A 72,089-nucleotide genomic window follows, 5' to 3' on the forward strand; every position below is an offset into this window, starting at 1 on the left:
CTAATTTACGGATGCCGAGCTCTAATTAGTATTGATTTCAGCTTTAGGTTTGAATTTTAATGGTTGTCAAACAAACAGTTTCGCGGTCTAGTGTGTTAATGCGCTTTAATGTTTGGTTGGGATGGGTTTTTTGAACTCCTATAAATTACCTTCCACCTTATCCAAAATATCCTCCTATTAATTAGCTGCCACCTTTTCCAAAATATTCTGATATTCATTAGCTGCCACCTTTTCCAAAATATTCTGATATTCTTTAGCTGCCACCTTTTCCAAAATATTCTCCTATTAATTAGCTGCCACCTTTTCCAAAATATTCTCCTATGAATTAGCTGCCACCTTTTCCAAAATATTTTCCTATTAATTAGCTGCCTCCTTTTCCAAAATATATTCTTATTAATTTGCTACCACCTTTTCCAAAATATAATCCGCGAACCTGTCCATAACCTGAGGATCACAAACGGTTATGAAACGCTGTAGTGCTAAACCGCTGGTTGGGAAAATAGCGCTATATTGAGAAACGCGGAAACAGCAACCGCTGTTTTGGGCAAAAGCGCTGTATTGAGAAGCGCGGAAACATCAACCGCGGTTTTGCAAACCGCTGTTTTGGGCACCGCCTTATTCCAAAACGCTCTTTTGAAAACCGCTCAACTACCAGTGAACCGAATTAATATACGTATGAAAGTAAAAATACGTGCATAGGGACTTGGCAAAACGGCCTAGCTCCGCTCTCTACCACTATTCTTATTATTCATTTTTTGCAGAGTTGAATCTATTTCACCCCCTCTTTGGACCCCCTTTTTGGTATCTTTTTTAGCTCGAGTGGAAGTTAACGTGAGGTCCCAAGACGTAGTTCTGCCAAATTCCATTTATAGTCTAAAGTTTTGGTGGAATTAATTCGTTCCTATTTAAGAAGCAAAAAAACAAGTATTTTCTTACTGCTTTCGAAATAATATTTAAGACGATGAAGGCTCCGATTGGAGCTGGGTTGAACGTCAGGTATTTCCTCGAAAAAATTCTATAACAGCTGTACGTGAGAGGTACTGTTGTACTACAGTTTTGTCCATTTTCACAATCAGACATCACTATGTTTTCGTAACTATAAGGCATCCCCTGAAAATGCGTATTTGTAGTTAGTTTTTAAATCTAAAAGCAGACGTTAATTGCATATTTCATAAAATAATTTAAATTTTTGATATCATAATTGCAATAAATGAGCACCAAGTTTATTGCTTAAGGCGTTGGCACCTTTATATCAAACCGTTCAACGTGGTTGTCACATTCTCGTGAAGAAATGTAACAAAAGCGTCATCTTTTTCTTGCAAAGACTTCGCCTTACAACTTAAACCTGTATTTTTTATGTATTGTGATTTCATTTTTTCTGAAGTAAGACATGTACGGTTGGTTATAGATCAGGTTAGAGAAAGTACCAATTAACCACGGAAGTTTTTTAGTTCAATTTCATGGACTTCAAAAGAATTTTTACATAGCAAATAATTAAGACTAATCCTGACATTTACAAACAAATATAATAAATTTATAGAATTAAGCAGGGACAAAAGCCGTAAAACGCATTATGAATGGGCAGCGGATGACTTGGGGAGACCCAAACTGCTAAAAAAAGAATATGAAGGTATGAGGAAAATCCTTGAATCCATAGCCGAGTCCCAATCCAAGCTGGCTGAGGCTCTAACGACGATGGCCAATGCTTCAGTTCGGCAGCTGATGTCTTTGAAGTTATTTCTCTGACAGAGTCTGAGCATTGGCGAAGAAAAAACAGTCATTTTAAGGGTTACCTGTCAATAATACACAATCAAAATAAATTGTTTTGTTTTTTTGGAAAAATTGAGTCGTCACGCATGTTGACTTTACCGTCGGTTCCCTTGTGACGAGGACATTGGTAAAAAATTGACTCTACATTTTGGCGTTATATTGTTGGCTAGTGACACTTGAAGTTCCGATTTAATCTCATATACATATATGCTAATGTCGTGAACAAGTGCGGAGTTTATTGCCTTCTCGTGGCAATTGTCGAAAACGTGCTTTGCAAGGCCGAAATATACACGCTTTCATAGAATATAACAGTTATAAATTTCATTAAAATATACAATTATTTATTATAATAAAATCAGTTTTTGACAAATTAACCATCTTATTATTACTTCCATTAAAATAAACTCTTTAAATATGTTATGATTTGCCGTGTTAATGTAAATTTTGCCTTAAACGGAGATCATCAAACTCCCACACTTAGTTTAAATCTCGAAAAACCCTTTGAACTGTTATGCACGACGTGCAATTCGATTACCATGTTCAAATCGCAAGCAATGAAGCTCGAGTTAAAAACAAAGCAGCCATACTAGGCCTAATTAAAAATATGAACCACAGCCAAGATGCCAACAAAGAGGTTTGGGGAAACCAAACTAGAAAACTCTCGCTGAATATCCGTGAATCTAAGATTGATGAAGGGATGAAAGGGGGTAAAAACTCCAATGCTCGATTCGGCCGTCTCTTTCGGCCGCAAAATTATTCATTGTATGATTAGGATATGGGTCTTACAGAATGCGTTTTATTATCATTCGGAGAAATTGACTCCAAAATAAAAGATTCGGTTCGAAATTGCTCCAAAAGGACCTCAGAGAATAGGGTCCCAGTTTTAACCAACCGTGTGGAAATTGAGTTATACGGTACTTTAGATTAACCACCCCCTTCCTTTTTAGAATAGTTGGTCTGTCAAGGCTAGTTAGCGCGTTCGACGACAGGAAATGTCCGCCACTAACTAAACCATGGCAGCGGCCCCTTCTCGTAAATCCCGTAAAAAATTTCGAGTTTAACAGAAACAAAAACTCGAAAGTTTCGAATTGCTTGAGATTAAAATAGATTGACGTCAGCCACAATTAGTTCCTATGTAAGGTGCGGTTCGACACATACAGCATGTATTTCTAAAAATTAATTACACTTACGCTGATAAAATTATTTTCATTTGGCAGACGGCAGTCATCTCGACAATCGATATACCTTTAAATTTAAACTCAATTGGGATATATTTTCTTATAATAACAGAAGCAAGCGTAGTAGGAGTACACCCTAAAAAACTTTTAATATTAGGATAAACTAAAGTGGCCTGGTCAAAATATTACTCCCACTGATTCAAAATAAATTCAAATTGTGATAGTGGGTGTTCTTGAAACAAATTTAATCCAACTGAACTAAATCTATTTCACTTTCCTTCTATTTATAGGGATGCCTAGGGCTTTGGTTCAAGATAATAACTGAGAATTGTACTCCACCTTCATTTGCTTTAGATGAAAGGTAGCATTTTCTACTTTACCTTAGAGGTTTCTTGTTTTCAAAAATGTAATAGAACATGCGCAATACGGCGAACTTAGGCAACTTCGAAAATAGCTGGAGAAAGAAATAAATTCAACAACTTAGTTTCAGAAACATCAGAAGAATCTGAAGGCGTTCACTAGGAAAACCCCAAATTAGTCAATTCGTCTTTGGCTTAAGAATTGATGTCCATTGTATTTTGATTTGCCTGTCAAGTTTATTATATTACTTGGCAGTGCGAGGAGGGTGCATCGAACTAATCCACAAAATATGGGAATAGACCATTTCGATGTAACCCCTGATGTAAATAAGAGGGAAAGACACATGGGTAAAACTTTGCCTTCCATCTCGCTTTTTGGCGCCTACATATCGCAGTGGGCATATCGGATCAAACGTTTTTGCAATATACGGACCGCAATATTGGCTTAACTCCATTATCACCGTTAAGGTTAAGATGTACGCGGCGATCGGCTAGGGTTACGAAAACGCCTTGCCTCCCAATTGTCGAATTCATAAATTCCATACAAAAAGCCAACCACCAGTGGCGTTAGCCATTCGCGTTCAGTTTATTACCGTGAAGATTCTCCTACAGATGGCGCCAGCATTTTTTACGTTTTCTGTCGTCTGCTACACAGGTTTTAAATTTAGGGTTAGCCGTTAGAAATGGCTTGGCTAGTATTTTGCCGAATCCAGAAGAATTTGTGTGGGTTAAAACCAGAATCGGAGAAGCTCCTGAAGGTTCGCCTCTTGCTTTACAGCTTTCAATAAATGAAGATAGGTTTGAAGTTATTCACAACCTTGACATCTACGAGAGCCACATCCTATTTGCCTATGCTAATGAACCTCAAGATAGGTTTAAAATCCCGATCCATTCTAATCCACGTACTCCGTGGAGCTCCAAGAATTTGCCAGGATACTTCGGTCCTTTGGAGTCTGTATTATTTGAGGTATGCATTTCATTTGTATAGAAGTTGGTCATTTTGGAGTTTAATTTTTCAAATGTTTATTTTAGAAAAATCAACTTTCAGTTCTAGAAGCTATTGAGCTTGAAGTTAATACTAAAGATCAATCTGAGTCACAAGAGTGGAAGGAGGCGCGAACAACAAGATTGAACTCTTCAATTTTTGGGCTAGTTTGTAAAAGAAGAAATTAAAATTGGAGTGAATCTGGTATCAAAAATATCGAAAAACCCAAAGATATTGGACATTTGAATGCCATAAAGTACGGAAAAAGGTGGGAAATTGTTGCAAGAAATAAGTATAGAGAAAAAATGCTCAGCTTGGGTCATGACGTTACGGTCCATCCTTCAGGATATATTGTTGATCCTAGTAAACCATGGTTGGGAACGTCTCCAGATGGTCTAGTTCAAGACCCAAGGGAAGCGGAACCTCATGGACTTTTGAATATAAAATGCCCCTGGTCCACAAGAAATATAAGTCCGACGGAAGTTTGAATGGAGATTTTAGAGTAAAAGTGATTAACGGAAAACCATTTTTAAATGAAAACGATTACCACTTTTATCAGGTTACTGGGCAGATGGCACTATCAGGTGTAACATGGTGTGATTATGTAACTTATTTTCCATCCGGCTTGATAATAGTGAGAGTGAGATTCAATAAGAAGAAGTGGGAAAAGATGGAATCGCTTTTGAAATCTTTTTTCTTTACTCATATGCTACCAAACTTAGCTAAGGATACATTGCCTCAAAGTTCCTAATAACTCTTAAAGGGAGAGTACTTTTTAGTAGTGTGTTAAATTTCTTCTTTACCATATTTAATATCCCTTTAAATTTGATCTCATTTCCTCAATGGACCAAGATGTTTTTGACTTTTAAAAAATTAAAAAATACTTGTTAAAATGAGTTATTATTTAATAATTACGATTTGTTACATTTATTATTTATGAATCGCTGAGGGAAGAATCCAAATTAATTATAGACATCTCTTGATCATCGCTGTCGTAGGAATTAAAATCACTTTGTTGGCATAGTTCATCTTCATCAGACATATTTTCATCAGGCGGTAGTATTTCTTCTTAATAATCATCTTTAAAATCAGCTGCATTAGCTGGTTCTAAGATTTCATCATAAAATTCATCCGTGTCCATGGTACTATTGTTTAAATTTTCTTTATTCCTAACGAGAGGGCTTTGAAAGTTCGATAAAAGTGCAACAACTGTCCATAGTTGATTAATTACGGGTGCAAGAGTCAAGGGAACTGGACGGTCAAGAACATGGAATCCTCTTATTCTTGCAATTCGTCGCTCCACGTGTATGCGCAGAGCCGCAATCTTTTGGGATTTATCCAACTCTTCATTATTAAATTGGCCCTTTCCACTCAGAAACGGAGGAATATTTAGTTTAACACCTTTTTTCTCTAACAAATCTTCAATCAAGAATCCTTTATCAGCCATAACGCTATCATTGGGGGAGAATTTCAAATTACAAAAACCACTTCGCAGAGTTAATTCCCCGTGAATAGATGAGAAACAAATGTGACGTAGCCGTTTGAACTTATTCCAATAAGTCCTTTAAAAGTGTTTGTGGATTTATAGTTTGAATATGAGGCAGATTGCAATACTAAAGACTTGGAAGTCTCACATTTAAGTTCTGTAGCATCAAGTATAACACGAGTACTGGGATAACTAATTTTAAAATCATCCGGCATAGCTGCGTCAACTTGTTCTCGCGTTGGTCAGATGTTAAATTGTCCTAAACGAAAATACATAAATTTATCCATAACAGTAAAATCAAAATGTGTCTGTTATCCAGTATAATGTTAAAGAAAATAAATGCTATTAATAATAAAATTGTGTGTGATTTTCAGTTTTAGATTATAAGTCATTGATATTTAAACAAACACCAAAAACTTCAAAGACAAATATACATAAGCCTATTTTCCTATCCATGAATAACTTAATTTCAACCTCCCCCAGAACGAATGACCGCGCTCATTTAATCCAATATAGCGCAGTGCACCACTTTTCACGAAGGGGTTTTTAACTTTCTAAAATGGAAAAACATTGACCAAAGAACCTTTATACCAGTAATGGAAAGTTTAGCTTCCTCTATTGCAAATTATTTGTCACTAGTCTTTAAAGCCAGGCAAGTTGACCCAAGTATTCCCGGCTGGCTATTTGCACTTGGGTCACACTACCAGCGTGCGAGAAAAAAACCCCTCCACTTACCATTCCTGGTATGTTCTTTGATTTGGCTGGCATCATTCGAATTTGATACAAGAAGAGAGGAATGTGGAGGACGAAGGGGGTAAAAACGAAAGGCTCTTGTTGTCAGCGCTCCTTTTTTTGTTTGCCCTTGGCAACGTCACGGGTGACTTTTTCAAAAGCATGTACATGTACATGTATGGGTATACGATGGGAAAATCGTTGGCACCTCCTGAGACGAAAGTGGCGATGTAATTTAAATTTAAGGCAGGGAGAAGAAAAAGCTTGTAACAATGTCCATGGATATTTCTCCGCGTGCTGGCGTGCCTGCTTTCACTCCATTGGTTTTAATTGAGTAAACGTGAAGATTTGAAGGTAGGAAACAACGGAGCACCAGAGAGGAGAGAAAGAGGGAGTTGGAAACGCGCTTTATAAAATCCACCGAAAAACGGGATAATAGGGGGGTAGTAAAAACAATTTTCGGTACGTTTCGTCGTTTAGTTTTAGTCCTTTGCGCAGTGGAAGTTATACCTGGTGTAGTGGCAAATAAAAATTTTAAATCGGATACTAGGCTTCTCAAGTGCTCGCACTCTATATCTGTGACAGGGCAGAAGTTAGCGCTTCTTCTAACTTATTTTCATCAATTTCAATTGGGGCGCTAAGCGAAACTGGATTGGGCTGATCTATTTGGAAATCTCGCAAGAATGGATATATTTCCCCTGGGGAACTACGCCAACTAAAGTTCACATCACCACAGTCAATTATAATACCGTTGTTATTCAAAACATCCATACCCAGGATGCACAGAAATATTAAATTTTTCACAAAATACACAGTATTAGACGTAGTTTTTCCAGGGAAAATAAACGTATTTACCGCTACCAGTCGTTGATACTCTAGTTTTGTTAGCTAGCTTGATACCCAATTTTATCCTATTACTTTTGTTAATTACATTGGCCAACACGAAATTTTTCGTCTACGAGGGTATAGCTGGATCCACGAGGGCTATACATTCCTATTCATTAATCTTAATTTTAATTTTGGCTAAACAGGAAGCTTTTAGAGATACTTGATTTTCAATAAAATTTAAGAAAATATTGGAGTTTAAATTTCGAATTTGTTTATTTAAAATTATGGATCCAGCGTTACAGGTCAAGGGGTTTATCGGCGTGCTGGGGAAGGTTTGCATGTTTGTTCTCCCCCGCCTGACCGTTTTCCGAGTGGGGCTGACGTTGTATTGAGCTATTATAGTGCCTCTCGTGGCCGAAATTGGTGTTTCGACAATTAGTACCAGAAGTCCATTAAATTAGCCTAGGCTAATTTAATGGACTTCTGTTAGTACTGATATGACCGGCAACACCGCAACGGTGGCAGGGTAACTCCGGCGCCGCTGTTATATCGACGCGAATCGGGCTCCCGATAGTGAGAGAAATTTTGTTGGGAATAATTAGGCCTAAAATATTTGATCTAGAATTGTGGAAGGTTTGCGGGGCCTATTATAACGAGAGCTTTAATCTTGGTAGTGGGGACCACCACACTTAAAACAAACTACGCCACTTGCTCGCTGACCATTGTAAGCAGTGCTAGTGGGAGTAGATTTTTCGACCGCAGGTTTGTCCTTGAGGGCTGCTTTGGCTTGTTCAATGAAGACGGCATCGGCTAATAAGGCTCTAATTGACGTAAATTTTGCCGTGGCTAACGCGACTCTAAGTTCATCGCATAGATTTTTACGAATTATTCTAATTAGTGCCTGTACTGGGAGAGGTTCTGTTAATTTTCTAATAATAGTTTGCATGGCCTCAACATAATTAGTAGCGGATTCACCGAGCTTTTGAAAACGGTAATCTAAGCGTTCTAATAGAACATCATCATTCGCGTAAGCATTAAATTCATTCATGAGTGCGTCGGAAAATTCCTGAAAATCCTCGAAACGGCCTTGGTCCTCGAACCATTCTAATGCTGCACCTCTGCACATTGTTGGTATCCAATGCTTGATAAACAAGTCTTCGGGGCATCCCCGGGAGATGAAAATTTGGCGCGCTTTTACAAGGAACTCTTTCGTGTTTTCGCTAAAACTACCCGAAAACGTGGGGGGTGAAATAGGGGGAGTCCACGAGCTAGGGAGAGGCTGAGGTTGGTCCTCGTGGCGCCCATTGTTAGCTATATTTTCAGGGTTTTGGCGCCCTTCTAACCCTCGGTTTTGAGCGACTACTTGCGCGGACAGCTGCCTTATTTGTTCTTGTAATGCTGCAATAGCCGCTACGTTAGGATCGGGGGCGTTTTCGTTAGGCATGTTGGCTGGTGGGGGATTACATTTTTGCTTTCTAATTTCTCGGGCGTGATTTTGTTCAATTTTAAGAATTTAGTAGCACTCTTCGCAAGAGTAAAATTTTCCCTAAGTTAGGCTGGCAAAGCTCATGACCGTCCTGAGACGATGACATAACCCATGTTATAAGCTTAATTTAAAGCATGCACTTAATTGAACCGAACGTGTACGGGGGAATTTACTAGGTAATAATAATAGGGACCAGTGACACACCATAAAAATACACTCCTAACGTTTTTAACAAAAAATTCTAACCAAAACTTTTAATAAAGCTATCCTACTTAAATCTACAACAAAATAAACTGAACTAAAGCTACACTAATTTCACTAAAAATAACCTACACAATTACGCTACCCACGTAAACTAAACAACACTACGCAAACCACGCAGACTTAAACAAAAATTACGTTAACCACGTAAACATTAAAATATTAGTGCTAGTCTTTAAAATTCAATTTCTTTGTTCCTAATTCATTAAATAACTTAATGGTTACCATCCGTTAATTAATTGGGGAATTTTAGTAGTTCTGATCCCGGACGGACCCCCAAAATGCGACATTTTAGTTACAAGATATGAGAGATAAAAGAAAATGTTGATTTAATTAGTATCTAAATTGGGGTGGTCATTTGTCTAGGGGTATTATTTACTAATTAGTTTAAAATATCGCATTGGTGATAAATAAATAGTTCAAAATAGTTCAAATATGTTGTAGCATAATAATGGGGCTGGTTTCTGGTCCGCGTGAGCTCATAAGTAATAATTGTTTACGATACTGATTTTCTTTGTTCTCCGCACATTCGTTCGCGAACTCTTTAGATCGTTGGGCCACGAGCCGAGAGGTTGATTCCGTTGGACGGGAAAAGGGTTAATAGTCCGGCATCGTGGAAACGGGCTCATCGGGCGGCATTCCTTTGGTTCAATTCAGGTACGGAACATCGTCGAGAGTCCAAGAGCATCCCAGCATAAGAGCGTAAAGGCGAGATAGACCAAGAGCCAGTGGCCTGGACCTTACCTCATAAAGTACAAAAGGTCTGACCATTGGAATGAGTTCAGTTTTGAAGCTCATTAATAGATTTGGCCGTCTTACGCGTCACAGCTGGGGCATTTGAGGGGGGCGGGATCATGTTTGACCCTAATGAGGTATGATTTCATGAATAAAGAAGGTGGCAAATGATAGAACTGGAAATGGCGATTCCAAATATATGAAATCTGACGTCATCAAAAGGGGCCATCAATAAATCAGACGGGGGTTAAAATGGTCGAATGAGGTATGAATTTTTACCTCATGAGGTACATGTATGAATCCGGTGTTGTTTGATAGATCTGGTCGTGCTAAATAACAGAATATAAAATCTGACTGGAAAATACGCGGCTTAGGTTTAATCTGACGGGCTGATTCTTGCGTCAGACTATGACAACTTCGTGCCTCATAAAGCTAGATTCCCACTCGACCGAAAAAATCGGCGCAAATCACGCAGCCTACGTTAGAAATTTTACCTTACGTCGTCGTCCGGCTGTAGACTGTTCACACTACGACTGAATTTTGAGTTTGGCGGTAGATATTTTTGGGTCACGTGACAGATTGGAGTGGTTTCCATAACATTTATTTCGCATTATGAATTGGTATCTCTGTCGCTTAGATCGTACAAGAAAGTATATTTTCTAACCTCCTCCATAAAGACTTCCTTATTAACATCTTACATCAATATACTTCCATAAGATACATTTTTCTTTCTTCGTGGCATTTATGACGTAGTCAGTGGGATAATTTCATTGGCTGAGACACCGGCGTAACGCCGAACACGACCGAAAAATATAACGCAAATTGCGCCCGGCCGAGCGGAAATTCCGTCGGGCTCGGCGTAAAGATTTTTCGGTCGGACCCCTTTCTGCCGGGTCTCCGTCGTGATTTCCGTCGAGTGCGAGTCTAGCTTAAATGTAGCAGGTGATATATTTTAAAACCAGCCCCACTGATGTCAAGTACATTAAACTTAACTTGTTTGAGCGAGTTGCCTCTGTTTCTATCGAGGTAATGTGGTGAAATAATTTTGACCGTGATAAATGAGATGAACTTAAATTGGCATCATTTATAATAGAGCTATTTCAATTCGGGGGTAAGGAGAGTTTTTGAGGCAGGGTTTCGTCAGTCCCCGCCTAGGTGCCTTATTGTGCGCGAAATTTAGCTAAGAGTTCTACAGTGGCCCGCACGAAGGGAGGGTGAAAACCGGCTCCGTTTATTGGCAGGCCCAACTGTGACGTTTCCCCCTTCAACTGATATAGCTGTATGCAGGCACATTTTATTTCAAACTCATTCAATGAAACCTTCTAACGTTAAATTATTATTCAATGCAAATAAAGGTAAAAAATGTTACATTTTAAAGGTCATCTGGTTCATCATCCGAGTCAGTCTGATAATCAATATATACGGTTTCATCGTCATAGTCACCCTCCCTCCGTGTGGGCCACTGTAAAACTCTATGCTAAATTTCGCGCACAATAAGGCACCTGGGCGGGGACTGCCGAAACCCCGCCTCAAAAACTCTCCTTACCCCCGAATTGAAATAGCTCTATTATAAATGATGCCAATTTAAGTTCATCTCATTTATCACGGTCAAAATTATTTCACCACATTACCTCGATAGAAACAGAGGCAACTCGCTCAAACAAGTTAAGTTTAACGTACTTGACATCAGTGGGGCCGGTTTTAAAATATATCACCTGCTACATTTAAGCTAGACTCGCACTCGACGGAAATTACGACGGAGACCCAGCAGAAAGGGGTTCGACCGAAACATCTTTACGCCGAGCCCGACGGAATTTCCGCTCGGCCGGGCGCAAGTTGTGTTCTATTTTTCGGTCGTGTTCGGCGTTACGTCGGTGTCTCAGACAATGGAATTATCCCACTGACTACGTCATAAATTTCAAGAGTGCACGCAAACGCTAGATAGATTGATAGCCGCCATGTATTTTTCTTTTGGTCGGAAACATCCCACGAAGAAAGAAAAATGTATCTAATGGAAGTATATAGAGGTAAGATGTTAATAAGGAAGTCTTTATTGAGGAGGTTAGAAAATATACTTTCTTGTACGATCTAAGCGACAATGGGACAGAGATACCAATTCAGAGTGCGAAATAAATAAACCACTCTAATCTGTCACGTGACCCAAAAATATGTACCGCCAAACTCAAAATTCAGTCGTAGTGTGAACAGCCTGCAGCCGGACGACGGCGTAAGGTAAAATTTCTACCGTACGCTGCGTGATTTGCGCCGGTTTTTTTCGGTCGAGTTGGAATCTAGCTTTATGAGGCACGAAGTTGTCATAGTCTGACGCAAGAATCAGCCCGTCAGATTAAACCTAAGCCGCGTATTTTCCAGTCAGATTTTATATTCTGTTATTTAGCACGACCAGATCTATCAAACAACACCGGATTCATACATGTACCTCATGAGGTAAGAATTCATACCTCATTCGATCATTTTAACCCCGTCTGATTTATTGATGGCCCCCTTTGATGACGTCAGATTTCATATATTTGGAATCGCCATTTCCAGTTCTATCATTTGCCACCTTCTTTATTCATGTACCTCATGAGGTAAGAAATCATACCTCTTTAGGGTCAAACATGACCCCGCCCCCCTCAAATGCCCCAGCTGTGACGCGTAAGACGGCCGAATCTATTAATGAGCATCAAAACGGAACTTATTCCAATGATCAGACCTTTTGTACTTTATGAGGTAAGATCCAGGCCACTGGCTCTTGGTCTAAGAGAGAGAGCAAGAGAGCGAGCCTCTTGGCCGGGTCTCCTTTTATACCTTTTAGGTCAGATCTACGGGGTTCCATATGTCCAACCAGGACACGGCCTGGTTTTTGCGCGGGGTCCCAAAAGTTCGGGCACGATCCCATCCCGTTCGCGAGAGGCGAGTTTGCCTCGTGCGCGATGGTAAAAACCCGATGACGTAAATATTGGAGGGCTATGCCCTTTCGACCAGAATCAGTAGTCCCATCCAAAAACCAGTATTGGGGGAGTTAAAGCGATAGTGCTACAATGGCTATTTTTAAAGTGCTAGTATTTTAAATTAAAGGGGCAGTAAAATAAAAACTGTTACAATGTCTGTATTTTTAGAGCGCGAAGATTTAACGGATCATGCATAAAAATGTTTGGACTAAGTTTTTTTAAGTACTGGAAACGCATATATTTCTTAATCTTTATTATAATAATTATCAAAAAGGGAACATTTAAAATAATTATTAAAAAAGAATATGTATAATAGAAAGTTAAAGTCATATTAATACTTCTAGAAAGTCAAAAATCATATTATTATTATTATTTGAAAGTCTCTATTTTGCGAAACTATATTTGACAACTAAAATAGTTGGTGAATGCAATCGTTAAGTTGTCAATGGTTCTTTTAATCGTTATTGAACTAATTACTAAGTTCTACACCCTGGCAAGTTGCAAATATTGCTCAACAGATGGCACCATCAGATGGTCAATTAAAAATATTTTCAATCAATACTCGCGTAGCCAGTCCCAGATTTATGGCGAAGACTTTCAGTAAAATAGTCGCTCTAGGTATCATGTGTATTTAAACTTTCGCCCAAGCAAAGAAAATTATTAAACTCATTTAATTAAAAAATCATGATCATAAAAGCCCCACTGAGCTTTTTATTAAATTATTAAACCCTATATTTCTTAAAAGCGGATTCTCCTAATACCAATCGCTATCCAATTTCTTATTTAAAGACTTTCAACATACATATCCGTACAGGGGTGGAAGCGGTCGCTTTTCTCATAACACGCTGTGTGACCATGAAAGCAGTTTTAAAATTCTCTTTAATTTCCAAAAAATAAAATGTTTCGCTTTAAAGTAATACCACGGTGTTTTAACATTCTAATGGCAATTGTAACACCTTGGTTTTGAAAGAAATTTTGCGGTTTCTAAAAAAAGCCACAATGCAAAAGAAAAGTAAATAAATTTGCCTTTTTGGAGTTTACAGTATAATTGTAATAATAGTGCTCAAACACAGGATTTCTCAAATGCATCCAAAAAAAACAGAGTTGCTGTGAAAGAATGGGTCAAAACTGCCCAACAGCGGGTGAGCCGTGCGAATGAGATTGGGTGATATGGGGGGACACCTACCCGGCTTTCCAATTTGTATTCGTTTTCATTTTAATTTTTAATTTTAAGAATTTAAACTTTTTTTCCTCTCCATGTGACGCTTGCATTGGACGTTTCTGTGTGTCTGTAAACTCAGTTTCACATTCGCAGCAAATGTGGTCGCAATTTCCGCACCGCGTTATCAATTAACCCAAATTCGGAAAGTTTCGATTTCATTATGTTATATATCACACATTAGCATTATGATTTCTTCGGCTCGTAACACGCCAAATTTTGTTATCGTCTATCCCACGTACACATTGACTTCTAGAAACGCCACCTCGTACAATGTTCATCCTTATATTCCATAAGAAACAAATTATGACGAAAATTATACTTATAACTTTCAATTAAATACTTCTGTTCACACTAACCTCTTGCTACCCACATTCTTACCAATTTATTTCAATTCAAAAAAAAAACTTATTGTCCCTTGGCTGGTTATTTCCCTCTGGTGAACCCCACAGTTCACGAGCCCCCGTGGCTTTCTCGCTATTTCGCGTACGTAAAACTCACGCCTGCATGGTCATTGTTCGCGTACGAAAATAAACTTGCACATGCATGAAAGGTAGTTCACGGTCACGAGCCTCTCTACGTTACGAAGATACGAACCCTTTGAGAGAACCAATTATCAGTGAGCTTTTTCGCTAAGCCAATTATCAACGAGCTTTTTGTAATAAGCCAATGAGAAAGCTTTATGTGGTACAAGACCGAATTTCAAGTCGGTCTGAATCTATAAAAGGCCAGGACGAACAATAGACTTGAGTCTTCAGTATTCTATATTTCTGACCTAGTGGCTAGCCCAGTCCGATCGCAGCCCGCTAAAAAGGAAGCCCCAGAGAAGTTAACTCCTGGATGAACGACTAAGTTGCTAACTTATGCCCGGTTAAATTACCCGCGAAAAGTGAAAGTCTTAATTCGTGCCAAGTATCCTGCTGCCATGATATGGCGTAGAAGTCCTGGACCTTGATATCTATCCTGCCGCCAAACTATGCCGTAGAAGTTCATCAGTTCTCCCGCCAAAAGCGTGTACCGCCCGATGTCTATCGGAACCTACCACGTTACCATGAAACGTGTTGCCGGACCATCACCGATTTATAGTGCCATCGTAAAACAATAGAAGTTCATCAGTCCACGTAATTAACGGAACTCAAAATGAGCTAAACGCGAACTTCAATATAAACCGTGAGCCACGAAACTTTGCAAGTATCAATAAGGGTTAACCAGCCTTAAGTTAAGTTTAGAATTAAGTAAACCAATTCTTGCCATTAATATTTGAAGTGTTAAACCTCTTATGAGGTCATGATTAATTTAGCATTGATTAATAAATATATTTCCAAGGTTTAATCATGTTCCCGTTTATTTCATTTACCAATGCTGACATACTTATTCAAAATACAATTCCCTAGACAACCGTACCAAATTTAATATGTTATATCATATAGCCCCTGATTATTAATTATCATCATATAAAAAGAAGTTAAAAGTTGTCGCAAAATCTGTTACATTATCTTCTACTCCATTACCATCGTTAAAAAATTTTACTCTGTGAATATCTAGGATTTCGATAAACGTCCTGGCTTTCAATGGCTGCTGGCCCATTGGGCCGAGTCCCATTAGACCAAATACTGCCAAAATGAGACTATCCCGTTTATTTCAACATCGACCAGAAGTGGTAATTATTAAATTAAAAATACGGTAAAACAGTCTGTAATAACCAGACTAGCTTAGGGTCTTGGTAGTCTGTCGTCTTTCCCCTGTGGATGGTACAAGAGAAACAAGTGTTGATCGAAATGCATTAAGGCATTAGCTCTGTGATTGAAAATACACAGGCGAAGTCATGGGTTTGTAGTAGCTTTCGTGGCTTTGAATAGGCGAAAAACCACTAAGAAAAGATTCTCTTCCAGACCTTGATGGTACTGGGAAAGAAATAATATTTTCATCTTCAAAGAGTTCACACACCCTCAATTTGTGTTTAAATTTGATGGACAGCTGTATCGAAGCAAGATTATTGGAACGTCTATCTATAGTTGAAAAATTTTCGTTAAAGTATTGTGTTTCTTGGGTTTTGCGTGGTGGGATTGGTATTACGAAAAGCGGATAAGGCTTTATTTCAACCTTTATTATATATTTTAGAAAACGTGATACTTGTTGATGAGAAGGAATAGAGGCAATTTAAAATCTAGTTTGGAAATATAATAGGTTTTTGAAACGGTCGTTAGCTAGAATAATTAAACTCAGAAATGAGTTCGGATACGAGTTGCTAGTTTAGTCATGAATAAAATAATTTTTCCCGTGAATAGTGATTTTAGAAGCTGGCTTCTGCGCAGACTTATAGAGAAATAAGAAAACTAGACTTAATAGCACGAAACTAGAAAATAGTCGTGAGAGAAGAGCTCTCTCAAAATTTCATAATTTAAATAGCGTGATGTACGACATCATATATTCTGATTGCTGTTTCTTCCCCTCTTTACGTGTAATTTAACCTCAACAATTCGAGTTCCAGTTTGGTATTGGGATTTTAGACAGTTGATTATAACAGTATCTAGCACCGTGATTGCCAAAACTAGAAAATGATGACTCCATGTAGAACTGTTCTATAAAATCCTTTGTTCGATTTGTGTTTAGAGATGAATTACGCGTAAATAGGTCGAAGTTTGCACTTTATATTTAAAGATATTCTCACGCAGGCGTGGCTCGAGAGTGTAATGTTAACTAGCTCTCCGTGTTTTTCACGCGACCTCGTTTTTGATGTGGAAAAAAATCCAAAGTGATTAATCCAGCACTAATTAGCACATTTCACTTGGTGAAACATGAATGAAACAGTGTATAATATTACTGTACAATGGCCGGAAGAAAAGGTAAGTTAAGCGTATCCGAAACTGAAAGTTTTAAACAGCCCAAAATGTTTGGTTTAATCGGGTGTTTCGTTTCTAGCTTCTAAATTACATAATAAAAACTTTTAAAAGAGCAGAAATGACGATTTTATTGTTTTCGGTTCAGTTAAAACCGCCTCTAAGTCTGACAATAATAGTTAATAAAGAATAATAGCTACGCATTTATGCATATATTTATTGTAAGATTCCCAGTAAGTGTTAGAAACAGGAAACAGGTATTAAAGTCAGTGTCAAGTCCATAAGGTAGATAAGCCAATTACCTCATTCGAGGTAGGTTTCAAGTGCTTCGGCTGATGTAATTTTGTTGTTTTTCAACTTGTTTATAAACTAACCTACCGGAAATTTTATCCACATATTAAGAATCCTGATTTAATTCTGTTTATCAAAACAGTTAACGAACAACACAGAAAGATATATCTAATCAAAAAAGCACCCAATAAATACTCCTAATGAAAGTCCAATAATCAAGCCGAAACTAGTCGAGCTATTTTAATAAAAATATTAAAAACCTTGCGCACTTGAGAAAACCGTTTCTATTTTAAATTATTTAAACCATTTTGAAATTTACCTGCAAAAAATGAACCAGAACTCTATGGCTTTATTTGGATATTCGCTGCAGTTTTTTTTTTCAATAAAATTGCCGACATCAAAATTAAGTATTTTGTTTTAATGGAGCCTGGTTTCAGTTGTAGAGTTAATGCACTTCAGTAAAAGCTGTATTTTAAGATTAAAAACTTTTTCTAGAAACCCTGGGATTATCCTTACGATTCCGCACTTCGAGTTTGGTATTTCATTTTTGAACACACGAAACGTCTCAGGTAAAGTAGGCCCGCAGAGCGAATGAAGGAGGAATACATGTCTTAGCTATGGACCCAAAGGAAGGCGTAATCTTAACAGTTTTTCTTGAGCACCAGAGGAAACCGATTACTTTTTAATCATATTTTGATTTCATTGTTATTTTCCAAATGTCAGTTAAATATTATTGCTTCAGCCTATTTTCACTGTAGTGGGGAAGGTTTTAAGAGTTAACCCATGGAACCTTCCACTCAAAAGACCTTGAATAGTTCTTGTTGGTGGCTTTGTGGTGACACGAACCCTCAGGGTCTTTTACTAACCCCCTTTTGGCCAAATGAACCTGTCTTTCTTTACCTGGCAAAAACTTGTATTCTGAAAATACCGCTCTTACAAATGGTCTAGTATTATGTTAAGAACCTTCATATTTAAGAATTGTGTAAATAATTGCACTGTGCGTATTAGAGCCGCCACATAGTCGCCAGATTTTTGCATTGGTTTAAGTGTTTGCAACCCCATCTCAATGCGGTCAAAAGTACTTTTCCCTCGTTCGCGAGCATATGGCTCGGGGCCACTCCTTCATACGCTCAGGGTATCTCTAGGAAAGCGCATTCCTAATTGTGTTCAATATTAAAGGTTCACCCCTACTATGGACTCGGATGAATGGCTTCGAAATGTAAGTAAGATATTCAAAATGAGCGCAAAAATATAGAAAAATGTTTGTAATAAAAATATCTCCGTTTCGATGAGTTTGACCACTTTTTGTACGAATTCTACAGTTTCACTCCCTAGAAGAGAGATTTCACAAGAAATCGTTTACTTTATTTTGTCCGCGTGCTTATGAATATCTGGACTATTGACGACCTTGTTACGCTTGAACAGATGTCTTTTTTGAAAATGTGTTATTGAGTAGAAAAAGAAGTAGGCTTCAAGTTATGGTGTAACAACAAGAAGCCGTTTGGCTAGACTAATACCCTATGGTATGAATCAAAACCTCTTTGTAAAAGATTCTTAAACGAGGTACAGAATTGCTAGAGCATTAATAGATTAGCTATAGTCTACTTTTGCTGTATATACTTATTTTTCCGTTTTCTCTGACTGGAGAAGTATGCTTTTGAGAAATGTTTTTGGCCCAAACTTGAAACCAAGCATTTTTTTCTGTACCATGACAACTCCTAAACGTCTCGTTTCTGTACCCAGAGATCCGTCTTTTTTGGCGCCTTGGTTATCAATTGTTACATGGTTACGTGAAAACTTCAAAAAAGGATAAGCCTTTAATAGAATATTTAAGGTTATAGATATCTCGAACGACGACTACTTTTCACCATCCGCCGAGGCTGGGGGGGGATTTGAGTTGAGGCAAGGAACTTCTGGGAGAGTTTTACCGGGTATAACTAGCGTGAGATTTTCCAGAAAAGCAGAACCCGAAATGTCGAGCGCGGTTCTAAAAAATAGCGGCATGGTTTAAAACGTGCCATTTTAGAAAAAGTTGATGTAGTTTTGGGAAATAGCTCTGTTAAATTACAGGTTTGAACAAATCTTAGCCCTGTAGTAGGCTTACCTAATAAGTACTGCAAATAGATCATCATGCCCTTATCTCACCTAATTTTTTCCATTTTAAACCTACTGAACTTAGAATATCCATATCTATCCTAAGGCTTACCTGACCTACATTATCGAAGCTAAAATAACGTAGCCTAACCTTACCTTATAACCGAACCAAACTGTTCGATACCGATCTCTCGCAAAAGTGAAAATTCTTAACCCTCTACGACCAAGCCCTAAAACCTGTAACAATGACAGGCAGAGAACGGGTTTTCGCGGGAACTCTTGTACCCGTACCTGTCCCTTTTGTTAATTTTTTCTATCACATATTTTCGTCAGTCGCGAATTCCACTCCCTTAATAGAAGTTCGCTCGGCTCATACAAGCAAATTAGTTTTTGATTTTACAATACTTGTTTTCAAATTCTTACATTGATTAAAAGTTCGTTTTGTTTACTTCAACTGCGTATTAATTTCTCACGACACCGAACATATTTTGGTCCGTCGAGCCGGATCTGTTCGCAATTAACAGAATTATCCAAAAATCAATCAACATATTCGAGGTGAACCGGCAAATTTTCGGAAAATCGTGAAAACTGTGCGTGTTAAATGAACAATCAACGTCAACTTTAACTCTAGAATTATGGATGCATTGCGGCACAAAAGAAGGGCAATCAAAGGCCAAATTACGCGATTGGAAACAATTGTTAGTGGACATGCTTCTCAACCATGGGGTGAAGCAGGACTAAAATTATACGTGAACAAAAGTGAACAGTTAATATTGGATTTGCGTCATTTACAACAAAATATAATCACTACGTGCCTTCCAGCTGATTTTCAACCTAAAGAAGCAGAATATAACGCTTTAATCCAACGACTCGAAACGGTAAACATATTTTTTGCTTCTGAGTTAAGTCAAACGCAAACAGCCTCAGCAGCGGCCTCCAGTACTACCGCTCAAACAAGCGCGCCAAGTGCCGATATTAGACTGCAAAAACTAGATTTACCGACATTTGGAGGTAACTATGTAGACTGGTTATCATTCCGCACTAACAGACGAAGCCGCTCTGTTAATAAAATCCATCCCCACTACGGATGCAAATTACCCAGAAGCGTGGGATATTCTTTTGAATCGATACAATAATACGCGTGAATTAATCGATGCTCAACTAAAGCGCTTATTTACACAGCTTCGAGTCAATCAAGAATCATCTTCGGAACTCCGAAAGCTACTCGATACAACTTCAGAATGTATCCGCTCTCTAAAGGTGCTGAACGAACCAGTTCAACATTGGGACTCAATTCTCGTCTTTATTGTAAAGGAAAGACTAGATCCAGAATCAAGACGTCAGTCTGAGCTTTCACTAAGCCGTACAACCGCACCAACCTTTGACGACCTCCGAACCTTCCTCGAACAACGTTCTCGAGCGATGGCGGCGGCTCAAGAAAGCAGTGTCAAAGCAAAACCACAGTCTCACGCTAAAAGATCAGCACTAACCCATGTAGGGACCACTAGAGCAAACTGTCCCATATGTAAAGCAGAGCATAGCATTTACAAATGCTCAACTTTTGCCAAAGTGTCAGTCAACGAACGTTGGGACCTAGTAAAAAAGAAATCCTTGTGTTTCAATTGCTTGCGGCGTGACCACTCAAGTCCAGATTGCAAATCAGGTCACTGCAATTTATGTACCAGCAGACATAATACGTTGCTTCACGCAGAAACAAAAACGGAAGCGAAAACTGATGCACACATCGAACCCGAAGTTATTTCCCATATCTCAAGGGGAGAAAAGAGTAACTCTCAAGTTCTTCTGTCAACCGCAATGGTTCTGGTCAAGGACTTCAAAGAAGTATTTCATCCAGCTAGAGCTTTGCTGGATTCAGCCTCAGAGGCAAGCTTCATCACTGAAAAATGAGCCAAACGATTGCAAATAACGATAACAAACATTGACGTTTCAATTGGGGGCATTGGAGCTTCAGTCCGAGGGTCATCTCGCGGAATAGTTGAATTAGAACTTTCTTCTACTCGGGAAAAAAAGGCTTTACTAAAAGTAGAGGCGTTAGTACTAAAGAAGCTAACGAAGAACATTCCAAGCATGGAAGTGGATCCTAGCTCCTTTATTCATTTCAAGGGACTTCAGTTAGCCGATCCCCAATTCTACACTCCCCAGGAGGTGGATATCTTACTGGGTGCAGACGTGTACTTAGACATAATTATCGATGGACAGTGCAAGGGTCCAAGCAACATGCCAAGCGCTGTCAATAGTATATTCGGATGGACTATTTCTGGCCCATTCAAAACTGACAATCCTAGACCAGAAATACAAATTCATCACTGCACAATTGACGAACAAGTCAGAACATTCTGGGAATTAGAAGAGCTGCCCACACGAAAGGTACTGCTCCCCGAAGAAAAACAATGCGAGATACATTTCTCTGAAACTCATTATCGGGATGAAACTGGAAGATACATGGTTCGACTTCCTTTCAAGGCCGAACCCAACACCCTAGGGGAGTCTTGGAAGATAGCCATGCGTCGCTTTCATCACGTAGAACGTCGATTACAAAGCAATCCAAGGGCTTACGAAGCCTACAAGAACTTTATGAATGAATACGTCCAGCTGGGTCACATGCAACTCATGGATGTCGAATCAGCAGCACACAACTACTATTCACCTCATTTCGCAGTTCAAAATGAGAAAAGTAGCTCAACTAAAACACGGGTCGTATTCGATGCGTCAGCCAAATCATCAAATGGCATATCTCTCAATGATATTTTATTAGTCGGTCCCAAACTACAAGACGACCTAGTAAACATCCTTATTCGCTTCCGCGTTCACGCTATTGCAATGAAAGCTGATATTGCTAAAATGTACCGCCAAATATGGGTCCATCCCGAAGAACACAAACTTCCAAAGAATAGTCTGGCGGCCAAGTCCAACTGAACCTTTGCAAGACTATAAACTCTTAACGGTTACTTACGGTACAGGATCAGCTTCGTATCTTGCCACTAATGTTCTTCAACAGCTAGCTCTTCTGGTCAAAGAAAGCTTTCCTAGAGCGTCAGAAAAACTAGCAAAAGACTTTTCGAAGGATGATTTGCTCTCGGGCGCCAACAACATCGAAGAAGCGTTGCAAATACAAAAGGAATTGTTGAACGCTGCAGCCAGCGCGGGATTTGATATTCGAAAATGGGTATCAAATGAACCAGCTCTACTCGAATCCATTTCTCCTGACAAACAAGAAATTCCAATACCAATATTGTTTGACAACAAGGCTTCAGTTACCACACTAGGTTTGCCTTGGACACCGGGGACAGATGACTTCTCATATGTAGTCACGTCACCATCATATCGCAGTACCATCACCAAAAGAACGGTCCTATCCGATACTGCAAAAATCTTTGATCCTTTGGGATTACTTTCTCCAGTCATCTAACGAGCAAAGATATTTATCCAAGATCTTTGGAAACAGCAACAAGACTGAGATGACCCGTTACCAGAGTCGTTCGTCTATCGTTGGCAAACTTTCCGCAACGATTTGCCATCTATTGAAACGATACGGATACCTCGCTATGTATCTCAAAGAGAGCTGAAGAGCCGCAGTCTACAGGGATTTTGTGATGCTTCGGAGAAAGGATTCGCCGCAGCTGTATACATGCAAACTCTGAGTTCGTCTGGCGAGATAAGAGTGGAACTTATCGCATCAAAAACCAAAGTCGCTCCGACAAAAACTGTAAACGTACAGAGGCTCGAACTCTGCGCCGCCCTTTTACTCGCGAGATTGGTAAAATTGATCCAAGAGGCACTTCCAAGTACAACAGACATTGTTACAATTGTTTGCTGGTCAGATTCAAACAACGTTCTCTCATGGCTAAGAGCACCTCCACACAGATGGAAAACTTTTGTCGCCAATCGTGTCGCCGAAGTTCAAGAAACCCTTCCAAACGCACAATGGTGACACGTGGCTGGCAACGCAAATCCAGCTGATTGCGCATCGAGGGGAATGTCAGCCCGAGGGCAATTTTTCTCTATGGTGGCATGGGCCAGAATGGCTTTCGCATGATACTTCAAGGGAACCTGAACAGCAGATGGAAGAATCCGAATACTGTCTCGTTGAGGAAAGAATTGTCAAGGTCTACATGGCTAGATACCAATCCGAAGGCACATTACTCTTTCCCTATTCTTCTCTAAGAACACTAATCCGAGTCACAGCCATAATCTTCAGGATGATATACAATTTCAAACAACCAAGAAAAGATGCTTGGACAAAGGGGCCATTGTCAGCCAAAGAATTGGATGATGCACTTTATCACTGGGTCAAGGTAGTACAGTCCGAACACTACCCCAAGGAGATTAATCAGCTGAAAGGGAATTCCCATTTCACCAAAAAGCAAACTGTTGCCACTCCAACCGTTCGTGGGTCGACATGGCGTCCTAAGAGTTGGTGGTCGTTTGCGAAACGCGAATTTACCCTTGAGCCAGACATATCCAGCAATTATTCCGCGAAAAAGTCGTTTAATGGATCTCCTAATAAACTATGAGCACACGAAAAGCTTCCATGGTGGATCACAACTTATCGTAGCAAACCTTCAACAGAGGTTTTGGATCATTGGCATCAGGGATGCAGTAAGATATCAAATGAAGAAATGCATTCGCTACACTCGTCAAAAAGCTATGACTGTCCAACAAATGATGGGCGATTTACCCTCAGCGAAAGTAAATAAAGCCAGATCATTCCTGCAATGTGAGGTGGACTACGCTGGACCATTTCTTCTTCGCGTCATAAAGGGCCGCATACACAAGATGTACAAGGCTTATCTAGCTGTGTTCGTTTGTTTCACGACTCGAGCCATGCACTTAGAACTTGTAAGTGATATGACCACAGCAGCATTCTTGGCCGCACTCAAACGCTTTGTCGCTCGAAGAGGAAAATGCCAGAGCATGTACAGCGACTGTGGAACAAATTTCATAGGAGCTGATCGAGAAATGCGTGAGTTTTTGAAAGTCATCGCAAAAACGCCACACCAGAAACCAAGTCTTAGGGTGGCTAGCCGACGAAGGAATATCATGGCATTTTAACCCGCCAGCAGCACCACATATGGGAGGCTTATGGGAAGCTCGCGTAAAATCCGTGAAATAATATCTGAAGAGAGTAGTTGGCAACGCAAATTTAACTTACGAAGAAATGCAAACTCTCCTTTGTCAAATCGAAGCTTGCTTAAACTCCCGTCCTTTAACAGCCATAAGCACCGATCCCAACGACCTCACTGCTTTAACACCTGGACATTTTTTAATTGGAGGACCCATAACTGCTATTCCTGAACCTGATCTAACCGGGGAAAAGATCAATCGCCTCTCCAGGTGGCAACTAAGCCAACAATTGCTCCAGCACTTCTGGTGAAGGTGGCGCAATGAATATCTATCTCGTCTTCAGCAAAGACCAAAATGGGCAGCAGCCAAAGCTAACTTAGCAGTTGGGGATCTAGTATTACTCAAAGATGAGGATCAACCTCCCACCAAATGGAGAATGGCACGACTCTTCAACTGCATCCAGGAGCAGATGGTTTGGTGAGAGTGGTCACAGTAAAGACGGCAACAGAAAAAGAATTAACAAGTCCCGTCGTCAAGGTTTGCAAACTACCGTTGGACTAATTACACTTTCTATTGAAATGAATATTTCAAGGTAGGCGGAATGTTCGATACCGATCTCTCGCAAAAGTAAAAATTCTTAACCCTACGACCAAGCCCTAAAACCTGTAAAAATGACAGGCAGAGAACGGGTTTTCGCGGGGACTCTTGTACCCGTACCTGTCCCTTTTGTTAATTTTTTCTATCACATATTTTCGTCAGTCGCGAATTCCACTCCCTTAAAAGAAATTCGCTCGGCTCATACAAGCAAAATAGTTTTTGATTTTACAATACTTGTTTTCAAATTCTTACATTGATTAAAAGTTCTTTTTGTTTACTTCAACTGCGCATTAATTTCTCACGACACCGAACACAAACATTATCATAAAAGACATCCTGGTTGTACAGCTCTTTAGGGAACTTCTGTAAAAGTACACCGCGTTTACGAGAATCTCTGTAAAGGGAACTACTGTTACGGGTAAACTGCATGCGTTAATTCTTTTGTTCAATTCTTCAATTTCAGAATGATTCCATTAATATGGAGCCTTAACCTTGCATGAGGGAAACCGATTTTGGATATGCTCAGATGGTTGAGATGGGATTTACTCCAATCTGCACAGTTCCATTCATGTACACATATCGAATAATGCTATCTGCAAAAAATCTGACCTTCATCGCTGCTCCAATGGGAGCCTTCGACGATCTAAAATCCATTTCGAATGGAGTAAGGAAAAGTTCTTTCATTACTCTTAGTATAATTAAGGCAAATTAATTGGATTTGCTTTATTCAAGCATAAGTCACAGCATGTTCGATGCTCTAAACAAATTAAAATTCGTAAAATTGGAAAAAAAAATAAATAACACTAATGGTATTTGCCTCACCTGAGTCCCAGCGTTGAGCCCCGTGAAATCAGACTAGCTTACCAAAGATATATTTTTATAAATAGAATAGCTCAAACCTAATAATGAATACTCTCAAGGTTTTGAATTTTAAAACCAAATGATAATGCAAGTTTTATTCTGGGAAAATACCGACTACATAGCAGCAGCCTCTATATTCTCTTTTAACTCTTCCCTAACCGTTTACGCCTTGACATAGACAGGGGCTCGCTGCGGCGCTGCCTTTCTTAAATTTTACCCCAAAAAATTTGTGCAAAAATTTAGGCGGTAGCGTTAGCAAAGCTAGACTTGCACTGGAAACGACCAAATATATTTGCATATTACCGTTATATTCTTATGTTTTTACTCGTGTATTTTTACTCCATACCTTTTTCAGATATGGTTCGGGTTAGTTTGCGTCATTGGCGTACTGGTGGTGATTGACATACTGCACATGATGGTGATGGGAACTCGAAAATCAGTCATAGCACTTGCCTCACAAAAATGCATACAATACTTTGGAGCCATTTTGGGAAAAGGTAATGGAAGACTCGTATTTGTTTATCACTTCATCTTTCGAAAGCTCTTAAAAAATCAGGATCGAGGTTTTCAACTCATCACAGTCAAACGGCTTACGTAATTTTAGCTACCCAATAATTTCAAATAGAAAAGTTTTAATTTATCAAATTAAATTTTTCAGAGATAAGGTTATACTTAAAGCAAACATTATTCAAAATTAGACACTTGTATCAAGCAAGCATCAATTAAAATTTTTATAAAGATACCATTCTTTTTTTTGAACCACAAATACAGTTTTTATTTAAGGGAATGAGAAGCTTAGTTTGGAAAACCTCTGATTTATATAGCAAAAGATATAATTAATTTCTGTGAATTCAAAAATATCAAGCTTTTAATTCTCCGATTTCTGGTTATTTGGCCGCAATATGCATTTGAAAATGCTTAATTTGAAATCCTCTTTTCAACCCTTACAAAAATCTTCTTTAGAACTCTTTAGAAAATTCCTTGGGAAATTTCTTTAGAAATCCTTTAGGGTTTTTTTTTGGGAAATTGGGGAATATTGGCATCTTTTTCTTTGTAAAATGCTTTGGAAATATCTTTGGAATTTTCATGGGAGATATCTTTGGAATTTTCATGGGAGATATCTTTGGAATTTTCTTCGGAAATATCTTTGGAATGTTTTAGGGAAATATCTTTAGAATTTTTTCGGAAATATGTTATTAATTTTCTTGGGAAATATCTTTGGAATGTTTTAGGGAAATATCTTTTGAATTTTTTCGGAAATATGTTATTAATTTTCTTGGGACATATCTTTGGAATATTCTTGTGAAATATAGGGAAGATTATGAGGCAAATTAATTTAGCCTTCTAGAAACGAGGATAGTTCTCACATGCAGAACCATATCCCAATGCAGGGAGTGCAGTTCTTATATGCTGAATAACACCACTTTTATCGCGGGAAGTTCTCGCATGTAGTGCGATACTGCTTATAAAGTCTGACATTTAATCGTCTTAAATACGGCAGAAAGTTTTAACCTTGTGCAACTGTATGCGGTACTAAGTGGGTTTTGGAGGCTTCAATGGCCAAGCAGTAGATACAGATGTTGTTGTTAAGTTTTATAATGTATTTTCACTGAGAGTTTTTTGAGTACCAGAAACGCGTTTAACCTAGTTTTATCTACAATATTTATCTGGGACTCTAATTACGCTCGAAATAAAGATAAAACATGTTACAAAAGAATTAATTTTAGGTCAGTTTTACTTTTCAAAAGCGAAAGTTTCAACTGCCAGTTTATACTCCCAGTAAATCTAAACATCACGATTTTAATTACGCGTATTTTACTTTTAATTTAATTTATCCTTTGCATAAACACCTCACGGATTATTAAAGGCAAAAAACCAAACTGGGTAAATACGATAGATCATTACGCTCAGTGTATTCGGTGTGCCCGGCTGAACTTTAGACACTGAATATGCGTAATCTTTAAAGCCCTGCCCTTGACAGTGCTAAAATGATCAAACTTAGTTTTTTCTTAGCGTTTTCCGGGAGTAAAGGTAATGCGTTCAGGGTTGGCGGTGGTTTAGGCGCTAAAATGATGATATATTTATATTAAAATATATGCTCAAAAACTACGTGGTTTAAAATTATTAGGTGGTATCATTTAAATTACTACTAAAGCAATTGTCATTTTTCTCGGTTTATATAATAAGGAAAACATACTGAGAGTGAGCTTAATTTTTGCTCTTGTAGGGTTCGATATTTCTTCGTCACAAGCCATTCGCTTCAGCGTTGGACCTTTCATCTTGATAATTGTCATTATCGTCAATTTGTTCAACGGAGTCTTGAAAGCCAACTACTCATCTCAGAAAAGAGAAAATATCAACAGTGTAACCGATGCCTTGAGATTATCTGAGGACATCCCGATTTATTTAAATCTTGGACCTATAATTGATAATAAAGTTTGTCGACGGGTAAGGATTTTATACTTTTTTCAAAGAAGATTTTTAGAATCAGTCAAAGTAATATTCGAATCATTTCAGACTGAAACTGCAATGAAAATGCTCTGTGGCAAACTGTGGCGGCAAGGAAACACATCTCCTAATTTCGAAAAACTATCTAGAGGAAAGGAAATTTGGTTTGCGGATATATCTCTGTTTCAGATGTCGTCCGTTTTCTCAGAAATTGATAACAAACCCACTCTTCTGGATCTTTACCTTGGTTCTAAGAAGTACTTCGATAAACCGATGGTTTTTCACGCAAAATGGCCAATGAATCCTGAAGCTCTGAAGTATATAAACCGAAGGTTGGTTTCCTTACTATCATAGTTCAGTAATACTCTGCGTGCTAATGTTTTTCATTCAGAACATTTAAAAATCGCACAAACTGTTATCCCGTCTAATAACGGTTTCAATTAGTAGAACTTTATTAAAGACTAGCAACAAAGGTGTTGCCAGTTGGGACGTTTTTATTTCTTTTCTGATCGCCATTTTAAACGATGACGACAAATCGAACTTAGGCCCGTTGATAGGAAGGGTGTAACACGTAAAATCATTACCCGAAATAGGAACCGCTGTTCTGAAAAACAGCGGTGTAGTTCAAAAGTTCTCTTTTTGAAAGAGCGGTTGCGATTTTAGCCAATAGCGGTTTTTACCTACAATTTTGAACCATTCTTAATACTACGGTTTTTTTAAGTAAAAAATCATAGCCTATCAAGTGCACCGAAACCTAAAATTGCTTATAAAGTAGAAAGAAACCTAAAATTACCTATAAAAAACCTCTCCTCACCTATCAAGTAACCTAACCTTACAAATCAAGATAAACCTGGTTCAACGTAACTTAATACTATTGGGGTTTAAAATAACCAAACTTAACCTAACCTAATACTATTAGGGTTTCAATTAACAAAATTTAACCTGATTTAATTATTCTTACTGACCTGGTACTATTTAATTTCAAATAACGCAACATAAACCATCCTAAATGACAATTGTTTTTCAAACCCTGGTTGTAGTGCTCTCAAGGGAGTTGCTGCAACCTTCAGGTTTACGAGAAGCGCTGTACAGGGACCTATCGTTATGGGTAAACGGAATTTTGAGGAAAGAGGTTTTTAGGGAAGCGCGGTTATGAGAACCTCTATCATAGGATCCGCTCATACGAGAACCGCTCATATGAGAGTTTCTTCACAGAATAAAGGGATCATGTGTACTAATTACTAGAGAAATCGGTTGAAATGAGCTTACGTTATTCAAAACCGAAAGGTTTTTCCATCTGTGACCACCAAGATGGCGAAGGATTGGAATAATCATTGTTTATAAGAGTAACTTCCTTGCCTATTTCTGTCTCCTAAAGCGATTTTGGGCTCAGCGTTGATTATCAAGAAGTCAGTTTAAATCTATATAGGGTTAGTCCCCCTATTATCGGACACATTTTAAAAAATTAAGGTTAAATGTAAGGAAATCACAGAAAACCTTTGAAAAGTTTATGAAATAAATATTTTGAACGTTTCTGCACCTAATGGTATAGAAATAATTCCAAAAGAACGATGTAATGTTGTCCCAATCATGGATTTTATTCGGCAAGTATCGTACCCTATTATCGGCTATTTGGATGTTGATTCGGACACCCATGTTCCATTTATCGGACGCCTATACATCCAACTCGGACACTGGGATCTCAGAATCGGACAGTGGGTCTTTGTAGCCCGGACACTGGGATCTCAGTATCGGACAGTGGGTCTTTGTAGCCCGGACACTGGGATCTCAGAATCGGACAGTGGGTCTTCGCTATCGGACACTGGGATCTCAGAATCGGACAGTGGGTCTTCGCTATCGGACACTGGGATCTCAGAATCGGACAGTGGGTCTTCGTTATCGGACATTTGGATCTCTGTATCGGACAATGGTTCCTCAATTGGAATACCAATTTTTTTTTAAATATAAAAGACAAGTGCAAATTGCTACTTCTCTGACACTTCTGGATCCATTCTGAACATCACTAACCGCTTTAAGCATTAAATATTTACAATCCCTCTCTTATTTGTCTTTAAAACGTGTTTGAAAGCTGTCCGATAATAGGTTTTCTACATTAGCTACGATTCGCGTTTTATTTTCATGTAAAGAAACCTAGAACTAACTGTTAAAGTAGCAATTTATAGAAAAAGATTCGGGCTTTACAGCCATACACATAACTTATAGTTGGCTTCTATTTATATACCTCAAAACACGATTTAAAAATGGGGGAAGAATTTTTCCGGCCCCTCAATTAGTTTTAATTAATCAAAAAAATTGGATATCTGGTTCGTTCGCGCTTTCCTCCTCTGACATCGCGCCACTTCTCTGTTTTTACATGCAACATACAGATTTCGACACCCTCTTTAAAACTAGGTAACTTACAGTGTTCCTTTTTTCCCCGGCAGTTTTATAAACAACTTTTTAAAAATGTGTCCGATAATAGGAGCGTCTGATAATAGGGGGACTAACCATAAACAGAACTAAATAATTGGGAGAGGCTACGCAAGACGACTTATTTAATACGCCTACTAGCTGTTACCCTCGACTTTGTTCGCGTAAATTTAATAGAGTTTCAAACAACGAAACTTGAATCGTAAACGCAATGCAAAAGAAATTGAACGGCGCTCAAAGATCAGATATTACGCTCACTCGGATTCCACGCTTCTGATTAGAAAACTTTAATTATGACCTATTCGTGATTACAGAATGCGGGCTTTCTTCGAAACTGGCCAATTGACAACGTGGCTACGCTCCCTCAAGAGAGACTACCACATCGTATTGGACCATTCAGAGGCTGAGAATGAAGTACATGTACTCAGGTTCAAGGACATTGCAGCCAAGTTGGCAATGTGGGCGGCAATGCTTGGAGTCGCTTCTTTCGTCTTCACCATGGAGATGCTGACAATTTTCATGTTTCGTTAAACACTGATGATGATGGGAACATTATAAGAATGTAACCAGGTAGTAAAGGGTTTTTAAGACAGCTGATCAAATCCAAAAAGATTTCTAAAACAGTTAGGTATTCGAAGTTTAGTCGCAAATATTTAGCTATAGCTAGCTATTGACGATTAAATCTAACACAGAGTTAATCTGCCTACGAGCGCCACTGCCATAGAAAGTGGAGTTGATTTAGGATAAATGGCAAATGAAGTTTGTAGTGTGACTCACATAGGGTAGACTAGGATGTTTTCATAATATAGGAAATCAACAACCGAAGCTGCAGTGCGATACACTTAAAATTTATATAACAAACTGTTGAGGTGCAAAACATAAGCGATAATATTTTATATTTTGTAGTAAGGGTAAAGCTTCCATAACTCAGTTCATACTCCTTTATTATTTAACTTATGCTTGTATTTGAAGTGTTGTCTATTTATAAACAAATTACGACTAACTTAAATCGTTCCCTTCACATAAAAAGCAATTTTCTACTCTGTATATATCCTTAAACTTCGTAAGAAAATTGTAGTTTTTTATCTTTCCCAGTGACGATGGCGTGTCTATGTCTGGGTGGCCGTGACCGTGTTAGCAGTTTAAAAATCGAAACAAAAGTCTTTTCAATTTCTGGACTGAATTGACTGTTCACAGAAATTTGGAACATATCTAGCGCACGACAAACGCTATCCACACTTTTACTGACCACTATTGCACAGCCGTTCATTCCACATAGACACCAATCTTCAGTCAGAGAGGTAAACATATTTTGCAAAAAAAGGGGATTTGAAAACAATATAGGTTTAACTATATCTGACAATGTTGTTTTTTAACATTTAATGTAAATTTTGGTCAGATAGGACATTAACTCTGTTCGGTAAATTTTAATTTTTAATTTTGCAGAATGTTTGTTAACCGCAATTGCCAACACCTTGAAGTCATACATAAACCTTTCTATATCTTCATTTCGTATCAACCTTATGACGCTTATTAGCAGAGATCTTTGATCATTAAGAGTACTTCGATGGTGAAGGCAAAAGAAGCGATTCCCAGCATTACAACCCACAATACAAACTTCGCTCCAAGGTTCTTCAAAGTGATAGCATGTAACTCATTTTCGGTCTTCACTGAATGCGCACGCCAATTTCTTTCTATGTTTCGTAGATATGGTATATCTTGTCCAGTTTCCATGAAAGTTCTCAATCTAGATCGAGAATGGGTCATAACTTGATTTTACTAATCAATAGAATAAGGCACTTTGAAACTATATTCCACGTAAAGAATAGGCTTAGAAAATTTCACCGTAACTAATGAAACTAACCAACTAAATTATTTTTCAGTCTATACACCTTTAGACTCATTTAAATGAGTCAACTTGAGTTAACTGGTTGGGAAGTGAGAACAGAAGTTGACAAGTTGAATCACAAAATTAAAAATTGATCCCTGACCAGCTTTTCCAGACTCAACTTTTTGACTCATTTAGTTAAGTCCAAAAGTTGTTTCGTCTGAAAAAGCCCAATGAAAAGCTACAGTAAAAGGATTGTGCCAAAGAGAATTCTACGTGGGTAAAATATCCATGGACAAATGCACATTTGCCATTTTCATCTTTGATTCAAATGCTCAGCGAGAGAGAGAAAGATAGTTTGATTTTCACTTTCGAAGAAATATAACACAAATAAAGATGCAATTAGAGGTCATTTCTAATCATATATTCATTTAATCTTTAAATTCGTTTAATTATAATTATTAAAAATAGGTTTGTTCAAAACCACGCAAAATCAAGTTTACCATCATTATTTGGATTTGGCAATTTCTACGTATAGATGTGAGACAAAGCATCAAAGTGCTAATGGGGAACATGATTACAAGGATTATGGTTGAACTAGGATATTCAACGAACCTTCGGTTGACGAGTTTAACAGCTTCCGGATTCATTTCTTTTCTTCTCAAGAGCATTTTCGGTTTGCACGAATAACTCGACGAACTAACGTGATAATCAGATCGATTAAATGGCGTTCTTTCTACTTCAGCTTCAGATACCATTAAATCGTTAACCATAACATAATGTTTTCTATAATTATTTTTATCCATTTTTAAACCGCAGAGAATTCTCAGTTCCTCGTCCGTCTGTAATCAATGGAGTCAGAACAGAGTGGGTAGACACAAAATGGAGGTTTAAAAATCTTTTACCGATTGGCAAAGCTCTTCTATTACTATTGAGTAAACGTCGACGTCAGGTACATTCAATAAATCCCTTGCACTGTTAATGTTTTCTTTCTTCTGAGATGAGTAACTGGCTCTCAAGACTCCGATGAACAATGTGAAGAAAACCACATTTATCAAAAGAAACGGTGCAACGCCGAAGCGAATCGCTGGTGCCGAAGAAATATCGAAACCTACAAGAACAGTTATTAAGATACATCTGTTTGTGCACATTTTTAGGACATCTGTTTAGATAAAGACGACACTAGACACATGGTGGAAGTTTCTTCTCAAGTTTGAACAAGAGAGTAAGGGTCAATAGTGACTGCCGGCGGTTACGAGTCAATTCTTTCGACGACCGTTAATTGTGGGATAAGTAAAACACTTGTTTAAATTGCTTTTAACAAATTGTTATACGTTATCGCGACCTCTGACATCGCAGAAATAGGTTTTTAAATCAAATTAGGAGGTTTCCAGCTTGTTTTAATTTCGCTGTGTTTAACATATTTTTGGAATCTCATGCTTGGAAGGACACTCAAAGATACCATGACAGATCTTTACCTTTCCCCAAAATAGCCCCAAAATACAGTACTAGTCTTTGAGAGGCGACAGACAACACTGATTTTTGAATTCCCTTCACCCACATGTGAATTATATCAATCGCCGTCAACACAAGTAGTACGCAAGCCAACCCAATCCAAATCTGTAACGAGGAATTAATAGGTATGTTATCGATTCTGCGTGTTATCAAAACAGCATTGTCCAAAACGGCTTTTTCATAAACGCGTTTGCCATTATAGCCATTTCTCGTTTCAGCACATTTTGATTACAGCGTTTATATCTTGAGCGTTGTTTTGTATTGTTGAAGGTATAAGTATTAGAGCTCGGCATTATCTATCCATTATCCATGTTATTTTATCCATAATCCAGAACTATCAACAGAAGTTGTATATTAAATCGAATTATGTCCACAAAATTTATCTATAAATAATCGATTATTCACTAATTTACGGATGCCGAGCTCTAATTAGTATTGATTTCAGCTTTAGGTTTGAATTTTAATGGTTGTCAAACAAACAGTTTCGCGGTCTAGTGTGTTAATGCGCTTTAATGTTTGGTTGGGATGGGTTTTTTGAACTCCTATAAATTACCTTCCACCTTATCCAAAATATCCTCCTATTAATTAGCTGCCACCTTTTCCAAAATATTCTGATATTCATTAGCTGCCACCTTTTCCAAAATATTCTGATATTCTTTAGCTGCCACCTTTTCCAAAATATTCTCCTATTAATTAGCTGCCACCTTTTCCAAAATATTCTCCTATGAATTAGCTGCCACCTTTTCCAAAATATTTTCCTATTAATTAGCTGCCTCCTTTTCCAAAATATATTCTTATTAATTTGCTACCACCTTTTCCAAAATATAATCCGCGAACCTGTCCATAACCTGAGGATCACAAACGGTTATGAAACGCTGTAGTGCTAAACCGCTGGTTGGGAAAATAGCGCTATATTGAGAAACGCGGAAACAGCAACCGCTGTTTTGGGCAAAAGCGCTGTATTGAGAAGCGCGGAAACATCAACCGCGGTTTTGCAAACCGCTGTTTTGGGCACCGCCTTATTCCAAAACGCTCTTTTGAAAACCGCTCAACTACCAGTGAACCGAATTAATATACGTATGAAAGTAAAAATACGTGCATAGGGACTTGGCAAAACGGCCTAGCTCCGCTCTCTACCACTATTCTTATTATTCATTTTTTGCAGAGTTGAATCTATTTCACCCCCTCTTTGGACCCCCTTTTTGGTATCTTTTTTAGCTCGAGTGGAAGTTAACGTGAGGTCCCAAGACGTAGTTCTGCCAAATTCCATTTATAGTCTAAAGTTTTGGTGGAATTAATTCGTTCCTATTTAAGAAGCAAAAAAACAAGTATTTTCTTACTGCTTTCGAAATAATATTTAAGACGATGAAGGCTCCGATTGGAGCTGGGTTGAACGTCAGGTATTTCCTCGAAAAAATTCTATAACAGCTGTACGTGAGAGGTACTGTTGTACTACAGTTTTGTCCATTTTCACAATCAGACATCACTATGTTTTCGTAACTATAAGGCATCCCCTGAAAATGCGTATTTGTAGTTAGTTTTTAAATCTAAAAGCAGACGTTAATTGCATATTTCATAAAATAATTTAAATTTTTGATATCATAATTGCAATAAATGAGCACCAAGTTTATTGCTTAAGGCGTTGGCACCTTTATATCAAACCGTTCAACGTGGTTGTCACATTCTCGTGAAGAAATGTAACAAAAGCGTCATCTTTTTCTTGCAAAGACTTCGCCTTACAACTTAAACCTGTATTTTTTATGTATTGTGATTTCATTTTTTCTGAAGTAAGACATGTACGGTTGGTTATAGATCAGGTTAGAGAAAGTACCAATTAACCACGGAAGTTTTTTAGTTCAATTTCATGGACTTCAAAAGAATTTTTACATAGCAAATAATTAAGACTAATCCTGACATTTACAAACAAATATAATAAATTTATAGAATTAAGCAGGGACAAAAGCCGTAAAACGCATTATGAATGGGCAGCGGATGACTTGGGGAGACCCAAACTGCTAAAAAAAGAATATGAAGGTATGAGGAAAATCCTTGAATCCATAGCCGAGTCCCAATCCAAGCTGGCTGAGGCTCTAACGACGATGGCCAATGCTTCAGTTCGGCAGCTGATGTCTTTGAAGTTATTTCTCTGACAGAGTCTGAGCATTGGCGAAGAAAAAACAGTCATTTTAAGGGTTACCTGTCAATAATACACAATCAAAATAAATTGTTTTGTTTTTTTGGAAAAATTGAGTCGTCACGCATGTTGACTTTACCGTCGGTTCCCTTGTGACGAGGACATTGGTAAAAAATTGACTCTACATTTTGGCGTTATATTGTTGGCTAGTGACACTTGAAGTTCCGATTTAATCTCATATACATATATGCTAATGTCGTGAACAAGTGCGGAGTTTATTGCCTTCTCGTGGCAATTGTCGAAAACGTGCTTTGCAAGGCCGAAATATACACGCTTTCATAGAATATAACAGTTATAAATTTCATTAAATATACAATTATTTATTATAATAAAATCAGTTTTTGACAAATTAACCATCTTATTATTACTTCCATTAAAATAAACTCTTTAAATATGTTATGATTTGCCGTGTTAATGTAAATTTTGCCTTAAACGGAGATCATCAAACTCCCACACTTAGTTTAAATCTCGAAAAACCCTTTGAACTGTTATGCACGACGTGCAATTCGATTACCATGTTCAAATCGCAAGCAATGAAGCTCGAGTTAAAAACAAAGCAGCCATACTAGGCCTAATTAAAAATATGAACCACAGCCAAGATGCCAACAAAGAGGTTTGGGGAAACCAAACTAGAAAACTCTCGCTGAATATCCGTGAATCTAAGATTGATGAAGGGATGAAAGGGGGTAAAAACTCCAATGCTCGATTCAGCCGTCTCTTTCGGCCGCAAAATTATTCATTGTATGATTAGGATATGGGTCTTACAGAATGCGTTTTATTATCATTCGGAGAAATTGACTCCAAAATAAAAGATTCGGTTCGAAATTGCTCCAAAAGGACCTCAGAGAATAGGGTCCCAGTTTTAACCAACCGTGTGGAAATTGAGTTATACGGTACTTTAGATTAACCACCCCCTTCCTTTTTAGAATAGTTGGTCTGTCAAGGCTAGTTAGCGCGTTCGACGACAGGAAATGTCCGCCACTAACTAAACCATGGCAGCGGCCCCTTCTCGTAAATCCCGTAAAAAATTTCGAGTTTAACAGAAACAAAAACTCGAAAGTTTCGAATTGCTTGAGATTAAAATAGATTGACGTCAGCCACAATTAGTTCCTATGTAAGGTGCGGTTCGACACATACAGCATGTATTTCTAAAAATTAATTACACTTACGCTGATAAAATTATTTTCATTTGGCAGACGGCAGTCATCTCGACAATCGATATACCTTTAAATTTAAACTCAATTGGGATATATTTTCTTATAATAACAGAAGCAAGCGTAGTAGGAGTACACCCTAAAAAACTTTTAATATTAGGATAAACTAAAGTGGCCTGGTCAAAATATTACTCCCACTGATTCAAAATAAATTCAAATTGTGATAGTGGGTGTTCTTGAAACAAATTTAATCCAACTGAACTAAATCTATTTCACTTTCCTTCTATTTATAGGGATGCCTAGGGCTTTGGTTCAAGATAATAACTGAGAATTGTACTCCACCTTCATTTGCTTTAGATGAAAGGTAGCATTTTCTACTTTACCTTAGAGGTTTCTTGTTTTCAAAAATGTAATAGAACATGCGCAATACGGCGAACTTAGGCAACTTCGAAAATAGCTGGAGAAAGAAATAAATTCAACAACTTAGTTTCAGAAACATCAGAAGAATCTGAAGGCGTTCACTAGGAAAACCCCAAATTAGTCAATTCGTCTTTGGCTTAAGAATTGATGTCCATTGTATTTTGATTTGCCTGTCAAGTTTATTATATTACTTGGCAGTGCGAGGAGGGCGCATCGAACTAATCCACAAAATATGGGAATAGACCATTTCGATGTAACCCCTGATGTAAATAAGAGGGAAAGACACATGGGTAAAACTTTGCCTTCCATCTCGCTTTTTGGCGCCTACATATCGCAGTGGGCATATCGGATCAAACGTTTTTGCAATATACGGACCGCAATATTGGCTTAACTCCATTATCACCGTTAAGGTTAAGATGTACGCGGCGATCGGCTAGGGTTACGAAAACGCCTTGCCTCCCAATTGTCGAATTCATAAATTCCATACAAAAAGCCAACCACCAGTGGCGTTAGCCATTCGCGTTCAGTTTATTACCGTGAAGATTCTCCTACAGATGGCGCCAGCATTTTTTACGTTTTCTGTCGTCTGCTACACAGGTTTTAAATTTAGGGTTAGCCGTTAGAAATGGCTTGGCTAGTATTTTGCCGAATCCAGAAGAATTTGTGTGGGTTAAAACCAGAATCGGAGAAGCTCCTGAAGGTTCGCCTCTTGCTTTACAGCTTTCAATAAATGAAGATAGGTTTGAAGTTATTCACAACCTTGACATCTACGAGAGCCACATCCTATTTGCCTATGCTAATGAACCTCAAGATAGGTTTAAAATCCCGATCCATTCTAATCCACGTACTCCGTGGAGCTCCAAGAATTTGCCAGGATACTTCGGTCCTTTGGAGTCTGTATTATTTGAGGTATGCATTTCATTTGTATAGAAGTTGGTCATTTTGGAGTTTAATTTTTCAAATGTTTATTTTAGAAAAATCAACTTTCAGTTCTAGAAGCTATTGAGCTTGAAGTTAATACTAAAGATCAATCTGAGTCACAAGAGTGGAAGGAGGCGCGAACAACAAGATTGAACTCTTCAATTTTTGGGCTAGTTTGAAAAAGAAGAAATTAAAATTGGAGTGAATCTGGTATCAAAAATATCGAAAAACCCAAAGATATTGGACATTTGAATGCCATAAAGTACGGAAAAAGGTGGGAAATTGTTGCAAGAAATAAGTATAGAGAAAAAATGCTCAGCTTGGGTCATGACGTTACGGTCCATCCTTCAGGATATATTGTTGATCCTAGTAAACCATGGTTGGGAACGTCTCCAGATGGTCTAGTTCAAGACCCAAGGGAAGCGGAACCTCATGGACTTTTGAATATAAAATGCCCCTGGTCCACAAGAAATATAAGTCCGACGGAAGTTTGAATGGAGATTTTAGAGTAAAAGTGATTAACGGAAAACCATTTTTAAATGAAAACGATTACCACTTTTATCAGGTTACTGGGCAGATGGCACTATCAGGTGTAACATGGTGTGATTATGTAACTTATTTTCCATCCGGCTTGATAATAGTGAGAGTGAGATTCAATAAGAAGAAGTGGGAAAAGATGGAATCGCTTTTGAAATCTTTTTTCTTTACTCATATGCTACCAAACTTAGCTAAGGATACATTGCCTCAAAGTTCCTAATAACTCTTAAAGGGAGAGTACTTTTTAGTAGTGTGTTAAATTTCTTCTTTACCATATTTAATATCCCTTTAAATTTGATCTCATTTCCTCAATGGACCAAGATGTTTTTGACTTTTAAAAAATTAAAAAATACTTGTTAAAATGAGTTATTATTTAATAATTACGATTTGTTACATTTATTATTTATGAATCGCTGAGGGAAGAATCCAAATTAATTATAGACATCTCTTGATCATCGCTGTCGTAGGAATTAAAATCACTTTGTTGGCATAGTTCATCTTCATCAGACATATTTTCATCAGGCGGTAGTATTTCTTCTTAATAATCATCTTTAAAATCAGCTGCATTAGCTGGTTCTAAGATTTCATCATAAAATTCATCCGTGTCCATGGTACTATTGTTTAAATTTTCTTTATTCCTAACGAGAGGGCTTTGAAAGTTCGATAAAAGTGCAACAACTGTCCATAGTTGATTAATTACGGGTGCAAGAGTCAAGGGAACTGGACGGTCAAGAACATGGAATCCTCTTATTCTTGCAATTCGTCGCTCCACGTGTATGCGCAGAGCCGCAATCTTTTGGGATTTATCCAACTCTTCATTATTAAATTGGCCCTTTCCACTCAGAAACGGAGGAATATTTAGTTTAACACCTTTTTTCTCTAACAAATCTTCAATCAAGAATCCTTTATCAGCCATAACGCTATCATTGGGGGAGAATTTCAAATTACAAAAACCACTTCGCAGAGTTAATTCCCCGTGAATAGATGAGAAACAAATGTGACGTAGCCGTTTGAACTTATTCCAATAAGTCCTTTAAAAGTGTTTGTGGATTTATAGTTTGAATATGAGGCAGATTGCAATACTAAAGACTTGGAAGTCTCACATTTAAGTTCTGTAGCATCAAGTATAACACGAGTACTGGGATAACTAATTTTAAAATCATCCGGCATAGCTGCGTCAACTTGTTCTCGCGTTGGTCAGATGTTAAATTGTCCTAAACGAAAATACATAAATTTATCCATAACAGTAAAATCAAAATGTGTCTGTTATCCAGTATAATGTTAAAGAAAATAAATGCTATTAATAATAAAATTGTGTGTGATTTTCAGTTTTAGATTATAAGTCATTGATATTTAAACAAACACCAAAAACTTCAAAGACAAATATACATAAGCCTATTTTCCTATCCATGAATAACTTAATTTCAACCTCCCCCAGAACGAATGACCGCGCTCATTTAATCCAATATAGCGCAGTGCACCACTTTTCACGAAGGGGTTTTTAACTTTCTAAAATGGAAAAACATTGACCAAAGAACCTTTATACCAGTAATGGAAAGTTTAGCTTCCTCTATTGCAAATTATTTGTCACTAGTCTTTAAAGCCAGGCAAGTTGACCCAAGTATTCCCGGCTGGCTATTTGCACTTGGGTCACACTACCAGCGTGCGAGAAAAAAACCCCTCCACTTACCATTCCTGGTATGTTCTTTGATTTGGCTGGCATCATTCGAATTTGATACAAGAAGAGAGGAATGTGGAGGACGAAGGGGGTAAAAACGAAAGGCTCTTGTTGTCAGCGCTCCTTTTTTTGTTTGCCCTTGGCAACGTCACGGGTGACTTTTTCAAAAGCATGTACATGTACATGTATGGGTATACGATGGGAAAATCGTTGGCACCTCCTGAGACGAAAGTGGCGATGTAATTTAAATTTAAGGCAGGGAGAAGAAAAAGCTTGTAACAATGTCCATGGATATTTCTCCGCGTGCTGGCGTGCCTGCTTTCACTCCATTGGTTTTAATTGAGTAAACGTGAAGATTTGAAGGTAGGAAACAACGGAGCACCAGAGAGGAGAGAAAGAGGGAGTTGGAAACGCGCTTTATAAAATCCACCGAAAAACGGGATAATAGGGGGGTAGTAAAAACAATTTTCGGTACGTTTCGTCGTTTAGTTTTAGTCCTTTGCGCAGTGGAAGTTATACCTGGTGTAGTGGCAAATAAAAATTTTAAATCGGATACTAGGCTTCTCAAGTGCTCGCACTCTATATCTGTGACAGGGCAGAAGTTAGCGCTTCTTCTAACTTATTTTCATCAATTTCAATTGGGGCGCTAAGCGAAACTGGATTGGGCTGATCTATTTGGAAATCTCGCAAGAATGGATATATTTCCCCTGGGGAACTACGCCAACTAAAGTTCACATCACCACAGTCAATTATAATACCGTTGTTATTCAAAACATCCATACCCAGGATGCACAGAAATATTAAATTTTTCACAAAATACACAGTATTAGACGTAGTTTTTCCAGGGAAAATAAACGTATTTACCGCTACCAGTCGTTGATACTCTAGTTTTGTTAGCTAGCTTGATACCCAATTTTATCCTATTACTTTTGTTAATTACATTGGCCAACACGAAATTTTTCGTCTACGAGGGTATAGCTGGATCCACGAGGGCTATACATTCCTATTCATTAATCTTAATTTTAATTTTGGCTAAACAGGAAGCTTTTAGAGATACTTGATTTTCAATAAAATTTAAGAAAATATTGGAGTTTAAATTTCGAATTTGTTTATTTAAAATTATGGATCCAGCGTTACAGGTCAAGGGGTTTATCGGCGTGCTGGGGAAGGTTTGCATGTTTGTTCTCCCCCGCCTGACCGTTTTCCGAGTGGGGCTGACGTTGTATTGAGCTATTATAGTGCCTCTCGTGGCCGAAATTGGTGTTTCGACAATTAGTACCAGAAGTCCATTAAATTAGCCTAGGCTAATTTAATGGACTTCTGTTAGTACTGATATGACCGGCAACACCGCAACGGTGGCAGGGTAACTCCGGCGCCGCTGTTATATCGACGCGAATCGGGCTCCCGATAGTGAGAGAAATTTTGTTGGGAATAATTAGGCCTAAAATATTTGATCTAGAATTGTGGAAGGTTTGCGGGGCCTATTATAACGAGAGCTTTAATCTTGGTAGTGGGGACCACCACACTTAAAACAAACTACGCCACTTGCTCGCTGACCATTGTAAGCAGTGCTAGTGGGAGTAGATTTTTCGACCGCAGGTTTGTCCTTGAGGGCTGCTTTGGCTTGTTCAATGAAGACGGCATCGGCTAATAAGGCTCTAATTGACGTAAATTTTGCCGTGGCTAACGCGACTCTAAGTTCATCGCATAGATTTTTACGAATTATTCTAATTAGTGCCTGTACTGGGAGAGGTTCTGTTAATTTTCTAATAATAGTTTGCATGGCCTCAACATAATTAGTAGCGGATTCACCGAGCTTTTGAAAACGGTAATCTAAGCGTTCTAATAGAACATCATCATTCGCGTAAGCATTAAATTCATTCATGAGTGCGTCGGAAAATTCCTGAAAATCCTCGAAACGGCCTTGGTCCTCGAACCATTCTAATGCTGCACCTCTGCACATTGTTGGTATCCAATGCTTGATAAACAAGTCTTCGGGGCATCCCCGGGAGATGAAAATTTGGCGCGCTTTTACAAGGAACTCTTTCGTGTTTTCGCTAAAACTACCCGAAAACGTGGGGGGTGAAATAGGGGGAGTCCGCGAGCTAGGGAGAGGCTGAGGTTGGTCCTCGTGGCGCCCATTGTTAGCTATATTTTCAGGGTTTTGGCGCCCTTCTAACCCTCGGTTTTGAGCGACTACTTGCGCGGACAGCTGCCTTATTTGTTCTTGTAATGCTGCAATAGCCGCTACGTTAGGATCGGGGGCGTTTTCGTTAGGCATGTTGGCTGGTGGGGGATTACATTTTTGCTTTCTAATTTCTCGGGCGTGATTTTGTTCAATTTTAAGAATTTAGTAGCACTCTTCGCAAGAGTAAAATTTTCCCTAAGTTAGGCTGGCAAAGCTCATGACCGTCCTGAGACGATGACATAACCCATGTTATAAGCTTAATTTAAAGCATGCACTTAATTGAACCGAACGTGTACGGGGGAATTTACTAGGTAATAATAATAGGGACCAGTGACACACCATAAAAATACACTCCTAACGTTTTTAACAAAAAATTCTAACCAAAACTTTTAATAAAGCTATCCTACTTAAATCTACAACAAAATAAACTGAACTAAAGCTACACTAATTTCACTAAAAATAACCTACACAATTACGCTACCCACGTAAACTAAACAACACTACGCAAACCACGCAGACTTAAACAAAAATTACGTTAACCACGTAAACATTAAAATATTAGTGCTAGTCTTTAAAATTCAATTTCTTTGTTCCTAATTCATTAAATAACTTAATGGTTACCATCCGTTAATTAATTGGGGAATTTTAGTAGTTCTGATCCCGGACGGACCCCCAAAATGCGACATTTTAGTTACAAGATATGAGAGATAAAAGAAAATGTTGATTTAATTAGTATCTAAATTGGGGTGGTCATTTGTCTAGGGGTATTATTTACTAATTAGTTTAAAATATCGCATTGGTGATAAATAAATAGTTCAAAATAGTTCAAATATGTTGTAGCATAATAATGGGGCTGGTTTCTGGTCCGCGTGAGCTCATAAGTAATAATTGTTTACGATACTGATTTTCTTTGTTCTCCGCACATTCGTTCGCGAACTCTTTAGATCGTTGGGCCACGAGCCGAGAGGTTGATTCCGTTGGACGGGAAAAGGGTTAATAGTCCGGCATCGTGGAAACGGGCTCATCGGGCGGCATTCCTTTGGTTCAATTCAGGTACGGAACATCGTCGAGAGTCCAAGAGCATCCCAGCATAAGAGCGTAAAGGCGAGATAGACCAAGAGCCAGTGGCCTGGACCTTACCTCATAAAGTACAAAAGGTCTGACCATTGGAATGAGTTCAGTTTTGAAGCTCATTAATAGATTTGGCCGTCTTACGCGTCACAGCTGGGGCATTTGAGGGGGGCGGGATCATGTTTGACCCTAATGAGGTATGATTTCATGAATAAAGAAGGTGGCAAATGATAGAACTGGAAATGGCGATTCCAAATATATGAAATCTGACGTCATCAAAAGGGGCCATCAATAAATCAGACGGGGGTTAAAATGGTCGAATGAGGTATGAATTTTTACCTCATGAGGTACATGTATGAATCCGGTGTTGTTTGATAGATCTGGTCGTGCTAAATAACAGAATATAAAATCTGACTGGAAAATACGCGGCTTAGGTTTAATCTGACGGGCTGATTCTTGCGTCAGACTATGACAACTTCGTGCCTCATAAAGCTAGATTCCCACTCGACCGAAAAAATCGGCGCAAATCACGCAGCCTACGTTAGAAATTTTACCTTACGCCGTCGTCCGGCTGTAGACTGTTCGCACTACGACTGAATTTTGAGTTTGGCGGTAGATATTTTTGGGTCACGTGACAGATTGGAGTGGTTTCCATAACATTTATTTCGCATTATGAATTGGTATCTCTGTCGCTTAGATCGTACAAGAAAGTATATTTTCTAACCTCCTCCATAAAGACTTCCTTATTAACATCTTACATCAATATACTTCCATAAGATACATTTTTCTTTCTTCGTGGCATTTATGACGTAGTCAGTGGGATAATTTCATTGGCTGAGACACCGGCGTAACGCCGAACACGACCGAAAAATATAACGCAAATTGCGCCCGGCCGAGCGGAAATTCCGTCGGGCTCGGCGTAAAGATTTTTCGGTCGGACCCCTTTCTGCCGGGTCTCCGTCGTGATTTCCGTCGAGTGCGAGTCTAGCTTAAATGTAGCAGGTGATATATTTTAAAACCAGCCCCACTGATGTCAAGTACATTAAACTTAACTTGTTTGAGCGAGTTGCCTCTGTTTCTATCGAGGTAATGTGGTGAAATAATTTTGACCGTGATAAATGAGATGAACTTAAATTGGCATCATTTATAATAGAGCTATTTCAATTCGGGGGTAAGGAGAGTTTTTGAGGCAGGGTTTCGTCAGTCCCCGCCTAGGTGCCTTATTGTGCGCGAAATTTAGCTAAGAGTTCTACAGTGGCCCGCACGAAGGGAGGGTGAAAACCGGCTCCGTTTATTGGCAGGCCCAACTGTGACGTTTCCCCCTTCAACTGATATAGCTGTATGCAGGCACATTTTATTTCAAACTCATTCAATGAAACCTTCTAACGTTAAATTATTATTCAATGCAAATAAAGGTAAAAAAATGTTACATTTTAAAGGTCATCTGGTTCATCATCCGAGTCAGTCTGATAATCAATATATACGGTTTCATCGTCATAGTCACCCTCCCTCCGTGTGGGCCACTGTAAAACTCTATGCTAAATTTCGCGCACAATAAGGCACCTGGGCGGGGACTGCCGAAACCCCGCCTCAAAAACTCTCCTTACCCCCGAATTGAAATAGCTCTATTATAAATGATGCCAATTTAAGTTCATCTCATTTATCACGGTCAAAATTATTTCACCACATTACCTCGATAGAAACAGAGGCAACTCGCTCAAACAAGTTAAGTTTAACGTACTTGACATCAGTGGGGCCGGTTTTAAAATATATCACCTGCTACATTTAAGCTAGACTCGCACTCGACGGAAATTACGACGGAGACCCAGCAGAAAGGGGTTCGACCGAAACATCTTTACGCCGAGCCCGACGGAATTTCCGCTCGGCCGGGCGCAAGTTGTGTTCTATTTTTCGGTCGTGTTCGGCGTTACGTCGGTGTCTCAGACAATGGAATTATCCCACTGACTACGTCATAAATTTCAAGAGTGCACGCAAACGCTAGATAGATTGATAGCCGCCATGTATTTTTCTTTTGGTCGGAAACATCCCACGAAGAAAGAAAAATGTATCTAATGGAAGTATATAGAGGTAAGATGTTAATAAGGAAGTCTTTATTGAGGAGGTTAGAAAATATACTTTCTTGTACGATCTAAGCGACAATGGGACAGAGATACCAATTCAGAGTGCGAAATAAATAAACCACTCTAATCTGTCACGTGACCCAAAAATATGTACCGCCAAACTCAAAATTCAGTCGTAGTGTGAACAGCCTGCAGCCGGACGAAGGCGTAAGGTAAAATTTCTACCGTACGCTGCGTGATTTGCGCCGGTTTTTTTCGGTCGAGTGGGAATCTAGCTTTATGAGGCACGAAGTTGTCATAGTCTGACGCAAGAATCAGCCCGTCAGATTAAACCTAAGCCGCGTATTTTCCAGTCAGATTTTATATTCTGTTATTTAGCACGACCAGATCTATCAAACAACACCGGATTCATACATGTACCTCATGAGGTAAGAATTCATACCTCATTCGATCATTTTAACCCCGTCTGATTTATTGATGGCCCCCTTTGATGACGTCAGATTTCATATATTTGGAATCGCCATTTCCAGTTCTATCATTTGCCACCTTCTTTATTCATGTACCTCATGAGGTAAGAAATCATACCTCTTTAGGGTCAAACATGACCCCGCCCCCCTCAAATGCCCCAGCTGTGACGCGTAAGACGGCCGAATCTATTAATGAGCATCAAAACGGAACTTATTCCAATGATCAGACCTTTTGTACTTTATGAGGTAAGATCCAGGCCACTGGCTCTTGGTCTAAGAGAGAGAGCAAGAGAGCGAGCCTCTTGGCCGGGTCTCCTTTTATACCTTTTAGGTCAGATCTACGGGGTTCCATATGTCCAACCAGGACACGGCCTGGTTTTTGCGCGGGGTCCCAAAAGTTCGGGCACGACCCCATCCCGTTCGCGAGAGGCGAGTTTGCCTCGTGCGCGATGGTAAAAACCCGATGACGTAAATATTGGAGGGCTATGCCCTTTCGACCAGAATCAGTAGTCCCATCCAAAAACCAGTATTGGGGGAGTTAAAGCGATAGTGCTACAATGGCTATTTTTAAAGTGCTAGTATTTTAAATTAAAGGGGCAGTAAAATAAAAACTGTTACAATGTCTGTATTTTTAGAGCGCGAAGATTTAACGGATCATGCATAAAAATGTTTGGACTAAGTTTTTTTAAGTACTGGAAACGCATATATTTCTTAATCTTTATTATAATAATTATCAAAAAGGGAACATTTAAAATAATTATTAAAAAAGAATATGTATAATAGAAAGTTAAAGTCATATTAATACTTCTAGAAAGTCAAAAATCATATTATTATTATTATTTGAAAGTCTCTATTTTGCGAAACTATATTTGACAACTAAAATAGTTGGTGAATGCAATCGTTAAGTTGTCAATGGTTCTTTTAATCGTTATTGAACTAATTACTAAGTTCTACACCCTGGCAAGTTGCAAATATTGCTCAACAGATGGCACCATCAGATGGTCAATTAAAAATATTTTCAATCAATACTCGCGTAGCCAGTCCCAGATTTATGGCGAAGACTTTCAGTAAAATAGTCGCTCTAGGTATCATGTGTATTTAAACTTTCGCCCAAGCAAAGAAAATTATTAAACTCATTTAATTAAAAAATCATGATCATAAAAGCCCCACTGAGCTTTTTATTAAATTATTAAACCCTATATTTCTTAAAAGCGGATTCTCCTAATACCAATCGCTATCCAATTTCTTATTTAAAGACTTTCAACATACATATCCGTACAGGGGTGGAAGCGGTCGCTTTTCTCATAACACGCTGTGTGACCATGAAAGCAGTTTTAAAATTCTCTTTAATTTCCAAAAAATAAAATGTTTCGCTTTAAAGTAATACCACGGTGTTTTAACATTCTAATGGCAATTGTAACACCTTGGTTTTGAAAGAAATTTTGCGGTTTCTAAAAAAAGCCACAATGCAAAAGAAAAGTAAATAAATTTGCCTTTTTGGAGTTTACAGTATAATTGTAATAATAGTGCTCAAACACAGGATTTCTCAAATGCATCCAAAAAAAACAGAGTTGCTGTGAAAGAATGGGTCAAAACTGCCCAACAGCGGGTGAGCCGTGCGAATGAGATTGGGTGATATGGGGGGACACCTACCCGGCTTTCCAATTTGTATTCGTTTTCATTTTAATTTTTAATTTTAAGAATTTAAACTTTTTTTCCTCTCCATGTGACGCTTGCATTGGACGTTTCTGTGTGTCTGTAAACTCAGTTTCACATTTGCAGCAAATGTGGTCGCAATTTCCGCACCGCGTTATCAATTAACCCAAATTCGGAAAGTTTCGATTTCATTATGTTATATATCACACATTAGCATTATGATTTCTTCGGCTCGTAACACGCCAAATTTTGTTATCGTCTATCCCACGTACACATTGACTTCTAGAAACGCCACCTCGTACAATGTTCATCCTTATATTCCATAAGAAACAAATTATGACGAAAATTATACTTATAACTTTCAATTAAATACTTCTGTTCACACTAACCTCTTGCTACCCACATTCTTACCAATTTATTTCAATTCAAAAAAAAAACTTATTGTCCCTTGGCTGGTTATTTCCCTCTGGTGAACCCCACAGTTCACGAGCCCCCGTGGCTTTCTCGCTATTTCGCGTACGTAAAACTCACGCCTGCATGGTCATTGTTCGCGTACGAAAATAAACTTGCACATGCATGAAAGGTAGTTCACGGTCACGAGCCTCTCTACGTTACGAAGATACGAACCCTTTGAGAGAACCAATTATCAGTGAGCTTTTTCGCTAAGCCAATTATCAACGAGCTTTTTGTAATAAGCCAATGAGAAAGCTTTATGTGGTACAAGACCGAATTTCAAGTCGGTCTGAATCTATAAAAGGCCAGGACGAACAATAGACTTGAGTCTTCAGTATTCTATATTTCTGACCTAGTGGCTAGCCCAGTCCGATCGCAGCCCGCTAAAAAGGAAGCCCCAGAGAAGTTAACTCCTGGATGAACGACTAAGTTGCTAACTTATGCCCGGTTAAATTACCCGCGAAAAGTGAAAGTCTTAATTCGTGCCAAGTATCCTGCTGCCATGATATGGCGTAGAAGTCCTGGACCTTGATATCTATCCTGCCGCCAAACTATGCCGTAGAAGTTCATCAGTTCTCCCGCCAAAAGCGTGTACCGCCCGATGTCTATCGGAACCTACCACGTTACCATGAAACGTGTTGCCGGACCATCACCGATTTATAGTGCCATCGTAAAACAATAGAAGTTCATCAGTCCACGTAATTAACGGAACTCAAAATGAGCTAAACGCGAACTTCAATATAAACCGTGAGCCACGAAACTTTGCAAGTATCAATAAGGGTTAACCAGCCTTAAGTTAAGTTTAGAATTAAGTAAACCAATTCTTGCCATTAATATTTGAAGTGTTAAACCTCTTATGAGGTCATGATTAATTTAGCATTGATTAATAAATATATTTCCAAGGTTTAATCATGTTCCCGTTTATTTCATTTACCAATGCTGACATACTTATTCAAAATACAATTCCCTAGACAACCGTACCAAATTTAATATGTTATATCATATAGCCCCTGATTATTAATTATCATCATATAAAAAGAAGTTAAAAGTTGTCGCAAAATCTGTTACATTATCTTCTACTCCATTACCATCGTTAAAAAATTTTACTCTGTGAATATCTAGGATTTCGATAAACGTCCTGGCTTTCAATGGCTGCTGGCCCATTGGGCCGAGTCCCATTAGACCAAATACTGCCAAAATGAGACTATCCCGTTTATTTCAACATCGACCAGAAGTGGTAATTATTAAATTAAAAATACGGTAAAACAGTCTGTAATAACCAGACTAGCTTAGGGTCTTGGTAGTCTGTCGTCTTTCCCCTGTGGATGGTACAAGAGAAACAAGTGTTGATCGAAATGCATTAAGGCATTAGCTCTGTGATTGAAAATACACAGGCGAAGTCATGGGTTTGTAGTAGCTTTCGTGGCTTTGAATAGGCGAAAAACCACTAAGAAAAGATTCTCTTCCAGACCTTGATGGTACTGGGAAAGAAATAATATTTTCATCTTCAAAGAGTTCACACACCCTCAATTTGTGTTTAAATTTGATGGACAGCTGTATCGAAGCAAGATTATTGGAACGTCTATCTATAGTTGAAAAATTTTCGTTAAAGTATTGTGTTTCTTGGGTTTTGCGTGGTGGGATTGGTATTACGAAAAGCGGATAAGGCTTTATTTGAACCTTTATTATATATTTTAGAAAACGTGATACTTGTTGATGAGAAGGAATAGAGGCAATTTAAAATCTAGTTTGGAAATATAATAGGTTTTTGAAACGGTCGTTAGCTAGAATAATTAAACTCAGAAATGAGTTCGGATACGAGTTGCTAGTTTAGTCATGAATAAAATAATTTTTCCCGTGAATAGTGATTTTAGAAGCTGGCTTCTGCGCAGACTTATAGAGAAATAAGAAAACTAGACTTAATAGCACGAAACTAGAAAATAGTCGTGAGAGAAGAGCTCTCTCAAAATTTCATAATTTAAATAGCGTGATGTACGACATCATATATTCTGATTGCTGTTTCTTCCCCTCTTTACGTGTAATTTAACCTCAACAATTCGAGTTCCAGTTTGGTATTGGGATTTTAGACAGTTGATTATAACAGTATCTAGCACCGTGATTGCCAAAACTAGAAAATGATGACTCCATGTAGAACTGTTCTATAAAATCCTTTGTTCGATTTGTGTTTAGAGATGAATTACGCGTAAATAGGTCGAAGTTTGCACTTTATATTTAAAGATATTCTCACGCAGGCGTGGCTCGAGAGTGTAATGTTAACTAGCTCTCCGTGTTTTTCACGCGACCTCGTTTTTGATGTGGAAAAAAATCCAAAGTGATTAATCCAGCACTAATTAGCACATTTCACTTGGTGAAACATGAATGAAACAGTGTATAATATTACTGTACAATGGCCGGAAGAAAAGGTAAGTTAAGCGTATCCGAAACTGAAAGTTTTAAACAGCCCAAAATGTTTGGTTTAATCGGGTGTTTCGTTTCTAGCTTCTAAATTACATAATAAAAACTTTTAAAAGAGCAGAAATGACGATTTTATTGTTTTCGGTTCAGTTAAAACCGCCTCTAAGTCTGACAATAATAGTTAATAAAGAATAATAGCTACGCATTTATGCATATATTTATTGTAAGATTCCCAGTAAGTGTTAGAAACAGGAAACAGGTATTAAAGTCAGTGTCAAGTCCATAAGGTAGATAAGCCAATTACCTCATTCGAGGTAGGTTTCAAGTGCTTCGGCTGATGTAATTTTGTTGTTTTTCAACTTGTTTATAAACTAACCTACCGGAAATTTTATCCACATATTAAGAATCCTGATTTAATTCTGTTTATCAAAACAGTTAACGAACAACACAGAAAGATATATCTAATCAAAAAAGCACCCAATAAATACTCCTAATGAAAGTCCAATAATCAAGCCGAAACTAGTCGAGCTATTTTAATAAAAATATTAAAAACCTTGCGCACTTGAGAAAACCGTTTCTATTTTAAATTATTTAAACCATTTTGAAATTTACCTGCAAAAAATGAACCAGAACTCTATGGCTTTATTTGGATATTCGCTGCAGTTTTTTTTTTCAATAAAATTGCCGACATCAAAATTAAGTATTTTGTTTTAATGGAGCCTGGTTTCAGTTGTAGAGTTAATGCACTTCAGTAAAAGCTGTATTTTAAGATTAAAAACTTTTTCTAGAAACCCTGGGATTATCCTTACGATTCCGCACTTCGAGTTTGGTATTTCATTTTTGAACACACGAAACGTCTCAGGTAAAGTAGGCCCGCAGAGCGAATGAAGGAGGAATACATGTCTTAGCTATGGACCCAAAGGAAGGCGTAATCTTAACAGTTTTTCTTGAGCACCAGAGGAAACCGATTACTTTTTAATCATATTTTGATTTCATTGTTATTTTCCAAATGTCAGTTAAATATTATTGCTTCAGCCTATTTTCACTGTAGTGGGGAAGGTTTTAAGAGTTAACCCATGGAACCTTCCACTCAAAAGACCTTGAATAGTTCTTGTTGGTGGCTTTGTGGTGACACGAACCCTCAGGGTCTTTTACTAACCCCCTTTTGGCCAAATGAACCTGTCTTTCTTTACCTGGCAAAAACTTGTATTCTGAAAATACCGCTCTTACAAATGGTCTAGTATTATGTTAAGAACCTTCATATTTAAGAATTGTGTAAATAATTGCACTGTGCGTATTAGAGCCGCCACATAGTCGCCAGATTTTTGCATTGGTTTAAGTGTTTGCAACCCCATCTCAATGCGGTCAAAAGTACTTTTCCCTCGTTCGCGAGCATATGGCTCGGGGCCACTCCTTCATACGCTCAGGGTATCTCTAGGAAAGCGCATTCCTAATTGTGTTCAATATTAAAGGTTCACCCCTACTATGGACTCGGATGAATGGCTTCGAAATGTAAGTAAGATATTCAAAATGAGCGCAAAAATATAGAAAAATGTTTGTTATAAAAATATCTCCGTTTCGATGAGTTTGACCACTTTTTGTACGAATTCTACAGTTTCACTCCCTAGAAGAGAGATTTCACAAGAAATCGTTTACTTTATTTTGTCCGCGTGCTTATGAATATCTGGACTATTGACGACCTTGTTACGCTTGAACAGATGTCTTTTTTGAAAATGTGTTATTGAGTAGAAAAAGAAGTAGGCTTCAAGTTATGGTGTAACAACAAGAAGCCGTTTGGCTAGACTAATACCCTATGGTATGAATCAAAACCTCTTTGTAAAAGATTCTTAAACGAGGTACAGAATTGCTAGAGCATTAATAGATTAGCTATAGTCTACTTTTGCTGTATATACTTATTTTTCCGTTTTCTCTGACTGGAGAAGTATGCTTTTGAGAAATGTTTTTGGCCCAAACTTGAAACCAAGCATTTTTTTCTGTACCATGACAACTCCTAAACGTCTCGTTTCTGTACCCAGAGATCCGTCTTTTTTGGCGCCTTGGTTATCAATTGTTACATGGTTACGTGAAAACTTCAAAAAAGGATAAGCCTTTAATAGAATATTTAAGGTTATAGATATCTCGAACGACGACTACTTTTCACCATCCGCCGAGGCTGGGGGGGGATTTGAGTTGAGGCAAGGAACTTCTGGGAGAGTTTTACCGGGTATAACTAGCGTGAGATTTTCCAGAAAAGCAGAACCCGAAATGTCGAGCGCGGTTCTAAAAAATAGCGGCATGGTTTAAAACGTGCCATTTTAGAAAAAGTTGATGTAGTTTTGGGAAATAGCTCTGTTAAATTACAGGTTTGAACAAATCTTAGCCCTGTAGTAGGCTTACCTAATAAGTACTGCAAATAGATCATCATGCCCTTATCTCACCTAATTTTTTCCATTTTAAACCTACTGAACTTAGAATAACCATATCTATCCTAAGGCTTACCTGACCTACATTATCGAAGCTAAAATAACGTAGCCTAACCTTACCTTATAACCGAACCAAACTGTTCGATACCGATCTCTCGCAAAAGTGAAAATTCTTAACCCTCTACGACCAAGCCCTAAAACCTGTAACAATGACAGGCAGAGAACGGGTTTTCGCGGGAACTCTTGTACCCGTACCTGTCCCTTTTGTTAATTTTTTCTATCACATATTTTCGTCAGTCGCGAATTCCACTCCCTTAATAGAAGTTCGCTCGGCTCATACAAGCAAATTAGTTTTTGATTTTACAATACTTGTTTTCAAATTCTTACATTGATTAAAAGTTCGTTTTGTTTACTTCAACTGCGTATTTATTTCTCACGACACCGAACATATTTTGGTCCGTCGAGCCGGATCTGTTCGCAATTAACAGAATTATCCAAAAATCAATCAACATATTCGAGGTGAACCGGCAAATTTTCGGAAAATCGTGAAAACTGTGCGTGTTAAATGAACAATCAACGTCAACTTTAACTCTAGAATTATGGATGCATTGCGGCACAAAAGAAGGGCAATCAAAGGCCAAATTACGCGATTGGAAACAATTGTTAGTGGACATGCTTCTCAACCATGGGGTGAAGCAGGACTAAAATTATACGTGAACAAAAGTGAACAGTTAATATTGGATTTGCGTCATTTACAACAAAATATAATCACTACGTGCCTTCCAGCTGATTTTCAACCTAAAGAAGCAGAATATAACGCTTTAATCCAACGACTCGAAACGGTAAACATATTTTTTGCTTCTGAGTTAAGTCAAACGCAAACAGCCTCAGCAGCGGCCTCCAGTACTACCGCTCAAACAAGCGCGCCAAGTGCCGATATTAGACTGCAAAAACTAGATTTACCGACATTTGGAGGTAACTATGTAGACTGGTTATCATTCCGCACTAACAGACGAAGCCGCTCTGTTAATAAAATCCATCCCCACTACGGATGCAAATTACCCAGAAGCGTGGGATATTCTTTTGAATCGATACAATAATACGCGTGAATTAATCGATGCTCAACTAAAGCGCTTATTTACACAGCTTCGAGTCAATCAAGAATCATCTTCGGAACTCCGAAAGCTACTCGATACAACTTCAGAATGTATCCGCTCTCTAAAGGTGCTGAACGAACCAGTTCAACATTGGGACTCAATTCTCGTCTTTATTGTAAAGGAAAGACTAGATCCAGAATCAAGACGTCAGTCTGAGCTTTCACTAAGCCGTACAACCGCACCAACCTTTGACGACCTCCGAACCTTCCTCGAACAACGTTCTCGAGCGATGGCGGCGGCTCAAGAAAGCAGTGTCAAAGCAAAACCACAGTCTCACGCTAAAAGATCAGCACTAACCCATGTAGGGACCACTAGAGCAAACTGTCCCATATGTAAAGCAGAGCATAGCATTTACAAATGCTCAACTTTTGCCAAAGTGTCAGTCAACGAACGTTGGGACCTAGTAAAAAAGAAATCCTTGTGTTTCAATTGCTTGCGGCGTGACCACTCAAGTCCAGATTGCAAATCAGGTCACTGCAATTTATGTACCAGCAGACATAATACGTTGCTTCACGCAGAAACAAAAATGGAAGCGAAAACTGATGCACACATCGAACCCGAAGTTATTTCCCATATCTCAAGGGGAGAAAAGAGTAACTCTCAAGTTCTTCTGTCAACCGCAATGGTTCTGGTCAAGGACTTCAAAGAAGTATTTCATCCAGCTAGAGCTTTGCTGGATTCAGCCTCAGAGGCAAGCTTCATCACTGAAAAATGAGCCAAACGATTGCAAATAACGATAACAAACATTGACGTTTCAATTGGGGGCATTGGAGCTTCAGTCCGAGGGTCATCTCGCGGAATAGTTGAATTAGAACTTTCTTCTACTCGGGAAAAAAAGGCTTTACTAAAAGTAGAGGCGTTAGTACTAAAGAAGCTAACGAAGAACATTCCAAGCATGGAAGTGGATCCTAGCTCCTTTATTCATTTCAAGGGACTTCAGTTAGCCGATCCCCAATTCTACACTCCCCAGGAGGTGGATATCTTACTGGGTGCAGACGTGTACTTAGACATAATTATCGATGGACAGTGCAAGGGTCCAAGCAACATGCCAAGCGCTGTCAATAGTATATTCGGATGGACTATTTCTGGCCCATTCAAAACTGACAATCCTAGACCAGAAATACAAATTCATCACTGCACAATTGACGAACAAGTCAGAACATTCTGGGAATTAGAAGAGCTGCCCACACGAAAGGTACTGCTCCCCGAAGAAAAACAATGCGAGATACATTTCTCTGAAACTCATTATCGGGATGAAACTGGAAGATACATGGTTCGACTTCCTTTCAAGGCCGAACCCAACACCCTAGGGGAGTCTTGGAAGATAGCCATGCGTCGCTTTCATCACGTAGAACGTCGATTACAAAGCAATCCAAGGGCTTACGAAGCCTACAAGAACTTTATGAATGAATACGTCCAGCTGGGTCACATGCAACTCATGGATGTCGAATCAGCAGCACACAACTACTATTCACCTCATTTCGCAGTTCAAAATGAGAAAAGTAGCTCAACTAAAACACGGGTCGTATTCGATGCGTCAGCCAAATCATCAAATGGCATATCTCTCAATGATATTTTATTAGTCGGTCCCAAACTACAAGACGACCTAGTAAACATCCTTATTCGCTTCCGCGTTCACGCTATTGCAATGAAAGCTGATATTGCTAAAATGTACCGCCAAATATGGGTCCATCCCGAAGAACACAAACTTCCAAAGAATAGTCTGGCGGCCAAGTCCAACTGAACCTTTGCAAGACTATAAACTCTTAACGGTTACTTACGGTACAGGATCAGCTTCGTATCTTGCCACTAATGTTCTTCAACAGCTAGCTCTTCTGGTCAAAGAAAGCTTTCCTAGAGCGTCAGAAAACTAGCAAAAGACTTTTCGAAGGATGATTTGCTCTCGGGCGCCAACAACATCGAAGAAGCGTTGCAAATACAAAAGGAATTGTTGAACGCTGCAGCCAGCGCGGGATTTGATATTCGAAAATGGGTATCAAATGAACCAGCTCTACTCGAATCCATTTCTCCTGACAAACAAGAAATTCCAATACCAATATTGTTTGACAACAAGGCTTCAGTTACCACACTAGGTTTGCCTTGGACACCGGGGACAGATGACTTCTCATATGTAGTCACGTCACCATCATATCGCAGTACCATCACCAAAAGAACGGTCCTATCCGATACTGCAAAAATCTTTGATCCTTTGGGATTACTTTCTCCAGTCATCTAACGAGCAAAGATATTTATCCAAGATCTTTGGAAACAGCAACAAGACTGAGATGACCCGTTACCAGAGTCGTTCGTCTATCGTTGGCAAACTTTCCGCAACGATTTGCCATCTATTGAAACGATACGGATACCTCGCTATGTATCTCAAAGAGAGCTGAAGAGCCGCAGTCTACAGGGATTTTGTGATGCTTCGGAGAAAGGATTCGCCGCAGCTGTATACATGCAAACTCTGAGTTCGTCTGGCGAGATAAGAGTGGAACTTATCGCATCAAAAACAAAAGTCGCTCCGACAAAAACTGTAAACGTACAGAGGCTCGAACTCTGCGCCGCCCTTTTACTCGCGAGATTGGTAAAATTGATCCAAGAGGCACTTCCAAGTACAACAGACATTGTTACAATTGTTTGCTGGTCAGATTCAAACAACGTTCTCTCATGGCTAAGAGCACCTCCACACAGATGGAAAACTTTTGTCGCCAATCGTGTCGCCGAAGTTCAAGAAACCCTTCCAAACGCACAATGGTGACACGTGGCTGGCAACGCAAATCCAGCTGATTGCGCATCGAGGGGAATGTCAGCCCGAGGGCAATTTTTCTCTATGGTGGCATGGGCCAGAATGGCTTTCGCATGATACTTCAAGGGAACCTGAACAGCAGATGGAAGAATCCGAATACTGTCTCGTTGAGGAAAGAATTGTCAAGGTCTACATTTATTTATTTATTTAGTGGAACTCGAGGGATAGGGTTGTGAAGCCACCAGGGCTTGGGTACAACCCCCCTCCATGGTAAAAACAAAAACAGCATAGTAGCACATAAAAAAGAACAATATGAACAGATAGAAAACAAAAACAAAAACCAACAAAACAAATTAATTAAAAAAACACTAATGGACACACGGGCACACACACTGGCGGTTAGGGGACGGAAGAGAGCCAGGTCGAGACGGCGAGTCGAAACGACTTTCGGCCAGGAGAGTCGAGGAGGGCGGGGGGGAGCGCGTTCCAGTCATTCACCACACGGGCAGTGAAGTGGTGCTGGCGATGGCGAGTGCGGGCGCGAGGTTTTCGGAGTTTGAGGCGATGGCCACGGGTACGCGTCTCAGAGGCAAGTGCGAAGTACTTGGCGACCGGAGCGTCGACGGCCCCGCGGAACAGGTCGAATAGGTAAACGAGGTCGTTAACGCGATGGCGGAGGACCGGCGGCAAGACACGGAGCCGAGAGTCACGCTGGGCAGGGAGTAGGCGCTCACAGCCCTTGGTAAGTTTCGTGAAGCGATTATGGGCCTTGGTGAGCGACGTCTTGGGCCCCGCCTGCGGAGGAGACCATATAATCGACGCGAAGTCGACGGATGGGAGAACCAGGGAGTTGTAAATGGTACGCATGAACCGTGGGGAGCGAAAGTAAAAGTTACGTTTGACCAGCCCTGAGATCGAGTTCAGGCGGCCGACTATTTTAGAGGTGTGGCGGCGGAACAGCAGGTCCTCGTCGACCAGGGTGCCGAGGTCGGCAGCAGACGACGATGGCGGGAGGGGGGTACTGCCAACATGGTATGGGTGGCGTGGGTTGCGCGTTCCAAGGTGCAGGACCTCGCACTTCCCGGCGTTAAAGTGGAGGCCGTAGGTCGCGGCCCATGCGAGGACAGCGTCCAGGTCAGCCTGGAGGGCAAGGCAGTCGGCCGAGCCAGAGACCCGTCGGGAGAGTTTACAGTCGTCCGCAAACAATAAAACCAGGGAGTCGTTGACTACAGCGGGGAGCGAGTTAATGAACACCCCGAAGAGGAGCGGCCCCAGGACAGACCCTTGCGGAACCCCACTGTGTAGGGGCAGAGGCGGGGAAGAGTGACCCTTGAGGACAACACGCTGCATGCGGCCGGACACGAACGAGGTTAACCAGCTGAGCGCCGAGCCGGATAAGCCCGCACTGATGAGACCCTCAGTAATGCCCTTCGTTGGGATGGTGTCAAACGCCTTCGACAAATCAAGGTAGATGACGTCGACCGGCTCGCCGTCATCTAGCCAAGTAACCCACGAGTGAGATGCCTCCAGCAGGTTGGTTTCGCAAGAGCGACGGGCACGAAAGCCATGTTGGGAGGGGTGCACGAAGTCCGTGGCGGCAAGATGGTCATCAAGGATGGCTTTGGTGATACGTTCACAGACTTAGCAAACCACGCTGGTAAGGCTAATCGGACGGTAGTTGGCGGCCTTGGAGCGACCACCCTTCTTGTAGATGGGAGTGACGTGGGCCAGACGCCAGGCTTGCGGAACGGTGCCGTGAGCGAAGCTGGCGTTGAAAATCGTAGACAGGGTGTTGTGGCACAAGACCGTGAGGGCCTCCAGCCCACAGTCCGAGGACCACCCCGAGAGTTCCGCAGGGGTAAAGAGGCAAAGGTCACGGGAGTCGAAGGCAGCGGAGACGTAGAGAGCGACACCACCGCCCCGGAGGGATGGCTAGATACCAATCCGAAGGCACATTACTCTTTCCCTATTCTTCTCTAAGAACACTAATCCGAGTCACAGCCATAATCTTCAGGATGATATACAATTTCAAACAACCAAGAAAAGATGCTTGGACAAAGGGGCCATTGTCAGCCAAAGAATTGGATGATGCACTTTATCACTGGGTCAAGGTAGTACAGTCCGAACACTACCCCAAGGAGATTAATCAGCTGAAAGGGAATTCCCATTTCACCAAAAAGCAAACTGTTGCCACTCCAACCGTTCGTGGGTCGACATGGCGTCCTAAGAGTTGGTGGTCGTTTGCGAAACGCGAATTTACCCTTGAGCCAGACATATCCAGCAATTATTCCGCGAAAAAGTCGTTTAATGGATCTCCTAATAAACTATGAGCACACGAAAAGCTTCCATGGTGGATCACAACTTATCGTAGCAAACCTTCAACAGAGGTTTTGGATCATTGGCATCAGGGATGCAGTAAGATATCAAATGAAGAAATGCATTCGCTACACTCGTCAAAAAGCTATGACTGTCCAACAAATGATGGGCGATTTACCCTCAGCGAAAGTAAATAAAGCCAGATCATTCCTGCAATGTGAGGTGGACTACGCTGGACCATTTCTTCTTCGCGTCATAAAGGGCCGCATACACAAGATGTACAAGGCTTATCTAGCTGTGTTCGTTTGTTTCACGACTCGAGCCATGCACTTAGAACTTGTAAGTGATATGACCACAGCAGCATTCTTGGCCGCACTCAAACGCTTTGTCGCTCGAAGAGGAAAATGCCAGAGCATGTACAGCGACTGTGGAACAAATTTCATAGGAGCTGATCGAGAAATGCGTGAGTTTTTGAAAGTCATCGCAAAAACGCCACACCAGAAACCAAGTCTTAGGGTGGCTAGCCGACGAAGGAATATCATGGCATTTTAACCCGCCAGCAGCACCACATATGGGAGGCTTATGGGAAGCTCGCGTAAAATCCGTGAAATAATATCTGAAGAGAGTAGTTGGCAACGCAAATTTAACTTACGAAGAAATGCAAACTCTCCTTTGTCAAATCGAAGCTTGCTTAAACTCCCGTCCTTTAACAGCCATAAGCACCGATCCCAACGACCTCACTGCTTTAACACCTGGACATTTTTTAATTGGAGGACCCATAACTGCTATTCCTGAACCTGATCTAACCGGGGAAAAGATCAATCGCCTCTCCAGGTGGCAACTAAGCCAACAATTGCTCCAGCACTTCTGGTGAAGGTGGCGCAATGAATATCTATCTCGTCTTCAGCAAAGACCAAAATGGGCAGCAGCCAAAGCTAACTTAGCAGTTGGGGATCTAGTATTACTCAAAGATGAGGATCAACCTCCCACCAAATGGAGAATGGCACGACTCTTCAACTGCATCCAGGAGCAGATGGTTTGGTGAGAGTGGTCACAGTAAAGACGGCAACAGAAAAAGAATTAACAAGTCCCGTCGTCAAGGTTTGCAAACTACCGTTGGACTAATTACACTTTCTATTGAAATGAATATTTCAAGGTAGGCGGAATGTTCGATACCGATCTCTCGCAAAAGTAAAAATTCTTAACCCTACGACCAAGCCCTAAAACCTGTAAAAATGACAGGCAGAGAACGGGTTTTCGCGGGGACTCTTGTACCCGTACCTGTCCCTTTTGTTAATTTTTTCTATCACATATTTTCGTCAGTCGCGAATTCCACTCCCTTAAAAGAAATTCGCTCGGCTCATACAAGCAAAATAGTTTTTGATTTTACAATACTTGTTTTCAAATTCTTACATTGATTAAAAGTTCTTTTTGTTTACTTCAACTGCGCATTAATTTCTCACGACACCGAACACAAACATTATCATAAAAGACATCCTGGTTGTACAGCTCTTTAGGGAACTTCTGTAAAAGTACACCGCGTTTACGAGAATCTCTGTAAAGGGAACTACTGTTACGGGTAAACTGCATGCGTTAATTCTTTTGTTCAATTCTTCAATTTCAGAATGATTCCATTAATATGGAGCCTTAACCTTGCATGAGGGAAACCGATTTTGGATATGCTCAGATGGTTGAGATGGGATTTACTCCAATCTGCACAGTTCCATTCATGTACACATATCGAATAATGCTATCTGCAAAAAATCTGACCTTCATCGCTGCTCCAATGGGAGCCTTCGACGATCTAAAATCCATTTCGAATGGAGTAAGGAAAAGTTCTTTCATTACTCTTAGTATAATTAAGGCAAATTAATTGGATTTGCTTTATTCAAGCATAAGTCACAGCATGTTCGATGCTCTAAACAAATTAAAATTCGTAAAATTGGAAAAAAAAATAAATAACACTAATGGTATTTGCCTCACCTGAGTCCCAGCGTTGAGCCCCGTGAAATCAGACTAGCTTACCAAAGATATATTTTTATAAATAGAATAGCTCAAACCTAATAATGAATACTCTCAAGGTTTTGAATTTTAAAACCAAATGATAATGCAAGTTTTATTCTGGGAAAATACCGACTACATAGCAGCAGCCTCTATATTCTCTTTTAACTCTTCCCTAACCGTTTACGCCTTGACATAGACAGGGGCTCGCTGCGGCGCTGCCTTTCTTAAATTTTACCCCAAAAAATTTGTGCAAAAATTTAGGCGGTAGCGTTAGCAAAGCTAGACTTGCACTGGAAACGACCAAATATATTTGCATATTACCGTTATATTCTTATGTTTTTACTCGTGTATTTTTACTCCATACCTTTTTCAGATATGGTTCGGGTTAGTTTGCGTCATTGGCGTACTGGTGGTGATTGACATACTGCACATGATGGTGATGGGAACTCGAAAATCAGTCATAGCACTTGCCTCACAAAAATGCATACAATACTTTGGAGCCATTTTGGGAAAAGGTAATGGAAGACTCGTATTTGTTTATCACTTCATCTTTCGAAAGCTCTTAAAAAATCAGGATCGAGGTTTTCAACTCATCACAGTCAAACGGCTTACGTAATTTTAGCTACCCAATAATTTCAAATAGAAAAGTTTTAATTTATCAAATTAAATTTTTCAGAGATAAGGTTATACTTAAAGCAAACATTATTCAAAATTAGACACTTGTATCAAGCAAGCATCAATTAAAATTTTTATAAAGATACCATTCTTTTTTTTGAACCACAAATACAGTTTTTATTTAAGGGAATGAGAAGCTTAGTTTGGAAAACCTCTGATTTATATAGCAAAAGATATAATTAATTTCTGTGAATTCAAAAATATCAAGCTTTTAATTCTCCGATTTCTGGTTATTTGGCCGCAATATGCATTTGAAAATGCTTAATTTGAAATCCTCTTTTCAACCCTTACAAAAATCTTCTTTAGAACTCTTTAGAAAATTCCTTGGGAAATTTCTTTAGAAATCCTTAAGGTTTTTTTTTTGGGAAATTGGGGAATATTGGCATCTTTTTCTTTGTAAAATGCTTTGGAAATATCTTTGGAATTTTCATGGGAGATATCTTTGGAATTTTCATGGGAGATATCTTTGGAATTTTCTTCGGAAATATCTTTGGAATGTTTTAGGGAAATATCTTTAGAATTTTTTCGGAAATATGTTATTAATTTTCTTGGGAAATATCTTTGGAATGTTTTAGGGAAATATCTTTAGAATTTTTTCGGAAATATGTTATTAATTTTCTTGGGACATATCTTTGGAATATTCTTGTGAAATATAGGGAAGATTATGAGGCAAATTAATTTAGCCTTCTAGAAACGAGGATAGTTCTCACATGCAGAACCATATCCCAATGCAGGGAGTGCAGTTCTTATATGCTGAATAACACCACTTTTATCGCGGGAAGTTCTCGCATGTAGTGCGATACTGCTTATAAAGTCTGACATTTAATCGTCTTAAATACGGCAGAAAGTTTTAACCTTGTGCAACTGTATGCGGTACTAAGTGGGTTTTGGAGGCTTCAATGGCCAAGCAGTAGATACAGATGTTGTTGTTAAGTTTTATAATGTATTTTCACTGAGAGTTTTTTGAGTACCAGAAACGCGTTTAACCTAGTTTTATCTACAATATTTATCTGGGACTCTAATTACGCTCGAAATAAAGATAAAACATGTTACAAAAGAATTAATTTTAGGTCAGTTTTACTTTTCAAAAGCGAAAGTTTCAACTGCCAGTTTATACTCCCAGTAAATCTAAACATCACGATTTTAATTACGCGTATTTTACTTTTAATTTAATTTATCCTTTGCATAAACACCTCACGGATTATTAAAGGCAAAAAACCAAACTGGGTAAATACGATAGATCATTACGCTCAGTGTATTCGGTGTGCCCGGCTGAACTTTAGACACTGAATATGCGTAATCTTTAAAGCCCTGCCCTTGACAGTGCTAAAATGATCAAACTTAGTTTTTTCTTAGCGTTTTCCGGGAGTAAAGGTAATGCGTTCAGGGTTGGCGGTGGTTTAGGCGCTAAAATGATGATATATTTATATTAAAATATATGCTCAAAAACTACGTGGTTTAAAATTATTAGGTGGTATCATTTAAATTACTACTAAAGCAATTGTCATTTTTCTCGGTTTATATAATAAGGAAAACATACTGAGAGTGAGCTTAATTTTTGCTCTTGTAGGGTTCGATATTTCTTCGTCACAAGCCATTCGCTTCAGCGTTGGACCTTTCATCTTGATAATTGTCATTATCGTCAATTTGTTCAACGGAGTCTTGAAAGCCAACTACTCATCTCAGAAAAGAGAAAATATCAACAGTGTAACCGATGCCTTGAGATTATCTGAGGACATCCCGATTTATTTAAATCTTGGACCTATAATTGATAATAAAGTTTGTCGACGGGTAAGGATTTTATACTTTTTTCAAAGAAGATTTTTAGAATCAGTCAAAGTAATATTCGAATCATTTCAGACTGAAACTGCAATGAAAATGCTCTGTGGCAAACTGTGGCGGCAAGGAAACACATCTCCTAATTTCGAAAAACTATCTAGAGGAAAGGAAATTTGGTTTGCGGATATATCTCTGTTTCAGATGTCGTCCGTTTTCTCAGAAATTGATAACAAACCCACTCTTCTGGATCTTTACCTTGGTTCTAAGAAGTACTTCGATAAACCGATGGTTTTTCACGCAAAATGGCCAATGAATCCTGAAGCTCTGAAGTATATAAACCGAAGGTTGGTTTCCTTACTATCATAGTTCAGTAATACTCTGCGTGCTAATGTTTTTCATTCAGAACATTTAAAAATCGCACAAACTGTTATCCCGTCTAATAACGGTTTCAATTAGTAGAACTTTATTAAAGACTAGCAACAAAGGTGTTGCCAGTTGGGACGTTTTTATTTCTTTTCTGATCGCCATTTTAAACGATGACGACAAATCGAACTTAGGCCCGTTGATAGGAAGGGTGTAACACGTAAAATCATTACCCGAAATAGGAACCGCTGTTCTGAAAAACAGCGGTGTAGTTCAAAAGTTCTCTTTTTGAAAGAGCGGTTGCGATTTTAGCCAATAGCGGTTTTTACCTACAATTTTGAACCATTCTTAATACTACGGTTTTTTTAAGTAAAAAATCATAGCCTATCAAGTGCACCGAAACCTAAAATTGCTTATAAAGTAGAAAGAAACCTAAAATTACCTATAAAAAACCTCTCCTCACCTATCAAGTAACCTAACCTTACAAATCAAGATAAACCTGGTTCAACGTAACTTAATACTATTGGGGTTTAAAATAACCAAACTTAACCTAACCTAATACTATTAGGGTTTCAATTAACAAAATTTAACCTGATTTAATTATTCTTACTGACCTGGTACTATTTAATTTCAAATAACGCAACATAAACCATCCTAAATGACAATTGTTTTTCAAACCCTGGTTGTAGTGCTCTCAAGGGAGTTGCTGCAACCTTCAGGTTTACGAGAAGCGCTGTACAGGGACCTATCGTTATGGGTAAACGGAATTTTGAGGAAAGAGGTTTTTAGGGAAGCGCGGTTATGAGAACCTCTATCATAGGATCCGCTCATACGAGAACCGCTCATATGAGAGTTTCTTCACAGAATAAAGGGATCATGTGTACTAATTACTAGAGAAATCGGTTGAAATGAGCTTACGTTATTCAAAACCGAAAGGTTTTTCCATCTGTGACCACCAAGATGGCGAAGGATTGGAATAATCATTGTTTATAAGAGTAACTTCCTTGCCTATTTCTGTCTCCTAAAGCGATTTTGGGCTCAGCGTTGATTATCAAGAAGTCAGTTTAAATCTATATAGGGTTAGTCCCCCTATTATCGGACACATTTTAAAAAATTAAGGTTAAATGTAAGGAAATCACAGAAAACCTTTGAAAAGTTTATGAAATAAATATTTTGAACGTTTCTGCACCTAATGGTATAGAAATAATTCCAAAAGAACGATGTAATGTTGTCCCAATCATGGATTTTATTCGGCAAGTATCGTACCCTATTATCGGCTATTTGGATGTTGATTCGGACACCCATGTTCCATTTATCGGACGCCTATACATCCAACTCGGACACTGGGATCTCAGAATCGGACAGTGGGTCTTTGTAGCCCGGACACTGGGATCTCAGTATCGGACAGTGGGTCTTTGTAGCCCGGACACTGGGATCTCAGAATCGGACAGTGGGTCTTCGCTATCGGACACTGGGATCTCAGAATCGGACAGTGGGTCTTCGCTATCGGACACTGGGATCTCAGAATCGGACAGTGGGTCTTCGTTATCGGACATTTGGATCTCTGTATCGGACAATGGTTCCTCAATTGGAATACCAATTTTTTTTTAAATATAAAAGACAAGTGCAAATTGCTACTTCTCTGACACTTCTGGATCCATTCTGAACATCACTAACCGCTTTAAGCATTAAATATTTACAATCCCTCTCTTATTTGTCTTTAAAACGTGTTTGAAAGCTGTCCGATAATAGGTTTTCTACATTAGCTACGATTCGCGTTTTATTTTCATGTAAAGAAACCTAGAACTAACTGTTAAAGTAGCAATTTATAGAAAAAGATTCGGGCTTTACAGCCATACACATAACTTATAGTTGGCTTCTATTTATATACCTCAAAACACGATTTAAAAATGGGGGAAGAATTTTTCCGGCCCCTCAATTAGTTTTAATTAATCAAAAAAATTGGATATCTGGTTCGTTCGCGCTTTCCTCCTCTGACATCGCGCCACTTCTCTGTTTTTACATGCAACATACAGATTTCGACACCCTCTTTAAAACTAGGTAACTTACAGTGTTCCTTTTTTCCCCGGCAGTTTTATAAACAACTTTTTAAAAATGTGTCCGATAATAGGAGCGTCTGATAATAGGGGGACTAACCATAAACAGAACTAAATAATTGGGAGAGGCTACGCAAGACGACTTATTTAATACGCCTACTAGCTGTTACCCTCGACTTTGTTCGCGTAAATTTAATAGAGTTTCAAACAACGAAACTTGAATCGTAAACGCAATGCAAAAGAAATTGAACGGCGCTCAAAGATCAGATATTACGCTCACTCGGATTCCACGCTTCTGATTAGAAAACTTTAATTATGACCTATTCGTGATTACAGAATGCGGGCTTTCTTCGAAACTGGCCAATTGACAACGTGGCTACGCTCCCTCAAGAGAGACTACCACATCGTATTGGACCATTCAGAGGCTGAGAATGAAGTACATGTACTCAGGTTCAAGGACATTGCAGCCAAGTTGGCAATGTGGGCGGCAATGCTTGGAGTCGCTTCTTTCGTCTTCACCATGGAGATGCTGACAATTTTCATGTTTCGTTAAACACTGATGATGATGGGAACATTATAAGAATGTAACCAGGTAGTAAAGGGTTTGTAAGACAGCTGATCAAATCCAAAAAGATTTCTAAAACAGTTAGGTATTCGAAGTTTAGTCGCAAATATTTAGCTATAGCTAGCTATTGACGATTAAATCTAACACAGAGTTAATCTGCCTACGAGCGCCATGTTCCTTCCCTTTTTAGCTTATTTGTTTAAAAACTCCTGACAAACAAGAAGTATAGGTATCGCATCTTGCTAATGTTGGGTTTATTACTTTTAGCTATTCTTCAGGGCCGCTAGGGCTTGACGATACGACTTGACACACCCCCCTAATTTTAAGTGAAAAAATTCACGTCTTTTCGCTAGATTCCCCATAGAAAAAGCATGGGGTTGTTGGTGGCCCAATCTATCCTATTTCTTAAATCTACAGCGAAGTTACCATTCGTAACACTTTTAAATTAACAAGTCCCTATTCAAAGTGCGTCATTTCCAAGTTTATTCGCTGTACATGAAAGTTTAAAACGTAAGAAAGTTCAAATCTATTTGATGGCATTTTCAAGCTTGTTGAAAAAGAAGGTGGTCTAGCGTTTTCCTTAGTAACAGGTTATGTTGATTTAGTGTTATTTTATAAGAGAAGAGACTTTCAATACAGAACTATTACAACTATTACTAATACAACAAAGATATTTTTTCGAATTTCCGTTGAAAAAAAAACGGGCCTAGCCCTCCTAGTGCTAACAAGTTAACTTGGTTAATTGCAGTTTTCAATACAAATGTCGTGAAATAGCAACGATTCCGTAAAGATATCCTGTATTGAGCATCGTAGAAAATTCGGAATTTAATAATATCAAAAAGTGTCACGCTTATGATGCTAATGATTGACGTTGCAAATCTCTGAACTTATAATGAATAACGTTTCAAAGTTTTCTTAATGATTTTGACATTATTTTAACAACAGCTCGTTTTCGTGTTGAGGTTCGTGAACTAAAAGCGATATTAATTACAAAATTTCTCTGTTGCTTAAATAAAGTATAGTTATCGTTATAGTTGTGTGTAAAAAAGTAAGCTTCAGTAACTTTCTGTAGATATAGTGCTAGAGATAAAAATTGTATTCGCGAATATTTATACCTTACGGTGGGAATACAGTCTCAGATTTTTGTGGTCTCCTAAATTCGAGTTCAACATTATACTACCTAAAAATATATATAGACCATCAAGGTCATAATACACAAAGCTGACCCCATTGAATTATGGTGCGATATTGTGGTTCGCAAGTTAAAAATTTAGAATTAATAGCGCAGATATAAGGAAAATAATCACTTTCTTTTAATATCTGAATGCTTAAAGCGCGGGAAAACAACTACCCAATTATTGAGACTTAAAGAGGGAAAATGAATGATATGTAAAGACGAAAAAGCAAGGGGGTTGTTGCTGTCTAACCTTGCACATGGCTTTTATATTGTAATATTTATCATATTAACAATTTTTTTGTCAAAATTTGAATGTGAAATTAAAAACTCTCTGCTCTCACGAGCAAGGTCGATAAAAGTGTTTAAGCTCATGTTAAAGAATTTTGGGCAAATGAAATTATGTTGAAGAAACGAAGATGTGCAGTTTTTTCAATTATTTCCTTTTTCATGATCATATCTCTAAACTAAAAATTTTCAATATCTGGACTTCAGTCACTGCATTTGGTTCTCTTATATTATACTTTTTCCTTTTTTATTAACTAAGATATTTTTTATGATACTACGATAAGTACTTTTAAAAATTGTTGAATTTTATAATCATGACTTTAAAAATGTAAATTTTAAAATCGGGTCCTTCAGCAAATCGACTTGGCATACTCACACTTTGTAGAAGCTATTTGAACAATTTTTCTGTTTGATAAAAATGTATTGTGAAAAAAAAACGTTTAATCGCCAGTGTTAAACGTTGAAACTAGATTAGACTCAGAGAGACCATGACATTATTTGTGGTCTCTGATGACATAAAGTATCCTAGTGACTTACACTATTAACTGTATTATACAATTTCCATTTGTACTACGAATCCTACGAAGTATTTTTGACGCGATATTATAAAAATGCGTGACGACGCAGCGTCTAGAAAGCACTGGTACATTATTAAATAAAGTAGATGTTTTAAAGTGGAACACTCACGTTAAATCAGTATTAAGAAATTCTGATATTTATATAACACAATTGTAACCGTAAACCACTTCTTGTTGCGCATCGTATATTTTTATTACTACAGGGATAGATTTAATTTTAGAAGTAGGAATGGAGAACGGTTAGTCCGACTCGTAGCCCAGTGTAGAGCCCCACCCTCCAACACGTTACGAAAAGTTTAAATTATCTTATTGGCAGCTCACTTAAACAGCGTTTTGATGACGGTACTGACGGTGACGGCGAAAAAGACGTAATTACTTTTTACTTCTGCCGCTATGACCCGCCTCTTCTTTCATACTCCTCCGTCCCGTTGAAGAGGTCCAGGAATTTGACGCGCGTCCACACTACTCTGTTCTCCATTCCTACTTCTAAAATTAAATCTATCCCTGTTACTATCTGTAACGTTATGACTGAATGGCTTAGTGAAATTCTCATTAAATTATACCCGATCATCAAATAGAGTGTTAAATGTCAGTGCTATGACACTGCGTTCAAAATCAGAGGGAGTGAGTGAGTGACGTATTTGGTTTCACGGGTAACACTGGGTTACTCAAAATAAGTGTTCGTTTGACCTGTTTCACAGTGCATGGTGAAGTTAAAATGATGTCACCCCCGTGATTTTACGCCTTCAAAGGATGGGCATTGAATTAGAGAATATCTATAAAAATAAACGAAGGGAATATAACCAAAGCAATGAAGTTGACTAAAAATTAACAATGGTATGTGCCAGAACAAGTATAAACGTAATAATATAGTAGAGGTCGATGCCAGAAACTAAAGTATATCTAAAACTATAGCAAAAGATAAGTGAGTATCATTAAGGGGATTGGAAACCCCCTCATAATATTGGAAATACAAATATTTTCGCTAACTCGCCGTGGCCCTCTATTTCGCCGGAGAATTTGTTTACGAGTTATTAAAAATCATGTAAGATATTGTTGATGTAATCTAATAACTAAATGGAAAATAACCAAATAATTACTAAATGTCTCTAAATGTAATTGTGGAAAATAAACACTATCCAAAATATGTATCGGCCTAAAATTAATAATTGAAACTTATATTTTATTTGCTAAAATTTCACCAACTAGTAGGAACCCACTTTTTTGCTACTGAGCGTTTTAGACTTAAAACCATACAAGGCGTATATAATCTTAACTTTTTTATATAATTTTTTATTTTATAAACAGTCATTAAATAGATGGTTTTAATCGTAGCCTACGATAATCGAAGTCCGCGCACTGTCTTCTTGCTATGAACGGTATTTAAAGGACGCACCGGCTTATTTTTTGCGCTAGATTCTCGAAAGATGGCGCTTTTAGAAGGTAAATGTCTGTATTTTTGGAGCGCGAAGATTTAAGGGATCATGCATAAAATTGTTTGGACTAAAATAGTTATTTAAGTACTGGAAACGCATACAGTGTGGAAGAGATCAGAGCAACACCTACCTTTGTGGAAAACCCCCAAAACCCCTGACGGACTATTTCACTGCAGTACATTTTCAAGCTCGTATACAGGGTGTGACATGTGTCATTGTATGCAAATGAGAACGTGTAACAAGTATCATAGTGAATATCGTTTAATGATACGCACTTTGAAACGTTAAAGACCTACGATTAAGCTTAGGAACTAAGGCATCACACTAAAAATTAAAGGGCTGTTTGGTAAACCCATCAACGTAAATGTTCGATGTGCCTACCGTCGTGGTGTAGGCACTCTTCAAGACGATTGTCCATGCCTTGGATTACGTTTTCTAGCATTTGAGGAGTGATTCGTTCAATTGCGCTTCGAATTCTGGCCGCAAGTCGTCTACATTTAAAGGTTCTGTTGCAAACACCTTCCCCTTAACATATCCCCATATGAAGAAATCAAGTGGGGTTAGGTCAGGGGATCTTGCTGGCCACGGAATTGGTCCACCTCTACCGATCCAACGGTTTGGAAAGTGCTCAGTTAGCCATTGGCGAACATTGACCGCCCAATGTGGTGGCGCACCATCCTGCTGGAACCACAGGTCCCGCATCACTGCTAATGGTAATGCGTTTATCGCATCACTAAACTCGTGGCGCAGGAAGTGCAAATACCTGTCACCAGTAATGTTGTCCTCGAAGAAGAAAGGTCCGATGATTCTGTGCCCCAGAATGCCACACCAAACATTTATCTTCCATCGAATTTGATGGTAATGTTGCCGTAACCAGTATGGATTTCGTTGGGTCCAGTAATGTAAGTTATGTCGGTTCACCGTACCATCCCTGTGAAATGTCGCCTCATCAGAAAAAAGAACCTTTATTAAGAACAATGGATCGGCTTCAATTAGCTCGCGCATGGTAAGACAGAAGTCTTGACGTCTTAGGTAGTCATCGTCCGTTAAGGCTTGATGGAGGTGGATATGATAGGGCCGGTAATGATGCCGATGTAAAATGGCAAGAACGGTTGAATGGCTTAGACCAACCTCTTCTCCGACCGCATTGGCTTCAAAACGTGCTATGTCGACTTCTCTATTATGATTACCAATTATACGGTCTCTTCTACGTTGACGGTCTTGCACGACGAAACTCCCGAAATCTCGTAGGTTGTCTCTAATGTTCGTGAAGGTTCTTCGAACCGGCCTTCGTCGGTGTGGGAAGCGTTC

At 38.9% G+C, this 72,089-nt stretch overlaps 3 protein-coding genes and 2 pseudogenes across 3 annotated transcripts; 3 read left to right on the top strand and 2 right to left on the bottom strand.

The window, feature by feature from the left end:
* Nucleotides 1-5,298: 5,298 nt before the first annotated feature.
* LOC149583945 (uncharacterized) lies at nt 5,299-6,008 on the bottom strand (annotated as a pseudogene).
* Nucleotides 6,009-21,306: 15,298 nt separating this feature from the next.
* Nucleotides 21,307-24,291, top strand: LOC149583946 (uncharacterized). Its single transcript, XM_089863960.1, has 5 exons — nt 21,307-22,132; nt 22,200-22,505; nt 22,713-23,024; nt 23,089-23,652; nt 23,705-24,291. Exons 1-5 carry the CDS (start codon nt 21,307-21,309, stop codon nt 24,289-24,291), a joined length of 2,595 nt encoding a protein of 864 aa, XP_089720086.1.
* A 15,392-nt stretch (nt 24,292-39,683) lies between these two features.
* LOC149583947 (uncharacterized) lies at nt 39,684-40,393 on the bottom strand (annotated as a pseudogene).
* Nucleotides 40,394-55,692: 15,299 nt separating this feature from the next.
* On the top strand, nt 55,693-56,541 carry LOC149583948 (uncharacterized). Its single transcript, XM_089863961.1, has one exon. It carries the CDS (start codon nt 55,693-55,695, stop codon nt 56,539-56,541), a length of 849 nt encoding a protein of 282 aa, XP_089720087.1.
* A 3,017-nt stretch (nt 56,542-59,558) lies between these two features.
* On the top strand, nt 59,559-60,411 carry LOC149583949 (uncharacterized). The gene is made up of 2 exons (XM_089863962.1): nt 59,559-59,772; nt 59,825-60,411. The coding sequence occupies exons 1-2, from the start codon at nt 59,559-59,561 to the stop codon at nt 60,409-60,411; spliced, it is 801 nt and encodes a 266-aa protein (XP_089720088.1).
* Nucleotides 60,412-72,089: the final 11,678 nt, after the last annotated feature.

The sequence above is a fragment of the Phalangium opilio genome, unplaced genomic scaffold (genome assembly GCF_054372755.1).
Source record: "Phalangium opilio isolate 3A_F unplaced genomic scaffold, DU_Popi_V2 ptg001304l_1, whole genome shotgun sequence".
NCBI lineage: Eukaryota > Metazoa > Arthropoda > Arachnida > Opiliones > Phalangiidae > Phalangium > Phalangium opilio.

Excerpts from the sequence above, each read along its gene's own strand:
- LOC149583948 (XM_089863961.1), top strand. The coding sequence starts at position 55,693 with ATGGAAGTGGATCCTAGCTCCTTTATTCATTTCAAGGGACTTCAGTTA.
- LOC149583946 (XM_089863960.1), top strand. The coding sequence starts at position 21,307 with ATGGAAGTGGATCCTAGCTCCTTTATTCATTTCAAGGGACTTCAGTTA. Across the intron at positions 23,025-23,088 it reads GATCCAAGAGGCACTTCCAA|AGCACCTCCACACAGATGGA; the intron begins GTACAACAGACA and ends CTCATGGCTAAG. Across the intron at positions 23,653-23,704 it reads GTCGACATGGCGTCCTAAGA|CAATTATTCCGCGAAAAAGT; the intron begins GTTGGTGGTCGT and ends AGACATATCCAG.
- LOC149583949 (XM_089863962.1), top strand. The coding sequence starts at position 59,559 with ATGATATACAATTTCAAACAACCAAGAAAAGATGCTTGGACAAAGGGG. Across the intron at positions 59,773-59,824 it reads GTCGACATGGCGTCCTAAGA|CAATTATTCCGCGAAAAAGT; the intron begins GTTGGTGGTCGT and ends AGACATATCCAG.